At 31.5% G+C, this 72,089-nt stretch overlaps 3 protein-coding genes across 14 annotated transcripts in view; 2 read left to right on the top strand and 1 right to left on the bottom strand.

Moving 5' to 3' along the window:
- Positions 1-1,844, bottom strand: part of LOC127256301 (putative pentatricopeptide repeat-containing protein At1g56570) — a 15,932-nt gene extending 14,088 nt beyond the window's left edge. For 10 of the 12 annotated variants that reach the window (XM_051282252.1, XM_051282239.1, XM_051282241.1 and 7 more), the window contains exons 1-3: positions 1,725-1,844; positions 1,087-1,179; positions 1-929 (exon numbers count right to left, since the gene is read on the bottom strand). The exon at positions 1-929 is cut by the window's left edge. In XM_051282252.1, the coding sequence (XP_051138209.1) occupies positions 1-929; positions 1,087-1,176 (1,019 nt within the window). In that variant the 5' untranslated portion in view covers positions 1,177-1,179; positions 1,725-1,844. The other 2 variants (XM_051282251.1, XM_051282249.1) reach the window with 2 other exon arrangements.
- A 25,685-nt stretch (positions 1,845-27,529) lies between these two features.
- Positions 27,530-34,723, top strand: LOC127256144 (protein trichome birefringence-like 28). Its single transcript, XM_051281991.1, has 5 exons — positions 27,530-28,103; positions 29,169-29,355; positions 30,810-31,015; positions 32,980-33,138; positions 34,052-34,723. Exons 1-5 carry the CDS (start codon positions 27,583-27,585, stop codon positions 34,398-34,400), a joined length of 1,422 nt encoding a protein of 473 aa, XP_051137948.1. The 5' UTR covers positions 27,530-27,582; the 3' UTR covers positions 34,401-34,723.
- An 832-nt stretch (positions 34,724-35,555) lies between these two features.
- LOC127256446 (clathrin heavy chain 2-like) lies at positions 35,556-58,182 on the top strand. Its single transcript, XM_051282462.1, has 30 exons — positions 35,556-35,790; positions 36,081-36,285; positions 38,777-38,865; positions 39,067-39,145; positions 39,247-39,374; positions 47,544-47,642; positions 47,746-47,854; positions 49,174-49,253; positions 49,431-49,658; positions 49,740-49,805; positions 50,161-50,277; positions 50,405-50,602; positions 50,722-50,838; positions 50,989-51,048; positions 51,162-51,248; positions 51,669-51,752; positions 51,858-51,992; positions 52,079-52,141; positions 52,217-52,321; positions 52,491-52,603; positions 52,702-52,954; positions 53,052-53,188; positions 53,267-53,545; positions 53,629-54,631; positions 54,755-55,240; positions 55,335-55,505; positions 55,587-55,772; positions 56,758-56,880; positions 56,972-57,082; positions 57,332-58,182. Exons 1-30 carry the CDS (start codon positions 35,746-35,748, stop codon positions 57,488-57,490), a joined length of 5,115 nt encoding a protein of 1,704 aa, XP_051138419.1. The 5' UTR covers positions 35,556-35,745; the 3' UTR covers positions 57,491-58,182.
- The last annotated feature ends 13,907 nt before the right edge of the window (positions 58,183-72,089 follow it).

The following is a 72,089-nucleotide window of genomic DNA, read 5'->3' as shown; positions in this document are numbered from 1 at the left end:
TCAGCAAAGTTCATGTCAAACACAGACATTGCCTCCTGCAAGTCACCACATTTCGAATACATATCAATTAGAGCAGTTCCAACAAAATAGTCATTCTGCATACCCAATTCAGATACACATTTATGAACTTGCCTTCCCTTGTCAATGTTACCAAGCATCCCAACAGCCTTCAGAACACCAACCAGAGTGTACCGGTTAGGGATAAACCCTTGAGATCTCATCTTCAAAAAATGGTCAAAAGCCTCCATGTGCAGGCCGTTAGCAGTAAGTCCTGATATAATTGCATTCCAAGAGACATCATTATGTTCATCCATATAACTAAACACTATGTAGGCTTCATCAGCCTTACCCAACTTTGCATACATGTTGAGCAGTGCAGTACCAACAACAACATGAGACCCAAAGCCTCTAACAATGATCTGACCATGCAATGCATATCCTATATCCATACAATCCATACCGATACACGATTGCAAGACAGCAGAATACATGAATCCATCAGGCCACATTCCATCATCCATCATCTGACAATAATGATATAACCCATTCTGGAAAAGTGCTTGCTCATTAAATCCTCCAATCATGACACTCCATGAGAACACATTTCTCCTAGGCATATAGTCGAACAGTAACTTTGCAGACTTAAAATCTGAGCTATTCAGATAAGCATACATTACATGATTAAGTAACATCAGCATGTTCTCATCATCAAAATCTGACTTCACAACATAACCATGAATTATCCTTACTTCTGTCTGAAGCCCCTCTGCAGCACACCAATGGAGGTGATTAACCAGCTGACGCACTTTAGACTTCTGCAAGAACTTGGAATCAGAACTCAACTCTAACAATTTGCCTCCGTACTCCTTATTGCTTTTATGGGTGTACTGGGGGATAATCTTTGCCTCTGGTCTTTTGTACTGAAAAAACTTGAGAATATTCATTGATTTGGTTGTTTGTATCAAACATCAAATTTTAAAGATCAACATAATAGGGGAAGTGCATATGCAACAAAAGAATCCTATAAAGTACACTACAGCACTTCACATGAATGAAGAAAATAACAATGATGAAATTTTAGTTAACCTCTCTTCTGCTCAAGAAGTTGCAGTTGAATAGCTCAAAATCATGAGTAGATCCAAATATCGAAAATCTGGCATGAAAACCTATTGCCATTACCTGCACAGCAGAATAAGATACAGCATTATCACACCAAACACCTTATTAAACCATTCCCTAAGCACATTGTACCTCATTTGACAAACTTTAACATTAGATCACACCAGAATTATGGAGCATAGTAAATATTCAAGGCAGTATCCAGAAACTAAGCCCATATGGAGGCATTCCCTGTTAAGAGAGATGATGCCGAAAAAAAAATGTATAGATGATTCCGAGCCTCAGACTTCTCAAATATGTTTGCAAGGATTATGGCACATAGCCTTGTCTGGACAGATATATATGGAATACAAAATTAATCAAATAAATAACATATGCTTGCAATATCTCTTACTTTTCTTGTAGGATTAACCATAAATCAATCAAATAAATAAACTAAAGCTACAAATCCTATGCACCAACTCAGGCCCATAAAAGTAATGCTCATGAATCTTGCCATAAGACTTAAAGCCAGTTTTCTCACATCAAATGAATGATTCAATCGATTGTCTTCCAGTCTTACTCAAATTACAATTGGAACTTTTAGAAATAGTGGGTTTTCTTACTGTATACTGGATTGTTATGGGTTGCCTCGCAGTTTTTTTGCATATGCAGTCAAAGCCTCATGAACGACAGCGCCAGCAGTTACGCATCTCGGTCAGCCGCAACCAAGACGGTCTGTCTATTTTCCCCTTCGTCTTCTGATCTTATCTTAGAAATGGACTTTAGTTCTAGAGTCGGCCAATCGGTTTCGAACCGGTGGTTCCGGTTTCAACCGGTTCAATTTCAGTTCCAGTTTGTTTGGAACATAAATCGTCGGCTCGAACCGGCCTGTTTTCCGTTGAACCGGCGGTGCAAACCGTGGAGCGAAGTAGAAGTAATTTTATGGGATGTTTAGTACAGAGAAATTGGGAAGAAAAATTGAAATATTCTTCGTTTCCCTTATTTTGTTGCGACAAAAAATTTGAAAGTTAAAAAATTAATTATTTTTTATTCTCTAATTTTATTTTCCTCCTGTATGCAGAAAAATTGAGAGAAATAAAATAGGGAGAGTCACAGTTGTTTATTTATCTTATTTTTTTATATTTAACTTTTACAATTTAATTTGTATTTATTTGTTATTTTTTCTTTTTTACTATTATTTATTATTTTATAATTTTTATATTATACAAACTTGATGAAATATCATATTTAAATTATTGTTAAAATAACTTATCAAACAAAAAGATAAATAAAAAATACAATATATGTTTTTTTTATCTAATTTATTAATTAGTGACCGGATTATTTTTTTTTTCAATTAGTAATATAGTATATTATCTCTATGCGTTAGCATTTTTGTATATTTTTCAATCTAAATTTTTTGTTTCACCAAACAAAAAAATCAATTCTAATTCTCTATTCAATTTTTTTTTAATATATTATTTTATTCTCTACTTTTATTTTTCAAACTGAATTCTAAAAAAAAAAAAAATCAATTCTCATTTTCTATTCAATTCTTTTTATCTATTATTTCATTATCTACTATCATTCATTTATAGTGCAAATATGGCTAAGATAGGTGTGATTGATGATATATCTTTATTAGTGTATTATTATAATAGACTTTAATCGATTTTAAATTTTAGTAAATTAAAATAAACATATGATTAAATAAAATAATATAATATAATACACTTTAATGAAAGTAACCGTTATATATAAAGAACTACTTGAACCCTTGTTATTGACAGAACTCCTTTATAGAGCGATAAATAATAGTATTTTTTTATTCATCAAATTAAATTTATGTTATTATTTTTTTATTTATTAAAATTTTTATATAATTTATTTATAATAAATAATTTGAGATTGTTCACTTAGTATTTTTTAATAGTACAACCCCTATTAATATTATTAAAAAATATATTATACACATATTAATACAATACACTACATAATATATATATATATTATTCATTAATAAAAATTAAATAATTCAATACAAAATATTAATTTTTATATTATTAACACAATTATTCATATATAACATAAAAATATATCCATCCAAAAAATACACAATAAATAATATATTTGTCACTAACTTTTCTATTTATTTTATTATTTTTTAGCACTTATTTAATTAATTTTTACTATTTATCATATTATTTTTCTTAATAATTTATTATACATTTTTACTAACTAATAAAATATAATTATTATTTAATCAACTAAAAAAAATAAAGAGATCATTTTCAATATTCAGAGATATACAAATTATATTACAGCAATGGTTAAAGTCAATTTTGATAATAATAATGATTATTATTTAGTGTGGGTACCACATCCAAAATTTATTATTAAGTATGTCATTTCCATTTTATTTGAGGTATAAAATTAGTAATTCAAAACATAATTAATAAATATAAATAATTCGGTGGGTTTTAGTTTTTGAATTTGGATTTTTGAATAGTAAAAAGTTGAATTTGAATAGTTGTTTGATGTGATATAAATAGAGATTGATGTAATATTTTGAATGTAATATATATATATAATATTATATAAGAAAAGAAAATAATTGGTTGATGTGATAGTTTTTTAGAGGAAAAAAAAAACACACACACACAATCTTAGTGTTTTTTTATTTAGCTTCCAAATCACATATTTCTACTATTTGAACTCTGCCTTTTTCGAAAAATTATTTTCTCTCGTAAAATATTTCATCATACATGGGTGTGTTTCTTTGGAGATTCTTTCCAAAATCTACTATTCATAAAAAAAGATATTTTCTTCAAAAAAATCAAATCAAACCTCTATTTTTTTATTTTTTATATTATGCTAAAATTTAATTTTGCATTTAAAACATCAAATCAACATTTATTTATATTATATCATATAACTATTTCAATTCAAAAACTTTATTATTCAAATCTCAACCCAAAATTCAAACTCCCAAACAAACGCTTTTAATACCAAACTCAAATCAATTTTTTCTAAATCCATCAAAAGAAGCAAACCCTATTAACTTTTTAACAAATTCTCCATCCATCCTATGAAATTGGTCTTCTTTCTTTTGCATTCGAAATTTCAAGAATATTATATTAAATGGTTAATTAGTTTGATTAATTTATATAATATTTATAATGCATTATTATTTGAATTATTTTTATCTAGTGATATATTAAAATAAAAATAAAAATAAATTTACTGTTTTTATGTTGAATATTTTATATTTTAAAATTAATTTTTTGTTTTAAACGATGGTATCATCGGTATGTAAAAAACATAAATAATTTTGTTAATTTAAATGTAATTAAACAATCAAATATAATGTGACTATAAAATTTTTAATCTTAATAATAGTTTACATATATAAAATTATTATAAAAGTAATCGAAAAAATAAAAGTTAAAACGGAATTTAGTTACTGGTAGTGATAAATATGATGGATGAGTTATGAAATTGTTTATTCTCACAAAATTTTAATCATAGTTGTTAATAATATTCTCTCTATCTATCAAATTTAATCTCATTTTTTTGTAAATATGCAAACAAAGTTGGTCAAATTTACCGGATGATGTAGTAATATACTTCCTCCGTCCACTTAGAAAGTTGACATTTACTTTTATCGCGGTATTTAAGAAATAATAGTATTTTAATTATAGTGAGTAGTTAAAAGTTGTGTAATGACATTTTTGCCCTTACTTTTTTTTTTTGTAAAAGTAATGATGTGATGTAAAGTAAGGGTATTTGTGGAAAAAAGTAGAGTATTTAATGAAATGTTAACTTTGTAATTGGACGTTCCAAAATAGAAATATGTAAACATTGTAAGTGGACAGAGGGAGTATTATTTTATCTTACAAAATAGTACAATTAAATATTTTAATAATATTTTTAAAATTTTCAATAACAAATAATAATAAAAAAATTCTAAACACAAAAACGCATGCAAACTTTTGTTTTTTTTATTTTTGAAAAAAATACTGTAAAATATAAATTCTAATACAAACTATTATTCAAACACCCTAATAAAAAATATTTGATATATTTTATGATTAATATTATTAAAATATATATATATCCAATATATACACATCAACATAATCTATATATTCTACAAGCTTATCAATATTTAACAATTTAACAAAAACTTATTTTTTACATTGTGAACACACTTCTAATAACTAATATAAAATATATATATATCTCTCAAATTAAAAATACAAATAAATATTTTTTTTGTCCCGCCTTAATGTATCCATCTTTTCATTTTCATCTATCCCGGTTAATGTATACATTTCTTTTTTAATAACTATGAATCTTAAATTTGTTTCAAATACCTATTTACTATCATATCGTTACTTTTACACACAAAAAAACAAAGATAATTATCTTTACACTATTTTTAGCTAGTTACTACAATTAAAATTTATTATTATATTATTTTTAAAATTTCACATCAAAAGTATACACACTATATATATCATATCAATACTTATTTATATTACGTTAAAATATAAAATTTTATTAGTTATATATATATATATATATTTATATTTTGCATAAAGAATAACGTTGCATTATTGAGAATTTTTCTTATAATTTGAGAGATATGTGATCCTTATTGAAGTATACGTATAGTTGCATCCGAATACGATAGAAATTCAAAAATCTCGACTTTAATATCGAAGTAAAAGTTTCTTCTAGTACAACTACAAGTCTAGCGAGGGTCAAGTGCAACATGATTCCTATTTAGATACAACTTGAGTTTGTGTAGGTACAATTATCTTCAAAATTTACTGTTTCTCACAAAAATAGAGTGTGTTTTCACGACCTCGCGAAAACATAGGCTCCGTTTACCCAACATTTTTAGATAAAATGATTTTTGGTATGCGGTATGTGAAATTGTGTCAAAAATATAAAATATATTAGTTTAGGTTGAATATTTGACTTTTTGTAATGATTTTTTTGACTTTTTAAAATGAATATTTGAAGTTCTTTTGACTTTGACTTTTGTATAAAATATTTTGTATTTATTATTATTATTTTTCGGGAATCACAATGAAAAATAATGTTGGAAGAACAGAGCGATAGTATATTTCTGCAAGAATACTCATCTCATGTAAAATATATATATATATATATACCTATTTTCAGTGGAAGTCTAGGATGTTTCTGCGGAAAATAGGTATTTTTAATACATAAGGTAATAATTTTGGATTATACACTTTATTCGTTCTTTTATTGGAATTAAGATGATTTTTTATTGTAAAATTACATTGCTATATTACGATAAAAAAAAATATCAACAATGTATTAGAACATATTAATCTTAAAAATCTTATAAACAATAAATAAAATAATATAAAACTTACCAATAATTTATAATTCCAAGTGTAAAGGATATCCGATTGATGAGGGAAAAAGCCAAACTACGAATTTCTAGCTGAAACTTTATACAAATCGGCGACCAAGCACGTGTGATTATGCTCGATAAGAACGGTGGAACAATTTTTTTTTTCTATATTTGATTAAATTTTGGATTCTAAAAGCATATAAGTCTTTTAACATAATAGGAGTATTTAAATATTTTTAATAATAATATTAAGAGTTGAAAGGAATACATAATTTATGATGAAAATTTAATAGGAAGAAAAATAATAGCTAAGAATTATAAGGAAATTGATTTAGTCAAAATGATTTATATGGAAGTGAAGATATATTTGTTTTTTCAGTAAAAAATCATACAACTTTTAACTTTTTCTCATTTTTTTTTCTATTTTTTACTATAAAAGATAAAAAGTACAAACTAGATTAAAATTAGTATCCAAATCAAATAAACTTATTTTTATACGACGGATGGAGTAATAGTTAACAATAGAGATAATTACTCCCCCTGTCCCACATTATTTGTCTTTATTTTCTATTTTCGTCTATCCCACGTAACTTGTCTTTTCCTTTTTTGAAAATATGATTATCCATTTTAATAAGTTTTAAATTTTATAATTTTTTTTAATCTTAATTAAACTATTTATTTATCTTAATATTAATTTATAATTATTTTTACTAAATAACAATTATTTTTAGTAATACACTTCTTAATTATTTATTAATTATACTTTACCTAATTGGTGAGTTCATTTGAGTGATTTCATTTCACTCTTATTATTCTACAGATAATTAATGGATGTATTAATTTGAGTGATTTGATTTTTTACTTCTATTATTAATGATTATTTTTTAAAAATTATTAAATTAAATATCATTTTTATATTATATTAAAATTAATTTTAAATTTAAAATATTATATTAATTAATATTTATATTATAGTATTAAACAAAATAATTATTAAAATTCAAAGTTTTATAATTCAAATAAAAAACCCCAAACAAACACATCCAATAATTTCATTTGCTATCCTACAAATTATTTTACAACACTTTCAATTTGGTTGTAGATTTGATTATATATTTCCTTGCCTTGAAATAGACGAAATGTATATATATATATATATATATATGTGTGTGTGTAATAATAATAATAATAATAATAATAATAATAATAATAATAATATTGGTAGAGTACCGTACGTACGTACTTACAAAGATACATTGGCAGAGGTTTTTGTTTGCTTTGTCTCTACTTTCCTGAGACGTGAAGGGTGTCTTTGTTTGGGTGACTGGATTAGATATCCACTGTTCATCCTATTTTTTTCTTCCAAAAACATCAAATCAAATATTTATTTTTTATTTTTTATATAATATTAAAAATTAATTTCACATTCAAAACATCACATCAACACCTATTTATATCACATCATACAACTATTCAAATTCAAATTTTTAATATTTAAATCTCACCTCAAAATCCAAACCCCCAAACAAACACACCCCAAGTTAATTATCTAAGGTGTCCCCCCACAATTAATATAATTAATTAATTTCTACTAATGATGGCCAATCTAATTGATATATATATATATATATATTTGTCTTTCATACTATTTTAATTGATATATATATATTTTTATTATTCGGATAGCCGTTGATATTTTTTTATTTTGGATAAGACTTATTAAATCAAAATATACTTTAACAATTATAAATAAACTTAATTAACTACATAATATATAACATCATATATTAAGTAAGATACGCTAAAAAACAACTCATTTGTTTCTATCTTTTTTCTTAAAAATAAATATTTTTATCTATATTTAAAATTTTACCTATTTTATAAAATTATTTTATATTAATTATAAATTAAAAATATATATTTTTTTACTTACTTTTATTATAGAAAATTTAATTTTCTATTCTATAAATTAAATTTTTTATTACAATATCATTTTTAAAATATTTAAATACATATTCTAGTTTTAAAATTTATATACTCCCTCCGTCCCAAAAGAAATGTCTTATTGAGAGTTGGGCACGAGAATTAAGGAATAATAATATTTAATTGAAAGTGGTATAAAGTAGAATTAAATGACTAAAATACCCTTGCTTTTTGAAGGATTTTAAAGAGTATTTTAGAATAATAATTATGGGTAGTATGGAAAAGTATAAATAATTTTGTTATAAAGTGGGGACCACGACTACTAAATAAGGAAACAAGACAATTGTTTTAGGACGGACGAAAATGGAAAAATAAAAAAAATCTTTTGGACGGAGGGAATATATGATTTTATTTAAAAAAAAAAACTAATGTTATTAATCATATAAAAATAATATTACAATTTATTACTCTTTCCGGGATTAGTCCATTTCTTCTGGGTAAAGAGTTTAAGGAGTATTCTATTATATAGTTAATTAGTTTGATTTAATATTTGTAATGCAATTTTATTTTAATTATCTTTTATTAGATAACCAAAACACAAAATTTGAAATAATTTTTATTTAATTATTTTTTATATTAAGTATTTTATATATTAAAATTCATTTTCAAAAAATATTATACCAATTATAAAATAATACAAGCAATTAAAAATAATAAAAATAAATAAATAATTTTTTTATAATTTTTTGAAGGATCTAAAACCTCAATTTTTTTGGGGGGCCAAATACCTCAATCTCCACCGTAGTGGCCAAAGAAGAATGAGAAAAAACCCGAAAAAAGGAAAAAAAATAAAAATCGATAAATGTGCAATATTTTACATAAAATTTTCTAAAAATTTTACTCCAAAAATTATTGATTGAGTTCGGGTGTGTTTGTTTATGGGATTTCCCAAAAATTCACTATTCATCAATATTCTTCTCTTAAAAAAATCAAGTCAAACATTTATTTTGCATTTTTTATATTACTAAAAATTAATTTTACATTCAAAACATCGCATTAACTGTTTAAATTATATCATACAACTATTTCAATTCAAAATTTTTTGTTATTCAAATCTCAACTCAAAATCCAAACCCTCCAAACAAACACACTAAGAAGATGAAAATAAATGTGATTGGTGGGTATGTTTTTTATTTTTATTTTCTGAAAAAAAAAATTCAAATTTAAAATTTGTTTTACACATATAATATAAAATCAAATTTTTATTTTTATTTTTTAGTTTACACTAAAATTGACATTAACATTCAAATATTATGGTAACATATATTTATATTATATCAAAAAAATTTGTAAAATTTTAAAATTTAAAATTCAGATATGTAATTATTATTTTTTTTTAAAAAAAAAATTCAAATTCAAATTTTACTGTTCACTAATTTTTTTTAAAAAAAAATATCAAATTAATTACTTACTATTTATTTATTACATAAAAAATTAATTTAAAAGTTCAATAATTATATTAATATCTATTTATATAATTTCAAATAATTATTTAAATTATAATTTTATTATTTAAAATTCAAATTTAACTATCGAATAAATTTTAAAGGTATGAGTGTTAATAGTTATAAAATATAGTTAAATTTTAAATAAAATTATTAGTGATTAATTATTACTTTAAAAGAAAACGAGATTAATTTGGTGAAAAAAAAAAAAAAACTAATTAAGCGGGACGGAAATGGTATTATTAAATACTTAAATATTATTATTTTAACCAATTAAATGTTACTGTGTTAAGGCCCAAAATGTTAACGGAGGATGAATTAATTGATTACCGGTTATGACCATTTCAGATTGTTCGGGTCAATTTATCATATTTTTTATGGGTGCATTTAGGGTGTGTTTGTTTGGGGGTTCGGATTTTGGATTGGGATTTGAATAGTAAAAATTTTGAATTTGAATAGTTGTATGATGTGATATAAATAGGGTTTGATGTGATGTTTTGAATGTAAAATTGATTTTTAGTATAATATAAAAAATAAAAAATAGGTGTTTGATTTGATGTTTTTGGGAGGAAAAAATTGGATGAATAGTGAAAATCCTTCAAAATCCTTCAAACAAACACACCCTTAGATTGTTTTGGAAATACTCCCGCGAAATTTATCATATTTTTTTTTATTAAATAAAATTTTAATAATTAATTATTACCACCTATTTTTTAATCTTTCCGTCGGATCCAATGAGACTATTTTTACCGAATGAAAAGAGTAATAAATAATTTATTATAATAATATATTTGATATAATATAGTAAATGATAAAATGTAATTTTAGTCTCATATTAGGCCATTTTAAATGGACAATGTCAGAAAATAATTTCGTAAGTCAAATTTTTTCGCTAAAATAATTTTCTGATGTCAGATTCGTCACGTTGGCCCACAATTGCTGATGTGACGCTAATCCGGCTGACATGTCACCCCATGTCACATCTGTGATATGTCAACCGGATCAGCGCCACGTTAGCAACGGTGGTGCAACGTGGCGAGTCCGGCACCGAAGGACACTTTAGTGAAAAAAATTTACTTGCAGGAATACTTTCAGGCATGGTTCATTTAAAGTCGTAAAATGATAAAAAAAAATATTATATACAAAACTAAAAAAATAGTTTACCTTATATTAAATAAAAAAGTTTTAACAGTAAATTTTTTTAAAATATCTTTTTTTTTTAAAAAAAAAGATAAATTATATTTTAATCTCTTATCTAACCCTTTTATTATTTTAGTGTTTTACTTAAACTCTGTTTGAAAATAGTTTCTCAAGTAAATATTTTCGTTAAAATGGTCATTCGATACTGGATTTACCACGTTGGTCCACCATTGTTGATATGATGCTGACACAACTGACACATCATCGTCACGTCAGTGACACATTGAAGAATTATTTTAGCGAAATCTTTTTACTTGCTAAATTATTTTCAAACAGAGTCTATTTGAAACTCTAAAATAATAAAGGGGTCAAATATGAGATTAAAAAAATAATTTACCAATATATTTTGTAAAATAAAATAAATAAAATTTTCTACATGTCGTTGGCGTAACATCTACATGGCGATGGCATATCAGCCGCACCAGTGTCACGTTGGCCACGGCAGACAACATGACAAGTCCGGTACTAGATGACCATTTTAGCGTAAAAATTTAAATTATGAGACTATTTTTAAATGGAGTCCATTAAAATTCTAAAATATGTAAGATACGACACTAAAAAAACAGTTTACTCTTTTTTAAATAATAGGAAAATATATTTAGAAACACAAATAAATAGTGCTTATACTTTATAATTTTTGTTATTCTTATCGTATTCTTTTCAAAGTTTTTTTTCAAAATTTTATTAATTCATCGATTGTTTTCTTCAAAACTATTAAATCAAATATTTATTTTTTTATTTTTATATTATACTAAAAATTAATTTTATATTAAAAAAATCACATCAATATTTATTTATATTGCATTATATAAATATTCTAATTCAAACTTCTATTATTCAAATTCTATACACAAAATCGAAACCCTCTCAAATTTAACTAATTTAAGATTTGTTTATTTGAGCTTTTTTTTTTGCATCTCCAATTTTTTAATATTTAATATTTCAATTTTCAAAAAAAAATATTTATATTATATTCAATATTTAATTTTTATTTAAAATATTACATTTAATTAATTACAGTTTCATTTGATAAAAAATAAGTAAACAAAATTATACAATACCAAAATAAATTGTGAAAATATTCTGAATCAATTGTTTAGTTAGGGGATAGTTGGATGTTATTTAATTTTATTTATTCAATTTGTAGTTCTCTCTTTCAAATTGAGCATGTTACTCCATGTTAAGTGATCAATGATCTACTATAAGTTCATGTAGTTTTTAGTTAGAAGATGGCTTCAATTTTTACATGTTTTTTTTAGTTAGAAAATGGCTTCTAGTTTTTACATGTGTAAATCGAAATTGCTACAATTTATTCACTATAATATGTATAGCATCGGGGGTGGATCCACCTTTAGGTTCGGCCGAGGGTTTACCCAATACGCATTTTCGGATAATCGTTGCAAATTTTCACGCCATAAAATAAATAAATAAATAAATTTATGATTTAATAAATGTGCTACCACTAAAAAATTGTAGTGTCCCCTTAAATTTAAAATGGCATTTATAAAAAAAAAATTAGATAAATTATTTAAAATTTAAAATATCATCAATACCCAAATAATTAAAATTCAATTCAATTAAAATAATTAATTTATATTTTAAAATATAAATATACAAAATAATATTATATTATTATTTTTCTATAATAAACCGAGTCTTATAATTTATTATATTTTTAAATTTATATATTATTGCAACCAGTATAAAATATTTTGGAGCCGCCGCTGTATAACATTGTTGGATTAAAAATCTAATTGTGGGTTAAATGTAACTATTTGGGCTGTCAGATTAAGCCTATATTAAGTGATCTATTAATTTATTGGGTTTAAATGTGTTTAGTAAGTGCGAGCCTCCAATATACAGAAACCCGGTAACTTATTAATTGGATGATGATGCCAATTAATAATAAGGGATATAAATAGGGTTGTGATCCCAGGTCTAAATGCAACATCCATTACTTTCCATATCTAATCGTGGGAATAACGGCAGAAACCCTAGCGGTTTTCTCAGTAGGGGTTGCACCATAGGCTTGAAGAACACAAAACTCTCTATCAATTTGCAGATCTGAATCTGACTATGCTGAGGAATAAGGTTAGATCTAATTAGTTTTATTTTCTGAACTTAAAGTTAAATTCCTGACAAGTTCTAACAATTGATATCAGAGCAGTTACATAGTGAACCATTGGGATATTTGGTTAGATTAATTATATTTAATTCGATTTGCGCACAAAAACATCATAATTTTCTATTTTTTGATCAATTAATGTGACCGAATCGTAGGCACACCAATTTGATCAAATGATCAAAATTAGTTAATTAATATAAATTCAATTATAACGAGTTTAGTGTTATATATTATGGATGACGGCTAGATTAAAATGAGGCATTGAATTATCCAATATGCAGTCACGGAAGTCCATGCGATCGTTTGCGTCTCTTCGTGTGAGGGATTCTTTAGAATATACAAATATATGTATTTGTTGGATTTTTTGTCCTTATGGTCCACCCCAAAAGTAAATACACAAATACACACTCGTCTCGCAGCCCGAGCGCATTCAGGCCTGGCCCATGTCCCGACCTCACTGACCGTCCGGCTGCGTCCCGACTTAGCGACCTGTCCGACTTCACCGACCGCTCGACTACTTCTTGACTCAGAGATCTGTCCTGAGTTGGACCGTCCGTCCTACTTGGACCGTCCGTCCGACCTCGTCCGACTTGGACCATCCGTCCGACTTCGTCCGACTTCGACCATCCGTCCGACTTCGTCCGACCTCGACCGTCCGCCCAACTTAGTCCCGGCTTGGACCGTCCGAATTCATACCCACTGTCCGACCTTATACCTCCCGACCTTGACCCTCGTCCTAATCCGACCCGACTAGGATCCGCGTCTTTTTCTTAGCCACGCCCCTGGCCGTCCGATCTGGGGCTTTGATCCTGTCCGTCCATTCATATATATATATACTGGAATGTGAGAGAGCGCAATTCATTATTCGATACATTTACTCACTCTCTCTCTAAAGCTCACCCTCTCTAGCCTCTCTCTCTCTCGACCTTTCTCTCACTCTCCTGTCCGACGGCGGTTCACGGCGGTTGTTTGTGCAGTGCCTTTCCTCCTGTGTTTGTGGAGTTCCTTTGGCACTAGTTTCCCCCTGTGTGTGTGTTGTTCGTAGCCGAAAGGGGCTCGTTCAACTGTAGGCTTGTGGTTTCTGTTTCCTGTATGCCTGTTACTTTCCTGTGTGGGGGTTTTGTGGTTGTGAGTCGTGGTGTTGTGGCCGGTGTGCTTGTGTTAGTCGCGATTCGAGTGTGTATGTGTATATTTTGTGTTTCGAGTGGTTAGGGGCTGAGCCTAGCCAAAACGAGTTAAAGTTTTTGTTCGATTTTCTTAATAAAGAATTAGATCCTTTTCCGCAATTTTTAATAACAAGTGGTATCAGAGCTTTGTGTGCCTTTTTCGTTCTTTAGAAAATCGTTTGTTCTTCTAGGTTTTAGTTAGTTTTGGTGTAAATAGTGTAGATCTGAAAGGATTTGGTTGAATCGGACTTATTATTCAGTGTTCGGTTCTTTTCCTTTTAGATCTGTTTGAAACCGGCCAAGATAACAGTCGATCTGTGCTCAATTTAGCCTCGGTCGAGTGAGATCTGTGAATAGATAGTCTTAGTCGCTTCAGATCTGTATAGTCAGTGGTAGTTGGGCTAAGTTTCAGTTAGTTTGTTACTAAACCGTTGTATTTTTCAAAAAACGGTTTTGTTTTCAAACTTTCTTTGTTAAACAAAGTATAAGTCAGGATAGTTGCCTCTGTGTGGTTTTAGATCTGTTAAATTCGTTTGGATCTCTTTACTGTGGAGTCTAGCTCAAAAGTTTTTCGAAAATATTAAAAGTTTTTTGAAAAAGATTCTTTAATATTCAAACTTTTCTCGTTTGAAAATTAGTGATAAAATCTGTAAGCTAGTCTGTTTTTTGCATTGTTGTGTCGGATCTGTGGAGAACACTGTTTTTGGCGTTAATTTCGGTGATTCTAACTTTTGGTTAGAATAGAAACAAATTTTTGTAATTTTTTGTTTCTTGGAGATTAACCATTGCTAACCCCTATTCTCCAAAAAGGAGAATAGGCCGTTTTTTTGTTCTCTGTTCCTACTTTTCTTTTTGTAGGAATATTATTTTTTGTTGCTGTGCTTCAAGGGTAATCTCTAAAACTCATCTTTTACAAGTACTGTTTTGTGTATGTTGAAATAGTTAGGTTATATCTTGTGATTAATTCTTTGCCTGCTGTGATTATCTGTTGTGTGTGATAATCTGTATTTTCTTGTTCTACTGTGTGATCTTTTGCCAAATCTTTTTTTTTTTTTTTTGTTTCTGTTTTGTGTGAAAATTAGAAAATAATTTTCTGAAAACTAAGTAATATTTGACTGAAAATCTGTTTTTCAATATAAATAAAATGGTTAGTCATTCTGGTTTTAGTATTCAACCTTTTGATGGAAAAATGGATTTTGCAATTTGGAAACAAAAAATGAGAAGTATTTTAGTAACTCAAAGGTTGATTAAAGCAGTGGAGCCTGATCATTCGATTCAAGTTCCTCTTGAGAGGAGGGTTGAATTGGATGAAATTGCTTCATCTACTATAATCTTACATTTGGCTGATCATGTAATTAGAAAAGTAGGCAAACAAGAATCTGCTTTGGCATTATGGAATAAATTAGATGAACTATACACTCAAACATCATTACCAAGTAGAATGTATTTGTTAGAAAATTTTTTCAGTTTTAAACTTGATTTATCAAAGTCAATTGAAGAAAATCTGGATGTTTTTTCTAAACTAATACAAGATATTAAACTTACTGGTGATAAAAACATTGATGATTATAGTGCTATAGTTTTATTGAATGCCATACCTAACTCATACTCTGATGTAAAATCAGCCATTAAATATGGGCGTGATTTTATTTCATTAGATGTAGTTATTAATGGTTTAAAATCTAAAGAATTAGATTTACAAACTCACAAGTCAAGTAAGGGTGAAGTTATGTATGTTAGGGGTAGGTCACCTTTTAGATCAAATAAGAAAAATAATTTTGGTAGTAACAAAAACCAAAATAATAATAATAAAAATAGATCTAAAAGTAGAAATAAAAACAGATCTAAAACTCCTAATAAAGGGGGTAGAAGATGTTTTAATTGTGGTGACCCAAATCATTTTATACGCGAATGCCCTAAAAGAAATAAAAATTACAGTAATAATAATAACAGTAACAATAGTCAAAAACAGCAAACTTGTGAAGTAGCCAATATGACATTGCTTGATAAAATGTGTGATGATGTTTTTGCTGTTAAGACCGACTATTCAAATGTGAATATTTGTGCAAATGAATGGCTTATAGATTCTGGTTGTACTTATCATATGACTCCTTTAAAATCAATTTTTAGTGAATACAAAACCTTAGAAAACTGTACTGTTTCGATGGCTGACAACAGTGTATCCAATGTTCTTGGAATAGAAAGTGTAAATTTAAAATTTAGCACTGGTTTTGTATTGAAACTAAATAATGTGAGGCATGTTCCTGGTTTATCAAATAACTTGTTATCTTGTGCTGCTTTGTCCGATTTAGAATTAGAGGGTAAATGGGGGAGTAATTGCATGAAAATTACTAAGGGGTCCTTAGTCGTGTTTAAAGCTGAAAAACGTAATAATCTGTATATTACTTGCGCTGAACCAATAAATGTGCCTGTAAATTCTGTAAATTCTGTTTTAGAGAATAGTGATTTGTGGCATAAACGACTAGGACACTTAAGTAATAGAGGTCTAGAAATTTTACATAAAACTGGCTGTTTTGGAAATGTAAAATTTGAACCTGTTGCTTTCTGTGATAACTGTGTTTATGGTAAACACCACAAAGTGCAATTTCCCCAAACCCCTAATAATAACAACAGAATTTTTTCAAAACAAATTCTAGACTATTTACATGCTGATGTGTGGGGCCCAGCTAGTGAGCCCACACAAGGAGGGTCTAGGTATTTTTTGTCCATTATAGACGATTTTTCAAGAAAAGTATGGGTTTTTCTGTTAAAAAACAAATCTGATGTGTTTGAAACTTTCAAAAATTGGAAAGTTAAAATTGAAAATCAAACTGAAAAGAAAATAAAATGTCTTAGGACTGATAATGGCTTAGAATTCTTTAATTCTTGGTTTGATATGTTTTGTCAAGAAAATGGTATTAAAAGGCATAAAACTGTCCCCTACACACCCCAACAAAATGGGGTGGCTGAGAGGATGAACCGGACTCTCTTAGAGAGAGTTCGAAGCCTTTTGGCTTCTTCCGGTTTATCCAAGAAATTTTGGGGTGAAGCTGTTGTTACAGCAGCTTACATAATAAATAGATCACCTTCAATTCCATTAAATGGTTTGTGTCCTGAATTTAAGTGGACTGGTAAAAATATTGATTTTTCAAACCTTAGGGTTTTTGGGTGTTCTGCCTTTATACGTACTAATAATGACAAGTTAGACCCTAGAGCTGAAAAGTGTGTTTTTCTAGGGTACCCGGAGGGAGTTAAGGGGTATAGACTTTGGTTAAGGTCTAGGCCCGGTTTTAAGGCCATTATTAGTAGAGATGTTGTGTTTAATGAAAATGAAATGCCATGCTTAAATGTTGAAAAATCTGTGTGGGATAAATCTGAATCAAATGTTGAAAATGTAGATTCAATTGGTACACCAAATGAGGTGGAGTATAATTCTGAGTATAACTCTGTTGATATTAGAAATGATGGAAATAATGATAGTCTGTCTGATATTCATAATGAAATTACTCCTGAAAATAATTTTGAAATGAATTCCAATGTGCCTGAAATTGATAATTCTGTTGAGAATAATAATAATTCTGATTTTGATAGAAATGATCAAAATGAACTAGAAAATTATCAATTGACTAGAGATAGGGATAGGAGAGTCCCTAGATTACCTAGTAGGTTTGGTGATTTTGATTTAACTTCGTTAGCTTTTAGTGTGTTTGAGAATTTAGATGGTAGTGAACCTAAGACCTTTAGGGAGGCCATAAATTCTGAAAATAAAATAGACTGGTTAAAAGCTATGAAAGAAGAAATGGATTCTTTATATAATAATAAAACTTGGAGTCTAGTCCCTAAACCACCTAATTGTTCTCTTGTTGATTGTAAATGGATTTATAAGATTAAACAAGAAGATAGTGGAATTAGGTTTAAAGCAAGATTAGTAGCCAAAGGTTTTACTCAAAAGGAGGGAATAGATTATAATGAAATTTTTGCCCCTGTTGTCAAATTTACCACTGTTAGAATCATGTTAGCTTTAGTTGCCTTTTATGACTGGGAATTAAAGCAATTAGATGTTAAAACTGCCTTTTTACATGGTGAATTAGATGAGAAGATTTATATGAAACAACCTGAAGGTTTTATTGATAAAAATAAAACTAATCATGTTTGTTTGTTAAACAAGTCTTTGTATGGTTTAAAACAGTCACCTAGACAATGGAATATCAAATTTGATAATTGTATGAAAAATCTTGAGTTTACTAAAAGCAAATTTGATTATTGTTTATACTTTAAAACTGTTAAAGGCCAACCTATTTTTCTTCTCATTTATGTGGATGATATGTTGATTATAAGTCCATGTATAAAGCTGATTGATAATGTGATTAAGTGTTTGTGTGATAATTTTGACATGAAATTGTTGGGGGATGCCAAGGTGATATTAGGCATGACAATTATTAGAGATAGAAAAAATTTCAAACTGTTTTTAAATCAATCCTCCTATATTTCGAAAATTATTAAAAAATTTTCCATGTGTGATGCAAAATCTGTATCTGTTCCAATGGCTTCTAATTTTGTGTTAAGTAGGGACCAATGTCCAAAATCTGAATCTGATTGTGAATATATGAAGCATGTGCCATACTTTAATGCAATAGGTTCCATAATGTACTTAATGGTTAGCACTAGGCCTGACTTAGCCTATGCAATTAGTTGTTTAAGTAGGTATATGTCAAATCCTGGTTTAGAACATTGGCATGCCTTAAAGTGGGTGTTTAGATACTTATCTGGTACAATCAATGTGGGTTTAGTTTTTGGTAAATATACTAAAAATATACAGTTAAAGGGTTTAATTACTGAAATTGGTTATTTGCAACATACTGTCACTGTTTTTTCGGATAGCCAGTCCGGAATTCAATTGTGTAAAAATCCTGTGTTTCATGATAGGACTAAACACATTGATGTACGTTTTCATTTCATTCGGGACATAGTATCTAAAGACATAGTAAAGTTAGAGAAGATCCCGTCTGAATATAACCCAGCTGATATGGGTACTAAGGTTTTGCCTGCAAGTAAATTCGTATCTTGTATGAGATATATACATTGTGATACTTTTGATTAGTCTTATACTACTTAGTGTAGTTGGTAGGCTAATTTAATGTTCTTTCACTAACATTATGTATCTATGTTGCAGGTATAAGGTAATATAAGGTAATATAAAATGAAATAAAATGGGCGATGATGTTCCCCGACCATTCGGACCAAAAGTCAGGTGGAGGATTTGTTGGATTTTTTGTCCTTATGGTCCACCCCAAAAATAAATACACAAATACACACTCGTCTCGCAGCCCGAGCGCATTCAGGCCTGGCCCATGTCCCGACCTCACTGACCGTCCGGTTGCGTCCCGACTTAGCGACCTGTCCGACTTCACCGACCGCTCGACTACTTCCTGACTCAGAGATCTGTCCTGAGTTGGACCGTCCGTCCTACTTGGACCGTCCGTCCGACCTCGTCCGACTTGGACCATCCGTCCGACTTCGTCCGACTTCGACCATCCGTCCGACTTCGTCCGACCTCGACCGTCCGCCCAACTTAGTCCCGGCTTGGACCGTCCGAATTCATACCCACTGTCCGACCTTATACCTACCGACCTTGACCCTCGTCCTAATCCGACCCGACTAGGATCCGCGTCTTTTTCTTAGCCACGCCCCTGGCCGTCCGATCTGGGGCTTTGATCCTGTCCGTCCATTCACACATATATATACTGGAATGTGAGAGAGCGCAATTCATTATTCGATACATTTACTCACTCTCTCTCTAAAGCTCACCCTCTCTAGCCTCTCTCTCTCTCGACCTTTCTCTCACTCTCCTGTCCGACGGCGGTTCACGGCGGTTGTTTGTGCAGTGCCTTTCCTCCTGTGTTTGTGGAGTTCCTTTGGCACTAGTTTCCCCCTGTGTGTGTGTTGTTCGTAGCCGAAAGGGGCTCGTTCAACTGTAGGCTTGTGGTTTCTGTTTCCTGTATGCCTGTTACTTTCCTGTGTGGGGGTTTTGTGGTTGTGAGTCGTGGTGTTGTGGCCGGTGTGCTTGTGTTAGTCGCGATTCGAGTGTGTATGTGTATATTTTGTGTTTCGAGTGGTTAGGGGCTGAGCCTAGCCAAAACGAGTTAAAGTTTTTGTTCGATTTTCTTAATAAAGAATTAGATCCTTTTCCGCAATTTTTAATAACAGTATTGAGTAATCAATGAGCCTTGATTCCCATAACGATTTGGATGAAAAATTTATTTACACTAAGAAACTTGATTGCAATTTTGCACATTAGTCAACACGTGTGTGTATATTTTGATGTGACAATTTGGAATGATCAATATCATATTTATTTATTATGAGTATTATTAATTTATTTAATACTTAATTAATGGAATGAAGTACACATTAATTTTTGTTGATATTTACATCAATGTAGTGTACTTATCTAATGGATTGATTGCTTGTGTTTGTATTTACTTTATAGTTTTATTTATTTATCCACTTAATTTTGGATTTATAAATAATTTTGGAACTAATTATTTAATTAAAATCGGATAATTAATTAGTTCAATTAGTTAACTGCAATTCAATTATAATTTCATTGAATATGTGTATCAAATCATGAGTAATATATGCAATGGGAAGATAATTGCATTTGTGCAACTCTGTTTGTTTATATATATTTATTTATTTGAATCAAAATGCTCTATGGAATGAGATGTGGTCAATCTTAATTGATATTGCATCTTGATGGAGCATTCGGTACTATTAATTGATTATGCATGGAATTAGTACATGTCCATCTGCAAGCACATTCATCGCATGGGCGTTGGTTTATTAATCTATTTATCTATTTTATTAGACTTCTTTTATAGAATCATGTTGGGGTATACTTAAGCAATTGCAACGATATGGATTATTAAATCCGACGCAAACCATATTTATTTATTTATTCATTAGTGCTGATTTTATAAAATCGAATATTCATTATGATTCGTTTGATAGTCCAATTAAATTTGGATTACAACAATATGTATTTTGACAGCACATGTTTATTCAAATTCGACTATAATTATTTGGTGTATTAATTTATAGTCTCTTTGGGTGACATATTTTTGCCTGTGGAATTCCGCTGCATTTGGCACTTTCTTGGACTGCTTGATTATTTTAATGAGTCCAGAAATTAATTGTTGATGTTATAGTTTTAATATGTATTGAGCATACATATTTGATTTATTTAAAGTGAATTTAATTAGGAATAAATAATATAATATATTTTATGAATTGATTGAAACAATTATGTTGCTAAAGCAGCATCTGCTGTGTAAATCAGTTTATTTTGTGTATTTGAAAGTTGTGTTTGTGACTTACGAGGCCCCTGATTGACCTAAAGGCAATTCAGCCATTAAGTAGTTACATGCATATTTAATCACACTTGTAATACCCAAAGACTCCTAATAATTTGATTATTTGTGTATGAATAATAAATCTGTCCAAAGATAGGGTGTTGTTTGACACACTTGTAATACCCCGTAAAAATACTCGTCGGAAGTTCGCCGGAACTTGCCGGACTTTGACGCCGGAGTCGAAAAATATTATTCTAGGCCTAATTTATTTTGAGCTTTTGGTGTAAGAAATTAAGGAATTGGCTGTAAATTAGGAATAAAATTGAGTTTGGGGCAAAATAAATAATAAACTAGATTTAGTTTATCAGTATCTCTTAATTTAGGTATTTTTATCCATAATTTGTTAAGATATATCATATCCAGGTGTAGATTTGATACGATATAGCGTATCTATAATTTGTTAAGATATAACATATCCAGGTGTAGATTTGATAAGATATAGCATATCTATAGTCCAAGTCTTTTATGTTTAATAAAGTATAAAATAAAATAAAATAAAAAGAAAATAACAGAGGCAGCACAACAGCCAGACAGACGCCGCCAGTCCCCTCCCCTCTTCTTCCTTGGAGTTCTTCTTCTCCAAAACTCTTTCTTTTGGTCTTTTCTCTTAAGGTAAGCGGGATTAATCTTAGATAGATTGATATGTTCTAATCAGACCATTCTATTGATATCATTTTCAATATTATTGTCAAATGGGTTTGCTCTAAAAGTGTTAGGTTTTGCCAATTTCTTCTAGAAAGTTGATTATAATGCTTATGTGAAGATTATTATTTGATTTTAAATTGAAAATCGTAGAATTTATGGGATGTGTTTGAAACTCTAGTTTTGCCATAACCTAGTTATGGTTTTAGAAAAAGATTTACGATTATATTTAAATATTATGATTTTGGAGTTAGACCATGCCTATTGTGATTGACATATTTTTCGAATGTGTATTTGGCGAAATAAAGTGAAATTATAACGAACTTGTTGGGTCTAATATCCTACTTTTGCATGGTTAAATGTTGACAATTGAAATATTTCGAGTTTAAAACACTCTTTTGAAATTTGCCTAAGAACATGTTGAGTATTTGGTCAAATTGGTAATTGAAACTACCCGTCAAGTCCGATCAACTCGTCGATTGTTTGGATGATAAGGCATAGCCTTCCACCTCTGTGCCTTGCAAACACGTGAGGGTATACCGGTATTTTAGGATAACTAGCTAAACTTGAACTAGATCCCGAATGGGCTAGATCGAGGGATCGAGATGGCGGGTTCCCTTTTTGGGTGATTCCGAGGTGCTCGTCATTCACGATGAAAAAGGTCTTTAGACCATTATCCGTGATGGAGGGGTAGATTGCGTACAATCCCCTCTTGGTATGTTATATTGGAGACTAGAGGGTTGTGAGTCGTTTGGCGCTCCTCGCAAACTAATAAATAAATTAACTTACATGTACTTTGGGTTTCGAACTCTTATGTACATATTGTGGAGTTTCCTTTGAGGGTTGTGACCCTATGTTTGTTATGTGAAACTATGTGATGTGTCATACGAAGTAATAAGGTTGGAAAACCGGGTCGAGCCGACCCTGATTAAGGATTAGTGGAGTTTTCTTCGTAATGTGCTCATAACTATTATTTGAGAATGAAAAGGAGGTATAAAGGAGACACTAAAAGACTCGTGTGTGTGAGTTATCCTTATGTGATATGTGTCGTCTTATTCAAATTATCTTCTTCAAATGATTTTGTGGCATTATATCGTATTAATTTATCTTCGATTAATTGCGTTTACTCAACCATTGTGTTAACCCTCTTCTTACAACCTTTTTGTAGGTGATCATGTTTCTATTATACCTAAATGATGCATCCACGTCATATGATCCATCGGGGGAACTATAACTACTTTATCTTCTAAAATATTTTTGAAATCCATTATTAATGTTTAATAACTAATGCCTTTTGAATTATTTCCAACTTATGTTTTTGACTCGAACATTATTTATTTAAATGATAAACCGGTGCGCTTTAATTCTAAATATCTAAATAGTTATTTTGTAATGGTTATTTTAGCCTTAACGCCGCAACGTAGGGCTAGTTGGTTGATGAACGAGCCTTACGGTGTGGCGTGGCGGTGACGCTCCGGTTTGAGCCGACCGGAGTGTTACACACTACTGTATTGTCAACATTCGATTGTCAAAACAAGTTTATCATTAGTGAGTCAGTAATTTGTCTAACGACATTTGCTGATGTTGCTCGATAACTTGTGATAAGATTGCTAATTTCTTTCATAAATTCACATACGAAACATTCAGTAACTTATAGACATGTGCATTTAGTTGTTAATAAGCATTCTTTATTTTCTATGGAATCAGACCCATATATATTGAACATGATTCTGATTATAATTTAGTTTAAGAAAATTATAAATTCATTAATAATGCATGCTGTGTTTTGATGGTGAAGATCAAGTATTTGACGTTGTCAAAGTAATATCTCATATAAGATTTTTTCTTGATAACGTAAGTGTTTATGTATATTTTAATTCATGTGATTATTTTTGGCCCAAAGGCAGTTGATAATTGACAGAATGAAATATACATCTGCGATAATATGTATGAGATGATTATATGGATTTAACTTATGTGAATAGTAAATAAGTCCAAAGATTGGTTGCTGTTTGACATTACCTTATTATCCGTATATGATTATTGCAACAAGATGACTGCTAGCAATAAATGTTATTGATCCAAAGATTGATCATTGATGTTGCACTTAGTGTCTTGGGATGAGAATGCATTATTATTGAGCTTCATTATGCTTCATGAATATTTATGTTAAAAGACTTTTCTGTCATTGTGAGTGTATTAGTGTAAAAAGTAGTGGCAATTGTGTAATAATAATGAAAAAATAAGGGTAATTTTATAGTGATATGATTATTTATAGAACCGAGACTATTGTTTTGGGACGGTAAGAAATGGTAAACAAGACTATTGTATTGGGACGGAGGGAGTAATTAACTTTACAAAAGTAAAAATTATTTTAGGGTATGGATCAACTGCTGATTCGGTCAAGATATGCTGATTTGACCGAATCATCATATACTATACAAGTAATTCACATATATTTATATATATATATATATCTCATCATATTTATAATACAATATATGTTATATTATAATTCAACATATGTTGCGTGATGTGTAAATATATATTAATTATGTGTATAATATGTGCTGATCCGGTCCACAACTATTATTTTAATTATAAATCCAATAAACGATCATATGCATAAAGCGGCGTGAAGGAGAGGATTGGGAAGATGCGTGGCGCGTATAGGTTAGGAAGAAGAGATACGGTAAGAGAAAAGTACCTAGTAATGGCTTAAACTTTTAAGTTTAGAAATAAAATAAAATAATCATGGAGAAGAAAACTTAATAGAGTAAAATTTAAAATGTAAGTTAAACATTACATATATATTTAATGATAATTATAGACTAAATTTTTTTTAGGGGGGTTTGGGGAAATTTGGATTTGAATTTGGTTTTTATTTGAATTTTGAGGTAATTTTGAATTTATATATTTCTTTTGTATTTAGGTTTGGGTTGAGTTTGAAAAGTTTTGATTTGATGGTAATGAATATAATAATATAAATGTGCATTAAATTGTATAATTTAATTATAAATTTATATTATATCGACATATATACTTATAAATTTTTATTATTTGTATTATAAAAAATTTTATTACAGTGACATATATATTTATATATTTGATTAAATTATACTCCCTCCGTCATCCTCTAAGGTCATATTTACCTTTTGCGTCATTGTACTTAACATTAAAAATATCTTTATATTTGTATAAATTTTTGTACAAATGTTCTTCTATTAGTAATATAAGACACTAATGCAAATATGTTTTTAATTTTTTCATAATTTGTACAACGTTTTGATATAATAATTAATATTCAAAGATCAACACGCAAAAAATAAATATAATCCTAGAGCCGGTCGAAAATAGTACATATTATACCAATTTTAATTTGTATTTATAATTTAAATTATATATATATATATATAAAAGAAAACAAACAAACAAATCATATGTCAGCGCTGCCCCAAACTGGACAGCACTGCTTGCACAGTAAACCAAACCAGCCCAAACTAGTTACAAATTTATATTTTACAAATTTATATTTTCTACTAAGATCTCTTTCTTTTATGTCTTGTGCTTTGATAAAAATTTATGTAGTTTCCTTGGTGAACAAGTATATACGATGGAGGTAAATATGAACCAACAATGTACATTGCTATGGGGAGGTACTTGAATTACTTTATATACATATATCTATATATATATATATATATATAAATTTAGTTAGAAAAGTATCCAAAAGAAAAAGTCAAGCAAAAGTCCAAAATAATACTTCCGCCGTCCACCGCCAATCTATTCATTTTGTCATTTTAGTTTGTCCATCGCAAATGTATCCATTTTATTTTTTAATAAATGTACCTTCCACTAAAATATAAAATTACCCCACCCTTTATATAATATTACCCAAATGTTATCAAATAAAACCACTTAATATCATAAATATTAAGGGGTATAATAGTCTTCATGTATATCAATATAATACTAATATACTAAAATCTACTTACAAAAAGTAAACGGATAGATAGAGAGTGAAAGGAGAAAGTAATAATTAATAATAATAATAATAATAATGAAAAACAAAAAATAAAAAGTGGGCATTTATGTACTAGGTATGAGGTGGCATGCATCTGAACCGTAGACAGATGTTGAGGTTAAGGGATCTGCTTACCCCAAAAAAGCCCTAAAAACCAGAAAGCCATCCACCCTAAAATGTTAAGGCAAGCAGTATCAATTAACTACCCACAGAAAGGCCACAGGAAAATGAAATCTGGACCAGACGAATTGAGCTCAACAAATCTTAGAACTAACTCAATTTCCCCATTTAATGTTTGTTACTGCCCTTACCCCATTCTCAAAACTTACTACTTTAAGGATCTCTAGTGGTTAGAATTGCATTGAATTATACGGGAACAGTTAGGGTGCTGAATTAAAAAAATCAACACCCGTAATATATATAAATATTACACTGTCTTATTATACACGGCATATGTTGTGTATAATAATGACAAGTGATGTTACTTCATAATTGCAGCATACTGTATAAGACTATAGCATGTGTTGTTAGTTCATGTGTTGTATTTGTGTTGTTGGTTCATAATTATAAGCTAACTGCGTTGTATAATAATATATGGTGTGCTGAAATTAAGTATTGATTGTGATGTATAAGACTATAGCATGTGCTGTATTTGTATAATATGAATATAAACGTTGTGCTGCGGAAAATTCAGCACTGTAGACGCCGCCGAATTATATATATTGTTGGTGCTTACTTGCTTGTATGATCGTCCAACTCCCAGCCCACCTACCATTAACTACATTTCTTTCATCTGTTTCTTTCAGGAAAACCACACCATCGATCCCACCTAATCTGAGAATTAACTAATCACCCAACAAAATGAATACATACTTGTTGATCATGAGTCATGACATTCTTTAATTTGTTTGAGTTGAGTGATTACTCTTGGACCTGCGGTCCCGGGAGCTCCGGAGGAGCGGGCATGGCTTCTCTCTGGCTAGCAGTGCCCATATATATAGATATAGTCTTCCATTCTGATATATCACCACATCTTTTAATTAATTTGTTGTATTCATTCTCTCTCCCCCTTAAAAACGTCGTCGTTTTGAGATGAAGCCCGCCAGCTGGTCCTCGCGGAAGGCCGGGAGCCAGCCAATAGTGGCGGTGGTCATAATGGCGTTCGTGTTTGGGTGCTTCGTGTATTACAGTGAGGACGTCAAATCCATGGCGTTCTCCAGAAACCCTAATTTAGGAGGAGGCGATGAAGAAGAAGAAGTCGTGGTGGGGAATTCAAGAACCGTAGTGGAGACAGAAGTCGAACCTGCTGTAAAATTAGAAAATGTCGCCGGAATTGTACCGGAGAAGGTCGCCGGAATGATACCGGAGAAGGAGGAGGAAATAGATACAGATATAGATACAGATATAAATAATAATAAAAATAATATAATTCCTCCTCCTGAAGAGTGCGACCTGTTTAGCGGGAGATGGGTATTCGATAACGTCAGCCGGCCGTTATACAAGGAGGAAGACTGTCCCTTCCTCACTGCTCAGGTCACGTGCATCACCAACGGCAGGAAAGATTCCTCGTACCAGAATTGGCGCTGGCAGCCCACCAACTGTTCTTTGCCCAAGTAATCAATCAATTAATTAATTCATTAATTAATTAATATATATATATATATATATATACTAGGTGTGTTTGTTTCAAGGATTTGTATGGATTTTTATTATTTACACAAATTTTTTCTCTTAAAACATCAAATCAAACATTTATTTTTTATTTTTTATATTATACTAAAAATCAATTTTATATTTAAAATATCACATCAATACATATTTATATCACATCATACAACTATTCAAATTCAATTTTTTTACTATTCAAATCTCAATCTAAACTCCAAATCCTCAAACAAACACACCCATATTGTATTTAGGCGACGGCTACAGCGCTGAATTTTAAAATTTAGCGCTGTGCTAATAAAACACCATAGCACACGATGTTACTATGGTCTCCATTCATATAATACAAATACAATGCATGAACTAACAATACATATTATAGTCTTAGGCCATTTCCAACCCATCAACTCTATTTATCCAGTTTTAACTCATGCAGTTGCTACAGTAATTTTACTCGAACCATAACTCTATTTTTCACTATTATTCTTCAAATATTCAATTTTTTTTCTATTATTTTTAAAAACTTTTTATTTTTATAATTTAAAATAATTTTTTTTTTTAAATTTAGAAAAATAAAAAATAAATTTAAAAGTTAAAATTAAAAATTCAAATTTTTTTTAAAAAAAAATATAAAGCAACGTCATTTTTTGGAGTTGCTACAACCGACGCAAATAAACCAATGACGCTAGATTAGAGATGCTCTTGTACAACACAATCTTGATTTCAGCATAGCACACCACATACTGTTATACAACGCACTTGTAATAATGAACTAAGAACACAAATATAACTTATGAACGAACAATATATGCTATCGTCTTATACAATACAAATACTTATTGATTTCAGCACACCACATACTGTTATACAGCACGCTATAATTATAAAGTAACATCACTTGTCATTATTATACACCACAGTACGGTGCTAATTTTTTCAATTCCGTACCCTAATAGTTTCCTTGTATTTATTAATTAATTAATTAATTAATTAATTAATTAATTGAGTTGCAGGTTTAAAGCGAAATTGTTGTTGGAGAAGCTGAGGAACAAGAGGCTGATGTTTGTGGGAGATTCCCTGAATCGGAACCAGTGGGAATCCATGATTTGTTTGCTTCATTCAGCAGTGCCTAATAATTATAGTAATCCGGCGGCCAAAACCCTCACCAAGAATGGCTCCTTGTCTGTTTTCAGAATTCAGGTTAATTATCTTTCATGTCTATTCGTTATTATGACATACTTTAATTAGCTTGTCCAATTCAATTCTTTCTAATTGTTTTTGGGATCATTACAACCTTATGCTTTTCGGGTGCCTTCTTCCGCTATATATATTTATAAAGGGATTTCGCCCTTAAAATTTACCTAATTAACGTAATTTCATCCCTAATTTCGTCTATAGTGTCGTTACTAACGAAAAAAAGTAGATTTAGGTACGAAAAAACCTCATTATAAAAATAATATTTTCTTGCGGTGGACATTCTTTCTGGGATGCCAACACCGGGATCAATCCACACCGTTCATTCTTTTAACCCTTTAGATGAATGGTGTGGATTTGTCTGGAGTTGCTGCTTCATTATACAGATATTTATATAATTATCTCTCCGATGACACGTTAGGCCATTTTTAATTCATCAACTCAATTTCTCTAGTTTTAACTCTAAATATACAGCTGTTACATTAGTTTTATTTCAATCATAATTCTATTTTTTATTATTGTTCTTAAAAAATTCAAATTTTCTATTATTTTAAATAATTTTTTATTTTTATAATTTAAAATAATTTTTTTAAAATTTAGAGAAATAAAAAATAAATTAAAAAAAAATAGAAAACAACGCTATTTTTTAATGCACGATGGAACCGACGCCAAATCCACCTTGGAGATGCCTTTAATGTATACATATTTTCATTTTAGTGCATTAATGTGTATATATATATATATATATATAGTAATTATGGACCTCACATTTTTTCTTAAAATACTTCTATTTTACTATATTTGTATATTAAAAGTAAAGGCAAAATAATTTATTTGCTATTTTGATTTTGAAATATTACCAAAATTGCCAATTTCTGCTGGCTACTGATATAATAATAATAAAAGTAATACTTCCTCCGTTATGCAAATGTGTGCTCATTTGATCGGACATAAGTTTTAATAAAAATGAGTAATAATTGTTAATTTTTTCTTTTATAGTAAAAAAAGTACAAAAATAGAATGGTTTTTTACTTAAAAAAAAAATAAAATATTTTTCGATGACAATTCAAAAAAGAAAGTGAGCATAAATTTGAAATGGCGAGGTAGTAATAATAATAACATGCAATATTTATAATATTGATGATGAGACACACGCTTACACAAGTTGGAGTTCACCACAAGTTTACTCCACGTTAGTTAGGTAAAGTGCACAAAATAAGAATAAAAAACCCACCCGCCCAGTCAAGTCTTCAGGTTGGTTTGATTTCACTGTGCCTTATTTTTCACGTATCCAAATTAAACCGAAAAATAAAAAAATAAAAAAATTATAAACGTCCGAAAACGATATATGATGAATTTTTATTTTTTATTTTTTTTTAAATATATATTTATTTTTATTTATATTTTTAAATAATATAAATAAAATAAATAAATAAATAAAAATGAATATAATGGTGCAGGATTATAACGCGACAGTGGAGTTCTACTGGGCGCCGTTCCTGGTGGAGTCGAACTCGGACGACCCGGACTTGCACAGCATTCAGAATCGCATAATTATGGCGGAATCCATCGACGGCCACGCCGACGCCGCCAATTGGAAAAACGCCGACTATCTGGTCTTCAACACCTACATCTGGTGGATGAACACCGCCGCCATCAAACTTCTGTAAGAATATTAATTAATTAATTAATTAATTGATCCATTATTTATTTCTAATTACTCCCTCCTTCTCATATAATATGCTTTGTGTTACTGTATATACAAAAATTTAGGTAAAGTGTAATTAGTAAGTAATTAAGAAGCTAAATAATTATCGTAGTAGAAATAATTATAAATTAAGTTTAAAATAATTAAATAGATTAATTAAAATTAAAGAAATTATAAAATTTAAAATTTAAAAATGAGGTTAAAGTGTATAATTATATTTTCGAAAACGAAAATGACAAATTATGTGGGATGGACGAAAATAAAAAATAAAAACAAATTATATGGGATAAAGGGAGTACATTTTAATCCTCAAATTTATTCATTAATTATATATCTCTACTTTGCATGCATGCCATAGATATATAGTTGCATGCACGCTTAAATAGCATTTACTCAGTTATGTAAAATATAAGCATGGATTTTAAAAAAGTGGGTAAGAATATACTCCATTAGTTCCACATGATTTGTCTCTATTTTTTATTTTCGTCCGTCTCACGTATCTTTTTTGGAAATATAATTATACACTTCAATCACACTTTAAATTTTATAATTTTTTTAATCTTAATTAAACTATTTAATTATCTTATTCTTAATCTATAATTATTTTTAATATACAATAATTATACTAATATACTTTTTAATTACTTACTAATTATACTTTATCTAAATTCTCCTGTCTACTAAAAATAAAAAATGTGAATAAGTTTTGATGATAATAAAAAAAAATAAAATTGGATAATAGACGGATTACTTAAAAGATAATATATATCGTTTCAGTTTGAGTGCTAATTGAGTCAAATAAAAACACACAAACACATACTTTATATGATATGATATAATTTTATAAAACACATTTTCTGACAGGACATAATATATAGTACAATATATTGATTTTTTAGTATAATAAATATATTCATAACCCATAACACAAATATAAAAATTCACGGTACATGCTTCTATTACATTATGTTGTGATAATTGAGTCAAATTTTGATGCTAATTTGACCAGCGCCGAAACCGTTGTCATATCTTAAATATTACATATATGATTATCATTTAAAGTTGATGAAAGGAGGGAGAGTAAAATATAATACTCCTCTTTAGGTAAAATTATGTCGATAACACTACATAGAATTTTTTGTATTTTAATGTAAAATAAAAAAATTATATAAGGTATTTTGAAAAATGAACTAAAGATTTTGTTCAATTAATAGTGTACACTTGATTAAATGACAATGATGATTGTTAGTATATGTCAAAATATGAGTAATACTGAAATATATAAACAAAAGTTTTTGTTATATATTTATGGTATACAGGTAAATTCAGTTGCATAGTTATATGAAAAATAACTATAAATATTTTGGAGGGAGAAAGTAAATAGTTGAGCGACAACTTAAAATTATACTTCCTCTGTCCACCGTAATTATGTGAGACGGATTATGGTAGACGGAGGGAGTATGATAAAAATAATATAGAGTTGACTATAGATATAAGAGAAAAATTGTAGTTTTCGAAGCTTTAATTATATTAGTATTCCATTACTTCTCTTATACTCCCCCCTTTTCGTATATTTTGGGCACATTACCGTAGATACGAGAATTTAGGTAAAGTATAATTAGTAAGTACTTGAGAAATGTATTAGTAAAAATAATTATTGTTTGATAAAAATAATTATAAATTAACATTAAGATAACATTAAAAAAAATTATAAATTATGATATTTAAAATATGATTAAAGTATATAACCATTTTTCCAAAAAAAGAAAAAAATAAATTATGTGAGACGGATAAAAATAGAAAATATGGACAAATTACGTGGGACCGATGGAGTACTACTGATATATTATTGCTAGAATGAAGATAACTTTTCAAGAATTCTATAAACCTTAATTCGACTTAATTTTTTGTGCATGGAATAGGAAAGGATCATTTAAGGAAGGCTCGACCGAATACGATGAAATAGAGAGACCCGTCGCTTATAAGAGAGTATTGACAACTTGGGCCAAATGGATCGACGAAAATGTGGATCCAAATCGCACCACCATTTTCTTCATGAGCATGTCACCTCTTCACATCAAGTAATAATTTTCATCACATAAGAAATAAATAAATATATATAATTTTTCTTGCTATATATATAGGTCATATTTAGCTTTATGAAATATTTTTTAATCAATTTACTATAAAATCTATGCCTACAGGTATCCTTAGAATCATCCTCCTCAAGAGTAAGGTCATAGACTACTACGCATTTATTATTTATTTTTCGAAGAATTTTGATCAAACTTAGCTTAAGAATTTTGATCAAACATAGCTTAAGTTTCAAATAACGTTGATTTCTTATACAATTACCAAATTTTGAAATAAATAAATACATACTTTCAATCATATTTGAAAACTATCGTAATAATATGCAATATGCCAAATTTCTGTAATTACATTTTTTATGAAATCCAAACTAAATTTCAAATTCTAGAACAAAATGATCATCGACAAAATTAATGTAGAAAATTTATATATATATTTTGGTAAGCTAATCCTTTTTGTGATAGTACATACAACACACTTTATATATGATTTCATCACAAACTAATATGTCAATTTCGACGGTATGACGATAGTTTAAAGTAGGATTTAAGCAATACATAAGACATATTGACTCTGTTTACTTATGAGATTTTACTCATAATTTTACTATTTCGATTTTTTTTTTCCTAAAAAAATATAAAATCAAACACCAAATTTTTCTTTAGCTTTTTTACATTAAAATCTAATTTTACATTCGAAACATCACATCAATACATATTTATATCACATCAAATAATTATTTCAATTCAAAATTTTACTATTCAAAATTAAAACCCAAAATCAAAACCTCACAAGTAACCAACACAAAGTTATAATCTACACAACACATGTTATTTTTATTATAGTCATATTTGCGTATAATATTATTGTGTGCTGATTAGGGTTTATCACGAAACTCAATAGGAGCTCAGACTGGGGCAACCCCGACGGGATCAAGTGTGCCAAAGAAACAATGCCGGTACTGAACTCATCAGCGCCGCTAAACGTCGGCACAGACCGGCGGCTCTTTGCCGTGGCGGCCAACATCACTAAGTCAATGAAGGTTCCGGTCCATTTTCTCGATATAACGGCGCTGTCTGAGTACCGGAAGGATGCGCACACTTCGGTCCACACCATCCGGCAGGGAAAGCTGTTGACGCCGGAGCAGAAATCCGACCCGGCCAAGTTTGCCGACTGCATTCATTGGTGCCTCCCCGGCTTGCCCGACACGTGGAACGAGTTCCTCTACGCCCGAATAATGTCGCGCCTCTGACAAGAAATTATTCTGTTGGGGACTTCCGTTTGCGGATATATAAGTTGATAGTTGTGTTTCCCTGACAGTTCGAATTTTTAGGTGAGACGGTCATTCTGCATCCGATATATTCCATGGCCTGTAAAGATAGATTATTTTTCATGCATGGCTCAAATTGTTGCCTGGAAATTTTGTGTCGATCGTTTTTAATATGTTTCTAGAGAGTGAAAGTGTGTGGTATTTAAAGGTTATACGTTGGCTGATTATAAGAGGATCAAACGTTGTGAAGACATGAATTGATTTAAATTGTATGCAAGTTATCGAAGTGTACATATAAGATAAGTTGTGACTATCTTTTTATGAAAATTGATAACCTACTTTTTTATTGATAAATATTGAATGAATGAATTTTTTTTTGTTTCGGGAAACTCTAAGATTATTTAAAATAGTTTTAAATTTTCGAAACTATATTAAATATATATTTTATTATATTGATTAGTTTTGGAATTTGAACCAAAACTGTAAATATGAATCTAACAATGCAAATTTTATACAAATAAAAAGATAAAATATCTTAAATATACTTTTTAATAAAATAATTAAATAAGTAAATAATTGATTAATCTTCTATTTTATAATTTTTTGAGACAACTTGGTATATGAATTTTAGAAAAATTAAAAAAAATAAATAATTGATCGATTATTTATTTATTTAGTGTGGAGTTTTGCCAAAAATCAACTATTCATTCAAAATTTTTTCCCAACAAATATAAAAGAAAATACCTATTTTTCATTTCTATCTTATACTAAAAAAAAAAATTAATTTTACCCTTATTTTTTAAACTAAATTATTTAATATATTTTAAATCTATTATTTATTTGTATAAAATTTGTCTTTATCTAGGGCCGAACATAACTTTTGACTCCCTTGTATACAAAACTTTAAATTAATACTATAAAAGGATTTTATACAATAAGCGAAATACAATAATTTTGTGCATTTTTACTAAAATATAATATAAGAGACTTTTATATAATATACCCTAAATCATACTTTTACATGAATATGGACAAAATTTAAAAAATAAAATAAAAATATAAATGTAATATTTATATGCTGCAGTATTTTTCTTTAGTTCTATTTTTGTTTTTTTCAAAAGAAAGTTTACAGTTAAGTGAGGCTTGTTTGGACGTTCTTTCTGGAGGAAACCCCTCTGTCTAAAGATCTTTCTCATTCGGTGCAAGGGAAAAATTCGAGGTTCTCTGCAGATCTTGGGGGGCGTTTGATCGTTTTTGGCGGTTGATTCAGCCGTTCATTATTTCCAGATCCGGAGTTTCCATCTCCTGGCTTTGATCTTCGCCAGTTATGGCGGCCACCAGCGCTCCGATCACAATGAAGGAAGCCCTCACGGTATGGTTTGATATGAGTTAGCTGAATTTATGACATTCGTTTTATTTCCAATTGCGACGATAGGTAATGTAAGCGATTCGCGTTGGCACTTTTTTTGTGCATGTTTGGATGTGAGGGTGGTATTGGTTAATATGATTTTGTGTAACTGATGTTTCTTGTTGGTATTGTCTGTTTGGTTGTGGATGTTGGGTGTGACATTGTTTTATTTTGTATTTGTTTCTTTTTGTTACATGAGTTTGTATAAATGGAAGTGATTTGTTGCTTGTGTGTGTAATATGTGGCGATTGCAGCTGACAAGCATAGGGATCAATCAGCAGTTTATTACTTTCACAAATGTGACTATGGAATCTGAAAATTATATATGCGTTCGGGAGACTGCACCTCAGAACAGTGTGGTAATTATAGATATGAACATGCCAACGCAGCCACTGAGGCGGCCAATTACTGCTGACTCTGCATTGATGAATCCGAATTCCAGAATTTTAGCCCTAAAAGGTGAGTGACCTTTCTTCTAATCTGTTTCTGTTTTGTGAAATAATTTTCCTGTTTGCCTATGGCTTTTGCATTTTATGGAATTTCCAATTAGGCATTTGAACATTTATTACTGAAAGTCAACATAAGTGCATTTCAACAATGAGCTTTTGTTGCCTTAGACTTTGGGGGTATTTAATGGTTGTCTGCGGTTGCACGTTTATATAAATCTTGGTTAGTATATGTTAGGTCTTCTTGTATATGTTTATTCAAGTAGTAAAACGTTCTTCAACATTTTGTACTCCTCCAAAATACCTCCGCACCATGCATATTACCCTTCAGTAATTTATTCAAACTAATTATTGTATGTACAGGTCATGCCGCATATACATTAAAAGTGCGTACACCTAGAACATAGTCATAGTTTTTGCATCCTATTATATTATCAAATGACTGTGGACCATCATACATACATACACATGTATATATATGGTTTAAAAACAAACATAAAAAATATATTAATATTTCAATGTTTATCAGATGCATGAATTTTATTCTGGAATAATGTTTAGATTCTTCCGATGTATACCTCTCTTTACGTATTTGGGAGTCACATATTAGCTTTGATTTTGAAAAGATGATTACACTGATTTAAATAACTGCTTTAAATATTCTAAGGATGGAATGTATATATGGATTGTTAAAGGCTTGTGCATAACTAGAAGGCAAATGCATATAAGCAGCAGTTTGAGTCCACATCCCACATTGGAGAACGTGATTTGGGTTGTCTCAAGTAGTGTATTTTCAGTGATATGCCAATACAAAATTACATAAATGAAGATAAAGAAAGAAGAAACTTCAACATTTTCATCAGTCCAATACCTGATTCAAAATGAAAGAAAGAAAAAAAAATATTTTAGATTGCCCATTACCAAGTAGAAGAAATAAAAGAAGACTGACATGGGATTGGGGAAAAAGGAAGCCAGGTAAGCTAATATGATTTTGGAAGATGAGAAAAAAAGACAAATTATCGTGCATTGTCTTATCTTTATTCTAGGGATTTGATCTCATCTTTCATCCTAAGTAATTGATAATGATATCTCATCTTTCAGCAACACACACCAGGAATAGCAGGATAGACACCTCCTGACTCTAGGCAGACAGACTCTTATTGTGTGAGTGTGCGTTGCATGAACCCATTTACATTCCTATTTATAGGCAGACTATTACTCTTGTTGCCTTGCACCATGGAACCTTTTTTTTTTTTTTTTTTTTTTTTTTTTTTTTTTTTATGAAAATGGAAGATTAGCAGAAAAAGGTTCCTATCCTGGTGTTTAAGATTCCGCCACTCACCATACAGAAATTACTTCATGCAAGTGATTTGATATCTGTCCGATAAAGTGTATGTAAGAATTGTACAAAAATGTCTGTTGAGGTTGAGGTACTGATATTGAAGTGAGCCATGGGCCTCATCCACTATATAGAGGATAAGAATGTGTATTGGGAAGATCTCGGATTGGAATCGTAGGATGTTGGCACTTTCCTACTTTGATATTATACAACAATGGCTAACCTTGCTGCATTAGTATACTAAAAATATTCTTCTCTCAGTATCTATTACGATGAAATTGCCAAGACGCTTTTAAGGATAAAGATTGTTTGCTATTCGAAAGAGTAGGAGAAATTCTTAAATCAGGGGTATGGAGATGATTAGGATGTTAGTTGGAATCAAATCCGAGTTGGAATTTTGAATTAATTTTTTCTTTTTTCATAATTTTGGATAGGAGTATTCCAATCAAATTTGATTCTAATTTCTTTGCTACCGATTGAGTTTCGATTCTCATTAAATTTAGAATTTGGGAAAATCTCCAGCTCAGAAGGAACAGATTTTGTCATTCTTCAACCAAAGTTGAATCTCAAGCTTAATTTTCATTTTAATCATTTGATCAGTTTTTACTTCTAAGTTTTGGCTTTGATTTTATAATTCCAAAAGGCCCTTCAATATCTTTTAATTGAATTTATATTAATATTTCTATGCATATACTATATTATTTATGAATGAATACTTTTAAATTCAAATTTGAACTTCCAATTTCAATTCAAAACTTATTTGGGCTAAATTTATATAAATTCAAAACAGAAAGTTTAGAAATTCTAAAAATCTTTCAAATTTCTAAATCAGTTGGTAAATAGGAAAATATAATTGAATTGGTACACACCTAAAGATGATGATGATTTCTTTTCTAATTGTGGCTTCCATGCAATATTATTTTGAGGAAACTCTTTTGTTGAAAATGGAAATTTTTTTCTTTATGTTTAATTTTCCAATATATTGGAGTGATTTAGTTTACACTCTTGGCTGTTACTAAAACTATGGGTATGTTTCAGAATATGCACAAAATGCATAGACATTTGTGTATAATTTTGATCAGTATGTAAAATTATATCAAATTATAATGAAAGGTGTTGTTTCCATGGGGTGAATATTTAAATGTATAATTTTCTTTTAATGAAGCTCACCTTCCTGGGACTACACAAGATCACTTGCAAATATTTAACATTGAGGCAAAAGCAAAACTGAAGTCTCATCAGATGCCTGAGCAGGCAAGATCTCCTGCTTGTATAATTTGATGCTCTATTCACTAGTGTGCAAAATCTCTCTCCCACCCAGCTCCTCTCCCTCCCTTTCTCTCTCTCTCTCTCTCTCTCTCTCTCTCTCTCTTTTATTATTTATTATTTTTTTGGGTGGGGTGAGGGGTGTGTTGAGCTGGATTATTGTCTTTGAATAATATGCCCTTTTGACAGGTTGTATTTTGGAAGTGGATCACTCCTAAGATGATGGGTTTAGTTACACAATCCTCAGTATATCATTGGTCGATAGAAGGTAAGATTATGCTTCCTGCCTTATCATTTTACAATCTTTTTTTTGGTTTTGGTTTTTCTCCAGACTGCTGTGATCTTGTTACATGTGGTATTCTTATGTAGGTGATTCTGAACCTGTTAAGATGTTTAATAGAACTGCCAATCTCGCCAACAACCAAATAATCAATTATAAATGTGATCCTTCAGAAAAGTGGTTGGTTTTGATTGGGATTGCTCCTGGTTCCCCTGAGGTGTGTGATTGTCATTTTCTTTTGTTGTAATTATATATGCGAGTTTGTCATGCATATTGACTGATACGTAGTAAAATATGAATCTTTATTGAGCAAAACAATGGAATATAATTGATACGTAGGAAGATATGAATCTTTATTGAATAAAAAAAATAGCAAAAAAACGGAATATCTTCCATTCCAACCAAAAGCTTGATTCTCAAAACCCTAGATGATCCCTAAGATCCGTGACTCCGATGTATTTAAAGACTTCTTATTGGGCCATAATGGCCCAATAATCTTATTATTAGACCTAATAAAATAATTAAATATAAATTATAAAATAGTAAATTAAATAAGGTGCTAACAAATAATTAAAAGTGCTACTATAAACCTAAAGTGTGTTGCTTCCCTTTGGACCGACCGCGAGTAAACTACTAGCAGTCGATCCTCCCGACATTGTCGGGATTCGTCGGTATCAATTGCCTCTCCCGTGAAAGACGCTTTGTTCCCAAGGCGGAAAGTTAAAAATTGTTGTTGGAGCTCCTCCTAAGTGAATCATGTTGTGCCTTGTTCTTCCAAACCAGGCCGCCGAACAAGAACTCCTGGCTCCCCATTAAACCCAGCCGCTCCGCTAAAATCTCATTTGGTGAACAGCCTGGAGGGAGCCCTATATCGACGTATAAACCTTTTATAATATTCTATCAAACATAGGAGACCATGAATTCCCCAAGCCGAAGTTAGAATAGGCCATGTCTGAATTGCATACACCTTTCCTGGATCCATAACAACCTGCAGATACAGTCGGAATAGATCATTCATTGCAAAATGGAATGTCTCTTGTGTATTAGTGACCCTGAAAGGCATTACTAGAAACATATATTGTCCATTGTGCGTGCAAAATGCCGTCTTGGCACATCTTCCTCTTGAACTCGAATTTGGTGGTACCTAGAATGTAGGTGAAAATCAATACGAAATCTCCTCCCATCTTTCTTCTTTACCTATAGTACTGGACTCGAGAATTGGTTTGAACTTGGGTGAATGATCCCTATTGTCAACATCTCTTTCACCATGCGTCCGATCTTATCTTTTTGCAAGTGACCATAACGATAAGGCCATACGGACATCGGATCAGAACCTGATTGGAGTTTTCTACGATGATCATTATCGCATCTTGGTGGTGATCTTGCTGACTCCTCAAACCCGTCTAGATACTATTCATGTACTTTTTCGCGATCCACCTGGCCTGCACTGTTGGCTAAAATTGTTGATATGGCTCCTCTGGTCTCTACGCAACTCGCCGGTTCCCCCACTAAAGCCCAAAAGTCTGCATTTGCTGTTTTCAACGAGGTTTGGCGTGCCACCTGTGAGCGCGATAGGGTCAGCTCTCCTTGAAGAATCATAAGCTCCTTTCCTTGGTTATATGTCACTGTCATAGTTTCCCAATTGACTCATACGTCACCCAAAGTTTGCAGCCACACAACTCCTAATATGACATCCACACTACCAAGCAAAAATATATAACGATCGGTCACAATACTTGCCTTGCCAACCCCCAACTATACGGCCCTACAGACTTCTATAGACCACAATTTTCTCCCGTTCCCGAGCATCATTGTAAACAAACCAACATGTTGTATTGGCAATGATAATCTCCCCACCAATTCTTGCGACACAAAATTATGACTCGCACAACCATCTAAAAGCATCGCCACTTGTATTCTATTGAGCATTTCATAAACCCTAATAGTTTGTGTATCCGTGTAGGGCGCTAGTGAATACAAGGATAGGGACATATCCACTGTGTTCCTCTTCTGTCCCCCTTGTCCCGCTATCTCTATTCCTGACAACTTACTATCTCCATCATCCACTTGTTCTACCCCGGGTCCCATGACTTTCCTCTGTCCATGATTAGCGTATGTATCTGTTTCAATGGGCACACATAAGTCGGGCTGTAGGGATGTTTGCATCGATCACACCATGATAAATCCTCGTGCATGGTTCGAAAGTTGCATAACCAATTCAACGTCCTTCATTCCATAGCAACCCTTACTAATAGTACTTGACGATTCCCTATGACATCCTGATGCTCTACCTTTCCGATCTAACCGATTGTATTAGTACCATTAAATATCGGTTTCGTTATATTTGAAATTGCTATCGGGTTTGTGATGGCTAGCGGTTGGCCTTTTGTCGGTGGCGCATTATGTTTGTGCCTATTAATCATAACCGAGGATCCTGTGGGGTCATTACCCATAATCGTAGGACCGCTAGTGCTACCCTACAAGGCTGCCATCAACTCATGAAATTGTTCAATCATGTGGTTCTGTATATCCCCTATCTGATTTTGCATCTGATTCTGCATCGTCTTAACCATATCCACTTGTTGTTGCGTCTCTGCATGTGCTGCAGCCAAGACAGTTAGGCTATTTTCTAGCGCGTTGAGACGGCTGTCCACATCTCCAGAGCATGTGTTCATCCTCCCTTTTGAGATCCGGAAGGTCGGACCAATTGATACGTAGTAAAATATGAATCTTTATTGAATAGAGAAAATAGCAAAACAACGGAATATCTTCCGCCCCAAGCAAAAGGTTGATTCTCAAAACCCTAGATGATCCCTAAGATTTGTGACTCTTATCATATTTAAAACTTCTAATTGGGCTCTAATGGCCCAATAATCTTATTATTAGATCTAATAACATAATTAAATATCAATTATAAATACTCAACTAAATAAAGTGCTACCAAATAATTCAAAGTACTACTATCAACTTAAAGTGGGTTGCTTTCCTTTGGACCCACCGCGAGTAAACTACTAGTAGTCGATCCTCCCGACATTGCCGGGATTCGTCGGTATCACAGACGTACGAAAAACTATAGTGTCACTTTATTGGATTTGTTTGGTTGTGGTTTGAAATTGATTTGAAATGGAGTGTCGATTTGAATTTTGTTTAAATAGTATTTTGATGCTGTTTTGTGAGGAAAATAATATATTTTTATTAAAAATGGTGCGGGTGTTGATTTCAATTTGAAATCACAAAAGAATAGACCCTTACTATATAGTACATTTAAGAATATTTCAGTTCATAGTTGTCAATACTGCACCATGCCTCAAATGGCGCATGCCGTGGCCCTAGGGAGTTTATGCCCACGGTGCACCATTTGGTGTTGACAACTATGAGTCATTTAGGCACAACAAATAGCATATTTAATTATTTACTATACTATTTGTTACATTTTGGGAGAATTTCCAAGTTTTTAATTACCAATAAAAATAGTGTCTATTTATAAACCTTATACAAAATGGATAAATTCAAATAGTAAATTAATTTAGTAACAATCATATTAACTACAATTCCTATCGAATATATTAAATATATCTTAACACTCCCCAAACTCAAGTTGGTGTCATAGAAATCAACTCGAGCTTGGCAAAAGAGACCAAAAGTGGAGTTTAACTATGGACGGACTTCATAACAATATATCAATCTTTGGAGCATTCAAAACGATTCTCTGTCGTGGTGGCGAGACTAAACCTTAAAAAATTATGATTTTGGCCAAAATAAGGTTTCTAAAGGCGGCAATCCTCTGTCGTGGAAATGCACCGACAATCTTCTGTTGCAACGGTGGTGCTAAATTCCAATAAATTAAAGTTTTAGCCAAATTAGGATTTTTAATGGCTACACTCCTCTGTCGTGGCGGAGGTGGCCTCTGTAATTGCAGCGTCATCATATTAGGGTTTCTAGTGGCAGCGATCTTGTCAAAACCGTGATTGTATTTGTGTATTTTAGGAAATTTTATATTTGCTATGCTGTATTTCTATAACAGTTGTACGTTAATATTATTTAGGTTTATGTATTTAGGATCTATCCCATAATCGGAGATTTATTTTCCTTAGAATTAGCTAGGCTGCAGACTCATATATATATATATATATATATAGAGGTCTAGTAACCTCGTAATGAAAATAAAAAAGAATATTATCTCTAGTTCCCTTGCACCCAACAACCACTCTACCCACTATCAATTTTTTTATCTTTTGAAAAATTCTCACCTATCCATAAAGCCTTTTTCACAAACCTTAACTCCACACACAAATTCCCCTGTAATCTGAAGCATTGTTTGACAAGAAACCCGTAGGATGCAAATGGATATATGCAGTAAAGTACATGGCTGATGGAACCATTGAACGTTACAAGGCAAGGTTAGTGGCCAAAGGCTTCACTCAAACCTATGGAGTTGATTTCTTGGAGACATTTGCCCTGGTTGCTAAGATGAACACTGTCAGAGTAATATTTTCATTAATAACAAATCATGATTGGGACCTGCAATAGTTCGATGTGAATAATGCATTTTTACATGGAAACCTAGAAGAAGAAATATACATGGAGTTGCCCTTGGTTACAATGGACAGGTTGCTGCTGGAATTGTTTGCAAGTTAAGAAAGGCTCTATATAAGCTAAAACAATCCCCAAGAGCATGGTTTCGAAGATTCACCAAAGTTATTACAGGTTTGGGTTATAGATAGAGCCAAAGGGATCACACATTATTTATCAAACATTCAATTTCAGGGGAGTAACAATTTTATTATTGTATGTAGATGATATTATAGTAAGTGGGGATGACAAAAAGGAGCAACAAGTGTTAAGTGAATGCCTTGCAACAAAATTCAAGATCAAGACACTAGGGAGACTTAAATATTTTTTGGGAATTGAAGTGGCTCATTCCAAGAAAGAAATCTTCATATCTCAACAAAAGTATATTACTGACTTGCTTAAAGGAATAGGTAAAACAGCATGCAGACCAACAAGTACTCCAGTTGACCCAAATATAAAGTTGGGAAGTGCGGAGGAGAATATTTCCGTGGACAAGGAAATGGAAAGACTTGTGGGCAGGCTTATTGTGACACCCCGGCCCGCAAGCCACACGAAGCCGAGCATGTCAGGATCGTAGGCTGGCCCCACAGGTCAACACGAGTCCTTCCAACGCGCTTCTGTCCTCATTCTAAAGTAATTTGAGGATGGGTGACCCCCTAGTTTTCGTATATCAACTCATCACCATTTCTTGGATTCAAACAAAATCACAAATCAAATAGATTCATAGGTTTGATACCTTATCGATAACTCATATTTAATAGAAATATTCTGCGTAGTAATCCCGAGACTACTAATTTGAGATTAATATTGACATTTATTATCGTATTGGCAGTAGCTGCCACGGTGGTAGACATAACAAACTTCAACCAAGAAACTAAAATTGAGAATTCCCAAGTAGATAAGGATAAAACACCCTAGGAGTAAAACCAGAGGTAGAAAATGAGATGACTCACCAAATTCCAATGAGATTGGTGGTTGGTGCTTCCCACGTGTATCTCACGCATTGTGCATGAGATTAATTCGGTGACACTGCTTACATCAGTCTAGTTTCCGGTGTACCTCGAGTTAGAGATGGTGGGAAGGATTAATTAAAGCCAGATTTAGCAACATGGTTCAGGCAAAAAAAGAATGTTACTTGAGGCAAAACAAGAACGTTGATATTTTGCTATGATATCATGTTGAGATTGAAAACATTGGAAGAGAAATACGATTGTCTATTGAGATGAATTTCGTTAATAAAGATTAAGGTACATACAGGTCAATTGAAAATTCCATGAACATTGAGTTAAGGCAAAACAACGATGCTGATAATTTGTTGGCGATTATCCCTCTTGTAGGGATATGCATCATTAATTATTTTTCTAAAATACGAGAATTCCCAACACGCCCTCTCAGGTGTAAGAAGACAACCTAAAAGCTTAAGCTATTAGGGATACATATCATTTACTTATTATATCTACAAACGTGAGTCAACGAAACTTGCACGTGGACGACAACAAACGGGGGATGCTGGGACTCGAACTCGAGACCTAAGACTCTGATACCATGTAAATGACCGTCTTACCTAAAAGCTTAAGTTATTAGGAATACACATTATTTATTTATTATATCTACAAACATGAGTCAACCAACATTTCCTCTTACGTGAAAGGGGGATAAACGCCACCAAAAGAAACTTTCATGGACGATGAAAAATGGGATACGGTGGGACTCGAATCGAGTCCTAAGACTCTGATATCATGTTTATGCGAGACTTGCACATGGATATATGCTGGATGAGGACGGTGAAACTCGAACTTGAGACCTAGGGCTCTGGTACTATGTTAGATGATGTAAATGACCGTTACACCTAAAAGCTTAAACTATTAGGCATGCACATCATTTATTTATTTATTTATCTACAAACAGAAGTCCACCAACACGCCCCTTACATGTAAGAGGGGATAAACGTTACCAAACGAAACTTGCACGGTGACGACAACAAATGGAGGATGGTGAGACTCAAACTCGAGACCTAAAGTTCAGATACCATGTTAAATAATGTGAATGATTGTCACACCTAAGTTTAAGCTATTAGGGATATACATTATTTATTTATGTATCTACAAACGAGAGTCCAACAACAAGATAAGCGCAAAACACCAATTAATGTAAATACACTAATCCAAGAACTAATCTAGCACATTAATTTAGTATTATTCTAGGCATTAATCTTGCTAATTACTAATATTTTCTAACAATAGCATTGAACGATTAGTGTTTCCTTTTTTCTACGTCATCAATTGTTTGCAAGGTCAGGATGAGTATGTGAACAATTGGTGGTTATGCTTGTGGATCTAATAAATTAGGGCATATATACTCTTTGACATATTTGAAGTTACTGGTTTACTAGAGTTCATACCGGTTATGAAGTGTCTGTATTAAATTTGTGCTCAGATATCTGTAGATGGCATATGTTTGCTGAGGATGAATAACATTAGATTTGCTGAATCAGGTTTTTTGTTTAACATGCCGTGGTTCGTGTTTTGCATGTGAAATAGTGTATAGTTTTATTACTTGTTTATTGTACGTATGATTCCTTCTATATGATCAACTTAGAAGTTTATATCTACTATGAATTTTCAGCGCTTCTCTGTGCCTAGCAGCTAAATATGTACTATTTTGGGTGTGTTTTTAGTTGTGATTTTTTAAATTTCTATTTTTTTTGAATCTTTTGCTTACAAAATGTGCTGGATGTGATATGCTTTTACAGGAGATCTTAAGGATTGATAGTAAAGAAATTGAAAAAAAAAATACAAGTAAACAAAACCTTTATCACTTATTCAATAACTTCATTTGAAAGCATAAGCCTATAGGTAGATACATCACATATTATATAATAATATTTCCTATGTGCCCCCTCACGAGCCATAAAGAAATACTACAAGATTCCCCGATCTGATATCATCTTAAATAACCACCTCACATCCTTACCTAAAGTATCATATTATCATTTTATATATATTAATATTTCCAACAATCACTAATATAACCTGCTAAATAACCACCTCACCTAAAATTTAAATTGATAAAGTGACGCATCAGGTTTGTTATTCGTGTTTTGGATTTGAATTTTTTTTAATAAAAAATAGGTTTCCGAAATTGATGTTTCTTAACATGATGTTTTAAATGAAAAGAGTTGGTGTAATGTTTTTTAAAAAAAGCTTTATTTATTGTAGAATGGTAATGGTTGTGAAAGTACAAACACATCATTTATTATTGTTATTGTTTTGTTTTTGTTTTTGTTGTGGGCACTGTTTGTGTTTTCTATCTAGTGGTGAATAATATATTTATTATTATATTTGTTGAATATTGTTATTCCACATTGGAAAATTGTAGGAACTCCCTCTTTAATATAAGGGTGAAGGACTACTCCATTTAATTCCAATTTGTTTTAAGATGAAGACCCCGGATATCTTTCTTAACATGGTCTTAGAGCCATGATGCCCATATTGTATATTGATCCTATTTAGGATTTCGAGATGATATCATCTGAAGGAGGGAGTGTTGAATATTGTTATCTCACGTTGGAAAATTATGGAACTCCCTCTTAAATATAAGAGTGACGGATTACTCCACTTAATACGAATTGGAGAGGATGGAGGCCCTGGATCCCCTTCTTAACATCATTATTATTATTATTATTATAGATCAGTTACTCTTTTTTGCACGTTATGGAGTTTCCACTCCATGTTGAAAAGTCTTTCAAATAGCATGAGCGTTAGATTATTGGCTATCTTTGACAAGAAGTTACTGAAATGATTTTCTTTCTCAGCGTCCACAACTGGTCAAAGGAAATATGCAGTTGTTCTCGGTTGACCAACAGCGTAGTCAAGCTCTTGAAGCACATGCTGCATCATTTGCCACTTTAAGAGTAGGTGTTGTTTTCTAAAAATATATTTCTGTTTTTTTGGCTTCTTCCCTGCAAATTCATCTTATGTTTTTTATTTTTTCTGTTTGTTCATGTATCTGAGCAGGTACCAGGGAATGATAAGGATTCCATTCTTATTTCCTTTGCTTCAAAAACCTGTAATGCCGGTCAGATTACATCCAAATTGCATGTCATTGAGCTTGGTGCTCAGCCAGGTCGATAATCTTCCATTTGTTTTGATATCCTGGTTTATTCATGACATTATTGATAGTATTCATGTTAAATGTTTTTCATATTATGACTATAAGTTGGCTTAATGTTGGATCATAAAGGCTAGAATACAATAATGACTAACAATGCATTGTGATAGCCTAAAACTTGAACTACATTGTCACAAGTTTATTTTCTCTTGATTTTGAATTAAAACAATCACTATAAATTAAATGTGTAAAAGAAATTACTCAAATTTGTTTTCTCTTGTTTTGGCTGTCACATTTCAAAAATAACTCCCCATCACAGTTACTGTGTTTCTAGGTAGCTCTTTTGAGGGGTTGAAAATCCCCTCTAATTTAAATTCATTGGGATCTATATACTCTAAAATCTCTTCTTGGTATATAAAAAGATTTAAAAATCATTTGAGCAATTGGCGCTATGTTTTTCCAACACTATTTCTTAATTACGATTCCTTAAAAATAATAATAAACAATACAAAATATTTTTTAAAAAAGTCAAAAAGTCAAAAAAACTTTCAAATAGTCAAATACTCATTACAAAAAATCAAATATTCAACTTAAAATAATATATTTTATACTTTTAACTCAATTTTTCATACTACATATAAAAAAATCAATCAATTTAAAAGCGCTGAGTTTCGGTTCAATACAATATGCTATATAATTTTATTGTATGATATAGTAGATAACAGTAATAGACTATAACGACCACAAATATATGCACTTTCATTTTTCCACACCGTGTCCAATATTACATAACCACTTCTTTCACACATCCGTGAAATTATCCAAATATGTTGGCTGTTTTACAGTCGAAAACATACAAATAAGACCATTGCAATCCAGTGGTTGGCTAATCTGTGATGAACACTATCACATGTAATAACCATCTTGAGACCATGTTAATTTGCAAGAATTATGTACACATAATAAGCCCTACTATGACAAACATACCGTAATTTTAAACAGGGACAAATATCCTTTGTTAAAATACTTAATTATATGGTTTTGAGAGACAAAAACATATGATCTGCCGTATGAACATGGTTTGAATAGTAAATTTTCAATAGAGAAATAAAGATAATATATAATTGGATCATTTGGAGTAATGAATGCCAAAAGGGCTAATTGATGTTTAATTCTCTCTCAATCTTAGAAAACAGAATCCACTTGGTTATAAATGAACTACAATGTGAAGACAAGTATATAACTCTAATTATATTCTCGGTCTTAGTAAACGACTGAATTTAATACGTAATAGTACTGTCTATACTCAAATTTGAGTATGTCAAACTTCTCAGGGAAACCATCTTTTACGAAAAAGCAAGCAGATCTGTTCTTCCCACCTGATTTTGCTGATGACTTTCCTGTGGCCATGCAGGTATTTCTTCTTAGAATATACATATATTATGTTTATATATTTGAATTTATGCTATTTGTTATTCTTTATTGAAATTAGATTCTTTTCATCATTGTAGTATCCCATGCATATAAACTTCCATATGTGATGGTGAATGTATCCAACATTCTTGTTTGATGTGTTCGTTTTATGTTGCAGATATCACATAAATATGGTCTTATATATGTGATAACAAAGCTTGGCCTCCTGTTTGTATATGATTTAGAGACGGCCACAGCTGTATATAGAAATAGAATTAGTTCAGATCCGATATTTCTGACATCAGAAGCTTCATCTGTTGGAGGTTTCTATGCAATCAATCGAAAAGGCCAGGTGTTACTTGCTACAGTGAATGAAGCAACTATTATCCCTTTTGTCAGTGGCCAAGTATGTTTTCAGTTTATTTTGTAGGAGAATGTTGTATTCAAACTATCCATTCATTTCTAGTGACTTGAAGTTTCTATATAGTTAAATAATCTTGAACTTGCTGTCAATCTTGCCAAAAGAGGGAATCTACCTGGTGCAGAGAACTTGGTAAGTTAATGTCATATTTTTTTGCTGTCATTTTTTCTAGATAGGGTTTTAGAAGTTGTCATTGTATATCATATGTTGTGTCGTAAAAGGTTTTCTTTTCATTCTTTTTTTGTTTTTGTTTTTGTTTTTGGATCCTAAATGTTTTCAGGGTGAGTAAGGCTTCCTTTATTTATTGAGTGCTAGCTTTGATTTATGACCTTTGAGGTTTCATATATCTTCCTTTTGTGGGTGATTAATTATGTATGTTAAACGCATGTGTCCCAATACAATTTTGGTGTCACTTCAGGAAGTTTAAAATAGTTCCTGATTCCCTTAGTTTCTACTATTTGATAGACTTGTGGTTAAAATTTATCAGGTTGTTCAGCGTTTCCAAGAACTGTTTGCTCAGACAAAGTATAAAGAGGCTGCTGAGCTTGCTGCAGAGTCTCCGCAAGGCATCCTTCGGACACCTGAAACTGTTGCCAAATTTCAGGTACCATGTCAAGTATCCAGCAATTGAGATACATAGCTTTTCCATTCGATAAGTTGCTGCTGGAATGTGATGGCAACTATTTTCTTAGGTTACTTTAAGGTTTGTTTGACATTAATTGAGCTTTCAGAGTGTTCCTGTACAAGCTGGGCAAACTCCACCATTACTGCAATATTTTGGAACTTTATTAACCAAAGGAAAGCTCAATGCATTCGAGTCTTTGGAGTTATCTCGTCTGGTTGTTAACCAGAACAAGAAGAATCTATTGGAGAATTGGTTGGCTGAGGATAAACTCGAATGCAGTGAGGATCTTGGAGACCTTGTTAAGGTTATATAAACTTACATATATGTTTGAATGGATGATCCTTCCCAGATATTTTGTTTTTTGCCTTGTTAAAATTTCAACTTTGATTGCATTTTATAAACTTTATCATATCTATTCTGTAGACTGTTGACAATGATCTTGCACTGAAAATATATATCAAAGCCAGAGCTACACCAAAAGTTGTGGCAGCTTTTGCGGAGCGCCGGGAGTTTGACAAAATTTTGATATACTCAAAGCAGGTTCTAAAGCAGTTAAACTTTTCGCTTTCTTCCTCTTTGTGTTCACGATATTGGCAGGGCTGGAAAAACTGCTTTTTATTGGATCATTATACACATCCCTCCTTCATTGTGTAATGGCTACCAATAAAAATAAAAACTATCTTGAAACAGGTTGGCTACACACCAGACTATTTGTTCCTTCTGCAAACCATATTGCGTACTGATTCTCAGGTACACTCAAGTTAATGAGGCAAAACTCTGTATCTAAACCTGGAAAATAAAGGTGACGGTTAATATTCCTTTATTATGTCAGAGGTAACTTATGACTGTACTTGATTCTGTAGGGAGCTGTTAATTTTGCTTTGATGATGTCTCAAATGGAGGGTGGCTGTCCAGTTGATTACAATACTATCACTGATCTCTTTCTACAGGTCTGTGTTCTTTAGCTTGCTTATGAATTTAAACCATCTAATTTGCCATGCTAAGTATTTTTGTTGGTTTATTTTAGGAATTAGAAGGAGAAATAATTGAGAAACTGAAACTTGATCTTATTGTTTATTCGCTTGAGGAGAGGCTATATAAATAGCAATAAAAACTGAATCACCAACTACTTCCTAAAAGCTAGGAACAACCCTAACTAAGTTATTTGAAATAGTCCACAAATTTAAAAAAACTGAAACATAAATAAAATAAAGAAAATAAAGTTGACGCAGCAGACTAAAGCACGATTTCAACAATTTTACTGATTCTGTGTTTGTTATTTTATTTTTATGAAAGCATGTTTATGGATGCCTAAATTTTTGTTCTATTAGTTTAGATGATATTTTTCTCCAATCACTTTTTCCCACCAGCGGAACATGATTCGTGAAGCAACAGCATTTCTGCTGGATGTTCTGAAGCCAAATTTGCCAGAGCATTCATATCTTCAGACTAAGGTCAATTTTTGATTTTTGAGTTCTTTTTTCTTTAACTATTTTTGTAGGGAAGCAACTTGAGGTGCATTTGTCTGATTAATATCACCATTTCCTTCTTTTATCCAGGTCCTCGAGATAAATCTTGTCACATTTCCAAATGTTGCTGATGCGATTTTGGCCAATGGAATGTTTACTCACTATGACAGGCCTGTTATAGGACAGCTTTGTGAGAAAGCTGGTCTATACATCAGGGCACTTCAGGTATCAATGTTGGCTTAGTATGTGATCAGCTGAGTCTGTTGGATGTGCGTGCATGTCTATCTTAATCAACTTCTTCATGCTTGCAGCATTACTCAGAATTGCCTGACATCAAACGTGTCATTGTGAATACTCATGCAATTGAGCCACAGGTTACCAAAATCTAGTTGTTTCTCTCTGGTTCCTTTAAGCCATTGCATTAATTCTTGGTTATTGATTCATTTCAGAATCTTGTGGAGTTCTTTGGGACACTTTCCAAGGAATGGGCACTGGAGTGTATGAAGGATCTTTTATTGGTCAACTTAAGAGGAAATCTTCAGATAATTGTTCAGGTAAGAAAGCTAAACGCCAATAAAAATGCAAAATCATGTCTTTTGGCCATTCAAGACAATTGATATGATTTTTTCATTCTAGACTCATCAAGCGATAGGTATGGCATTCAGTTGTGTGATGAAATGTAATATTTTTATGCTGTCCTATTGGCTACTGTTACTTATGTAGGTTGCCAAAGAATACTGTGAACAATTGGGAGTTGAAGAATGCATTAAGCTCTTTGAGAAGTTTAAATCATACGAAGGGTTGTACTTCTTCTTGGGTTCATATCTTAGCTCCAGGTGATCTTTCTAGAGTGGACTAGGTTTGCAATAGTCAATGGATGGCATGTTTATTCATAATTGAATTACTTGACACACTAATTATTAATGCATGGCAGTGAGGATCCTGAGATCCACTTCAAGTACATTGAAGCAGCTGCCAAGACTGGGCAAATTAAAGAGGTGGAGCGTGTAACAAGAGAATCCGATTTCTATGATCCTGAAAAGACTAAGAATTTTCTGATGGAAGCAAAGCTTCCTGATGCACGGCCATTGATTAATGTTTGTGACCGCTTTGGTTTTGTGCCTGACCTCACACATTATCTGTACTCAAACAACATGCTTCGCTATATTGAGGGTTACGTGCAGAAGGTGTCCGTTTCTATTGAAATTTTATTTAGATAAAAAAAAATGGTTTGTCATAAGTGGTAATCCTTTTATTTGTTTATTTATTTTTTATATAATATAGGTCAATCCAGGGAATGCTCCGTTAGTTGTTGGGCAGCTCTTAGATGATGAGTGCCCTGAAGATTTTATTAAAGGTCTTATACTTTCTGTCCGTTCTCTGCTTCCAGTTGAACCTCTGGTGGAGCAATGTGAGAAAAGGTACCATATTTGTTCTCACAATTTTGTTTTGAGGGACCTTTAGCCTTGGTTCACTTACGCATAAGACTCGATATGCAGGAATCGTCTTCGTCTGCTTACTCAGTTCTTGGAGCATCTTGTCAGTGAAGGAAGCCAAGATGTGCATGTCCACAATGCTTTGGGTAAAATCATAATCGACAGCAACAATAATCCAGAACACTTCCTCACCACGAACCCATACTATGATTCACGTGTTGTTGGTAAATATTGTGAGAAGCGTGATCCTACCCTCGCTGTCGTTGCATACCAAAGAGGTCAATGTGATGATGAACTTGTTAATGTGACAAATAAGAACTCTTTGTTCAAGCTTCAAGCTAGGTTTGTGATTGTGTTGTATTAGCAGTGGTGCATTAGTTTCATTTTTTCTTCTAGAGATTGATGAACCGTCATTCCTTTCTCAGGTATGTAGTTGAAAGAATGGATGCTGATCTCTGGGCAAAAGTTCTTGATCCTGAAAATGAGTTTAGAAGGTTGCTCATTGATCAGGTTGTATCTACTGCTTTACCTGAAAGCCAAAGCCCAGAGCAAGTTTCCGCGACTGTTAAAGCTTTTATGACTGCTGATCTTCCCCATGAACTAATTGAATTACTTGAAAAGATCGTGCTTCAAAATTCTGCATTCAGCGGAAACTTCAACCTGCAGAATTTACTTATCTTGACCGCAATCAAGGCTGATCCATCCAGGGTTATGGACTATATTAATAGACTTGATAACTTTGATGGCCCAGCTGTTGGTGAAGTGGCTGTGGAAGCTCAATTGTATGAAGAAGCATTTGCTATATTCAAGAAGTTCAATTTGAATGTCCGGGCTGTTAATGTGTTATTGGATAACATTCGTGATATCAACCGAGCTGTAGAATTTGCTTATCGTGTTGAAGAGGATGCTGTTTGGAGTGAAGTTGCTAAAGCGCAACTTCGGGAAGGAATGGTGAGTGATGCAATTGAGTCATTTATTCGTGCTGATGATGCCACTCAATTCCTGGAAGTAATTCGAGCTGCAGAAGAAGCGAATGTGTACCATGACTTGGTGAAATATCTTATCATGGTTAGGGAAAAGGCGAGGGAACCTAAAGTGGACAGTGAGCTCATTTATGCATATGCTAGGATAGATGGGCTCGGAGAAATTGAAGAATTTATTCTTATGCCAAATGTTGCCAACCTACCTAATGTTGGTGATCGCTTGTATGATGAAGCTCTATATGAGGCTGCGAAGATTATATTCGCTTTTATATCTAACTGGGGCAAGTTGGCAATTACACTAGTGAAGTTAAATCAATTCCAAGGTGCTGTGGATGCAGCACGGAAGGCAAATAGTGCAAAGACATGGAAGGAAGTCTGTTTTGCTTGTGTGGATGCTGAGGAGTTCCGCTTGGCCCAGATTTGTGGCCTCAATATCATTATACAGGTTCTTAACTGAATACCAAATTAATCCCAGTGTTGGATTCTTTATAAAATTGATTCGTTCTTTCAACTTTTGCAATGAGGGATGTGTAATTATATCATTTGATGCTTTTGTCTACTCATACAGGTGGATGACCTTGAGGAGGTTAGTGAATACTATCAAAACAGAGGATGCTTTAACGAGCTTATATCTCTTATGGAGAGTGGTCTAGGTTTAGAACGTGCTCACATGGGTATCTTCACAGAGCTGGGTGTCCTGTATGCCAGATACCGCCATGACAAGCTCATGGAGCACATCAAACTGTTCTCTACTCGTCTCAATATTCCCAAGCTGATCCGAGCATGTGATGAACAACAACACTGGAAAGAACTTACCTACTTATACATTCAATATGATGAATTTGATAATGCCGCAACAACTGTCATGAATCATTCTCCAGAAGCCTGGGAACACATGCAATTCAAAGATATCATTGTCAAAGTTGCCAATGTGGAGCTGTATTATAAGGCTGTGCACTTCTATTTGCAAGAGCACCCTGATCTTATAAATGATGTTCTGAATGTTCTTGCTCTTCGTCTGGATCACACTCGTGTTGTGGACATTATGAGAAAGGTTTATACTTCTACTTCTTGTATATTAACCCTACTTCACACGCATATATGTTTAATAGCATCAGCTTCTGAAACATATTATTTACTCCAATTAGGCGGGTCACTTGCGCCTTATTAAACCATATATGGTAGCAGTTCAGAGCAATAATGTGTCGGCTGTGAATGAAGCTCTAAATGAAACTTATGTCGAGGAGGAAGATTATGACAGACTACGGGAATCAATTGATTTACATGATAACTTTGATCAGATTGGCCTTGCTCAAAAGGTGGGTTGACTTGTGATTTTGTTAAATACTTTTTTTATGCTGTCTTCAAGATAGTGCTTAATACCCCATTTTGCCTAACAGATTGAAAAGCACGAACTGCTTGAGATGAGGCGTGTTGCAGCGTACATATACAAGAAGGCTGGCAAATGGAAGCAGTCTATTGCCTTGTCGAAAAAAGATAGCCTTTATAAAGATGCAATAGAAACAGCTTCGCAATCTGGTGATCGTGAACTAGCTGAGGAGTTGCTTGTTTACTTAATTGAACAGGTACATTGGATAATGGTGTTTACACCTTTGCATTCTGTGATCTGCATGTCAAACTCCTAATAGCACTATGCATGCGACGTAGACAGGGTAGCCATAGGATGTAATGATTTTGGTATTGAAAATTGGTAATTGGTAATTGGAATGAGAATGGGACAAGAATTTTAAATTTCAGGACATAACGGGGGCAAGAGATCATGGTCAGGTTATCTGACTCCTGCCCCAATTTCATTCACGAAAAGTATTTGTTACAATTATATTAAATAAATCGGATAAATACTTAGGGTGTGTTTGTTTTGTGTATTGGTTTGAAAGAATTTTTTTTTATGTGAGGTATAGAGAATTGTATAGGTAATATAGAAATAATGAGTGTGTGATATAGTAATTGTTTTGGTAAAATGTGTGAGAATTTTCTCAAAAGAAACAAACCCTTAAGCTTATTTGTTTATTTATTTATTTCAGATATTTAACAATGTCACTTGTTAAGCATATTAAAACCATTTTTTTTTAAGATCCTTTTCTTCCTGTTGAACTATGCATCATGTAATCTGTAATTTATATTTATTTTGAGATATTGCAGCATTTATAATTTGTTTTCCTGTTTTGGTACAATTACCCAGACAAAATATGTGAATTTTCTGAAAGAAGCCTGGTGGGGACTGGACACGTTAAACCCATCTAGTCCAGCACCACCCCCCTTTAGTGAAAAGTTCTTCTTTCATTTATTCTAATATAGATTTATATTGGGTCCCTCAATCTCTGATGTACATTGTTAACCAAAACTAATTACTTGTTTAATATCTTGCTCGAAGAGTTGACCTTTTAATATTCTGTTGCAATTGTTCAAGAGATACTGTATTATTGTTCTTTGTGCAGCTAGTTCTAAGTTTGTAATATTTAGCTGACATGGTTATTGGTTCCTTCATATTACCAAGGAATATATGGATGGTCGGATTCTGGTATCTGAATTGTTGCTATGTGCTTGTAGGGAAAGAAGGAGTGCTTTGCCTCATGCCTCTTTGTTTGTTACGATTTGATCCGTCCGGATTGTGCACTCGAACTTGCCTGGATAAATAACATGATAGACTTTACTTTTCCATATTTGTTACAGGTGATTCTGCATCCATTCTTTTCTGTTTCATTTCCGTTTATATTTTTGTAACTTCTGTATAGCACTGGCATAATATTTCATTGCTTCGCAGTTTATCCGAGAATATAGTGGCAAAGTTGATGAACTAATCAAGGATAAGATAGAGAATGCAAGTAAAGAAAAAGCTAAAGACGAGGAGGAGAAGGATGTTGTGAAGCAACAAGTATGTACTCTCAACTCTCTTATTTTCATTCATTACATGCAAAGCGTCAACCACTCTCGTCCGGAAAGAATCATGCATTGCTCTTTTTTTTTTTTTTTTTTATCTTTATTTATCTATTCTTTCAAGCTAACTGTGAAGGATACAGACCGGTATTCTGTTTTAAGCCAATTTGTGCCATCTTTAATAACATGATGAAGTACTAGTTACTAACAGAGATGTTTGACTTGTTTGATTGATTCTTTGGTGCAGAATATGTACGCCCAGTTGCTGCCCCTTGCTTTACCCGCTCCAACTATGCCGGGTATGGGCGGGGGTTTCAATTCAGGGCCACCCCCACCACTGCCCATGGGCATCCCAGGCATGCCTCCAATGTCCCAGTTTGGAATGCCACCAATGGGGTCTTACTAACTGCTCATTTGGCGGGGAATTTCTCTAAACACCGTGTGAATGCCTTGCGAGACAACAATTTGGTATTTTTCTGGTTCCTTCACATTTGTCTGTCACACAGCCTTTTGGTTTCTTTTGTTTTGTTTTCTTGGTACAAATTAGAGAATAATAATAATAATAATAATAATAATAATGTGGAGTCCCATAGGATAGGAAAGGGTTGGGGATAGAGGGATATATTGGTTGTGGCATTCTTTGGTGGTGAATAGTGAATAATATGTTTTGCAGAGCGTTAGGCAACATTAGCATTAGCATTAGCACTAGCACTAGCACTAGCACTAGCACTAGCATTGCAAGCTGACGTTATATTTGAAAGCAAAGAATAGAAGCATGAGATTATAATTAGACAACTACTTCTGGTTTTGGTGGCCATTTCTTGTTTGTTTGATATCTTTCTATGTAATATAGTCCAATTTTGTTTTCATATGGAAATCCATTATGCTGTTATGCATGCTTTCGGTATCAATATTGTGTTTAATTCATCTTTTTTGCTCAAAACAGATATATATAGATAAATGCATTCAGAAATAAATTTGTATTTGTTATGTGTAATTATGCCCACAATCACATTAAGGATCAAGTGTATTGTTATTACTATTTGGGTCTTGATTGGATTTTCAAGGTTATTTTTTATTTAAATAAATATTAAATATGATATATTGAGGAAAAGATATACTATATGTTTGTTCTTGAGAATATGTGTAATTCATCAGATCCTAAAAAAAAAGAAACAAATCCCAAATCATTGATTTTGTAAAATTATAAAATAAAGGTGATAACCGAATATGTATTTATTTATACTAATAAAAATTGCAATTTATCCTTTTATCTTGAAGCATCTTAATTGGTAAGTTGAACTCACTCTACAGTCAAGTGAGAAGAATGAATGTGGGGAATGTTATGTTATACTCCCTCATTCCCAAACATCCTACAATAGTTCTTTTTTTTTTTTTTTTGTTACAAATAAAAAAATAAATAATCATTTCTCTCTTCAATCACATCACTTAATATTCAAATTATCTCAAATTATTATACTTAATACTCCTCACCTAAATTCTCTTGCCAAACACAAATGTTTCACTGACTATTTTTTCCTCAAATTTTTTTTTGTTATTTTAAGTTCAAATATTTTAGAATTTTTGTAACTTCTTCTTTATTTATGCATTTCCTTTTTCTTTTACTATTGTAAATATGATTTTATAATATGGATAAAATGATAAAGTTATAACCATCAAAATTATATGGAGTGTATTTTTTTTGTGGATTTGAGATATAGGTATTGGATCAGATTAGTAATCCTACACTTTAATCCACACAACCATCTCTCCCAACTAAAGAAGATAATACTTACATTTCACATAACATAATGTTCCTATAAAGTAAAGAAGTCTTTCTCTATTATATTAGAATTCTATTCTTTCTCTATTATATTAGAATTCTATTCTATAAAGTGATAGAGAGATACACAAATTAGGATTTATTTTATTATTATTTTTTTATTGAAACGAAAGGATCGAACACATTAACAACCGAACTAAAAATAATAATAAAAACTTTTTAATATTTGAATTTTTATTTGAAAGATTTTTTTTTTTTTTTTTTTGTGCGGATGGACTGACTTGGTCAGTACTCTGCCGAACCTTTTTTATTCTATCAAATGATATGTATGAAATCTAATTTGACAATGAAGTTATTTTTATATTTATTTTTATTTTATTATTACTATTACATTCAATTGAATATTTTATACTCAAGCAACAAGAAAAAGAAGAAAAACTTTTCTTTCTTTTATTTTATTTTCCAAACTTAAAAAAAAAAAGAAAAAAGCTATGGATTGAATTAAAATAGTTTTTGGAAATTTATAAATTTTAAAAAGTTTTTTTAGTAATATAAAAAATATGTGTTTATTAATAATTTCAAGAGGAAAAATATTTATAAATGATAAAAAATTATAAAAATAAATTACAAACAAATACAACTTCACTCTTTTCAATATATTCTTCATTATTTCTAATTTGGTACGTTTTAAGATGTTTGCAACTTTTTTTCCATTTATATACAATTCCTCAGTCATACCTTGCTATTATAATTGATCAACATTCACCTCACAAAATGATCTAGGGTCATAGTAAGATAAAATGACAGAATAATAATGATAATCAAAATGGGAAGTTTACTTACACCGGTGGAGCGACTGCAGTAAGAGAGAGGCGTAGAAGGAGGCGGCGGCTCAGGAGACGCAAACGGATCAACTCCATAAGATGGTGATAAGACATATTTATGAATGAACTATGACGAAGAGGAAGAAAGAGTGTTTGGAAGAGATAAGAGAGACAAGAAAAAAAAATAATGGAGAAGATAGGGAATCTGTGTGCTAAACTTGGATAAGATAGAGAAAAAGGCGTGGTCCCAAAATATGACACAATAGGAAATACGCAACCGATTAGAAATAGGATCCCAACATCTATAGCCCTTGTGTTTGAATTCATAACCCATAAACGGGCCCAATGTTGGAGTTTTGTTTGCTTATGAGGAGGGAGGAGGACAAAGCACACATAACTAAAGGAATTGACTAAACTATAATCAACGGGCTGACCAAATAAACGCTTGAAAGCACTAACATCATGGAGGACACACAAGGGTAACTGATTAATAATGTAAACAACAATCAAGACAGCTTCCCCCAAACAACGATCAGGACACTTAGTAGAAAAAAGAAGAGCACGAACAATATCGAGAATATGACTGTTTGTGTTCTCCCCACCCATTTTGTTGAGTCGTATAAGGACAAGAACGTTGTACTATGGTACCTTGATTGGATAGAAATTACAAAAGCGATGAATCGTTGTACTCACAAGCATTATCAGTACGGCGGACTTTAATAGGACATGAGAATTGAATTTGAATAATCTGGGCAAACTGAACATATATAATCGGCAGTTCAAAAAGATTTTCAAAAAAGAAATCCAAGTAAACTGTGAAAAATCGTCAATAAAGAGAACATAATACTAAAAACCACTTATAGACGAAACAAAAGAGGGAACCCAAATATTAGAGTGCACTAAAAGAAAGGTTCGGTAGCATTAGATGAACTTTCTGAAAAACTAAGAACATGTTGTTTACCAAATTTGCAATCGACACAATTAAAAGACTTAAAACAATATGGACCTAAAAGACCTTTAGTATGGAGTGACTACAAGTTACTGGAAGATGCATGACCTAGAAGAAAATACGAATGAAGATTGGAGGGATCAGAGGTGAGAGCTGCTGAGCAGGGATACGTGCAGGAGGTAAGAAGAGACTCAAGCTCAAATAATCGGCCCATCTTGCGGCCCGTCCCTAGGAGCTGACTTGTATAAGAATCCTAAACCTGCATACCATAAGAAGATAATATAACGGTAAAACCTTGTTCAACTAATTGACCAACAAGGATAAGATTTAAGGTTAAGAAAAAAATGCAATATGTATCAGAAAAATATAGGGAATGAGAGACATAAGACCTTTGTGGATAATATGCATGGAAGTACCATTCACAACATGTATAGGGAGTGAATGAGAGACAAGAGACACAAAGGACAAGTTATGAGGCTTTAAGGTCATGTGGTAACAACAATGAGAATCAAAATACCAAGTAGATGTACCTAGAGTGGAAGCAGAGCAGAATTGGATTGAATAACCTATTTGTGAAGGACTTCCATGTTGTGAAGAGTATAAGACGAATGTTGAGATTCATTAGTAGCAGCAACTCTAACTGAAAAAGAAGCAGTCGAAGAAGATCCACTAGGTTCCCGATGTTTGAAAGCTGAACCAACTGAATATGTGAGAGCAGAACTACCGGAATGTCAGAGAGCATAACTACCTTAACGCTGAGATTTGGTAGGATAAGCCGGAGCAATATGGCCACGTAAATAACATATATGACACTCAGTCTTCGGACATGTAGCAAAAGTGTAATAAGAAGTCTTGTAAACTCAACATCCAATATTGGGAGATCAAGACTGTCGAGACACAGCTACAACAGAATTAAAACTCTGGGTCATAGCCAATTCGAGTCGCGTCTCCTCAAATATAATATCTTGAATAGCAACATCAAGAGTAGACAATGGATGTTGATGTAGGAGTGATGCACGAACAGTTTCATATTAAAGGCGAAGGGCCATCAAGATCTAAATAAGGTCAATATGGTCCTAACTAATTTGTGCTTTCCGAAAATGATAGCAAATAGGTTGAACCTGCAAAAAACTCGTTAACAGATTGCCTAGGTTGTTGTAGGATGGAGCTCAGCGTAGTCCAAACCTGATAATAATGAGCAAAAGTTGTAGTCTGAAAATGAGTCAATTATACCTGACTCACAGATACAGAGGTATTGCGCAACCAAGTAAGGATCTTATGATTCTTACTATCCCAATATTCAAATTTGGCAACATAATCTTCATTCTCCCAAGAGGTATAAGATCAACACTTACAAGAGGAGATGTAGAAATAGTTAGCTGGATACCGCCAATGACAATACACCATAACTTCCTATCAATCAGGAAACTTTTTATAGATTGCATCTGAATATCATGATTATTTCTTGACAAGATAATAGTAATAAGAAAGTGAACATCCATATGCTCCATAGCAAAAGTTATGCAAATTACGAAATCAAGATCCAAATCAAGAAATCAGATCAAATAATCCAACTCGGTAACAATAGCAAAATAAAATTAACTTCCATGAAAAAACCAATCATACGATAACGTAGGAAATCAAAGCAGGAGGCGACGGCTGAACGTGACCTCACGCGTGGCCGGAAGACGACGGCATAAATTCCTTTTCCACCGTGATTTGCGTCGGTAGCATGAGCGGCGGACACCCGGCGGTTGGTGGTGAAATTTGGGTGGTCGGCCGGAGACGACGGCGTAAATTCCTTTTCTGCCATGATTTGCGTCGGCAGCATGAGCGGCGGATACCCGGCGGTTGGTGGTGAAATTTGGGTGGTCGGACGGAGATGACAGTGTCGACCGAATCACGGCGGTTGACGGCAAACAGTGCCAGCGGCGGCTAGGATTTTGAACTTAAAAAATCGAGCTCTGATATTATATTAGAATTTGAGAAAAAATTTTGAAAATTCTATTATTACAAAAATAAAAGTATACAAAAATATATATATTAGTAAACTCGTACCTAAACTAAGATAAATAATACAAAAAATATCTATAGTGTTATAACAGAATTAGCACCTAAACCGCTGCTTATTTTATTAGTCCTTTTGAATGGTTCCTTTTTTATTGTTTCCAATCAATTCTAATTTTCATCGTTTCAATTGTTCTAAAATTAACATGCAGAAGCTTGTTCAAGAAATGTTTTTGAATTAGCCTTTGAACACTACTAATTATCATCAGTTATCACTTCAACCGGCTGCCCCGACATTTTCGATGAGAACGAAAAATAAACAAATAAAGCGGTTAGAATGGGATGGGAGAAATATGATCACATAGTAATTACTAGATAGTTTAACAATTATACCCTAGGTTTGTTACTAAGATGAGATATTATTGATGTTTCTTTTTGTGCATAAAGATTATTTTCTAGATAAAATTGTTCGTAACTCCTCTGTGGTTTTGAAATTCAGCGTAAAATCTCCTTATACTTTGAAAATTGCGTGACACCAAACCCCAACAACATGAAACTTTCCTTGTGTGATGAGAAGATGATTTCCTATCTATATGTTTTGCATGACAGAAGGGTTTCATGTGATATTTTTGAAAGTATAAGGTAACGTTATTCAATTTTTTAAAGTAAAGTGAGGATTTACGCTGAGTTTTGAAACCAAAGAGGAGTTTCATGTAATATTCTTTAAAGTATAAAAGAGTGTCATACAATTTTTAAAGTAAATGGAGGAATTTACAATGAGTTTCGAAATCACAATGGAATTATTGACAATTTTGTCTATTTTCTATTTAGAAATATTTATTATATATAATAAGAATGTATTTAATAAAAGTGAAATAATACAGAGATGTTGGTCAGTAGATTGGACAATTTCACATCATGTCTCGTATTGGAAACTTTGTCATAGAAAAATAAAGTTTAAAAGAAAGTTTTATTATTATTATTATTATTTACTTCAATTTATAAAAAAAAATGTAATTTTAAAACTTATCTTTAAACCGATTTAAAAATAAAAAATAATGTGGCAAAGGTGAGTCTGACAGTTCAAAGAAATTAAACTCCACATATTAATAATAAGACATTGTACAGTGATGCCCATACTGTCAATTATGTCGCCTCTATTAAACACATACACGATCTCGTATTGCTATAATATTTTAAATACGAAATACTACAATGGGTGTCTTTGATATGTAGACACGAGAATTTAGGATAAATATAATTAGTAGATAATTAAGAATATATTAGTGAAAATAATTAAACTATAATATAAATTATTATAGATTAAAATTAAGATAACTAATTAGTTTAATTAAAAAAAATTAAATTAGAAAATTTAAAAGAATATTAAAATGGGTAATTATTTTTCAAAAAAAAAAAGTGACACGAGATGTAGAACGGACAAAAACAGCAATATAAACATAGTAATTGGGACGGAAAGAGTAACTTTTTGTAGTATAAAGTTTATTTAATTAAGAAGAAAAAAAATAAGAATATTAAAAAAGTTGATTCAATAGTAACTCTATGTAACTTCAAAATCTTCATTAATTTTTCACCTTTTAGCCATGATAGTAATTATGTTTTCAAACATCATAGGGTTTGTTTGTATATGATTTCAAATACAAATTTATATTATTCAAATAACACAATTTTCAATAAAAATATATATTATTTTATTTCGTAAAATATCGTATAAAAATATTATTTTAAAAAATAAATAAATAAACACCTATTTTAAATCAATTTTAAACCACAACTTATTTTATTGATTCTAAAAAAATTACATATCATTAGAAAATTTTCTTCCAGTATGACTCGTACATAACAATTAGAGTTGCAACTAGTTAGACAAGTATTATACTCCCTCCGTCCCATTAAATTGGTCTAATTTTTTTTTGGACACGGAGTTTAAAAAAATTGCTATTAGATAATTAATTGGTTTGATTAATTTATATAATATTTATTATATATTGGGGGATGGTTAGGGTGATGGTGAATTTTTAATTCAGAACACGTTATATGTACAAACAATACACAATATTATTATATACAACATATGATGTATATAATAAAAGTATGTGTTGTTTTTTTATAATAACACTTGTGCTGTATAAGAGTATATCAAGTGTTGTTGCGTGTGATTTATGATACTATAACATATGTTGTTAGTTCATATATTATATTTGTATTATATTAACATATACAATGTGTTGTCTGTAATAATATTGTGTGTTGTGACGGCACATGATGTGCTGTTGAGACTATAATATGTATTTTTTGTTCATGTAATGTATTTATATTATAGTAACATATACAATGTTTTGTATGTACTAATATCATGTGTTGTCAAACAGCACACTATGTGTTGTTCAGCACGGTGCTGAATTTAAAATTAAGCGGGATAGCCGCAACCTATATATTGTTATTTTAATTATTATTATTAGTGAAATATTATCATAAAAATAAAAATAATTTATTTTTTAATTTTTTATGATGAATATTTTATATTTTGAAATTAATTTTGGAAAAAAATTATTGTATCAATTGTAGAACAATAATTGTATGTAACTAAAAATATTAAACTAATTTTAATAATCTAAACATAATTAAACAATAGAAACATGATATGACTATAAAACTTTTAATTTCAATAATATTTACATAAAAAAATTCTGCCAAAAGTAAATACAAAAACTAATAAAAACATAAATTGAATTTAGTTATTGATAGTTGTTGGATGTTGAAATATTTTAAATATTTGGTTTTAGATTAAGTAGTTTTATATTTAAATTTAATCTTATTCATATATTAGATTACTTAGAGTCTATCGAGTCCATTTTGTATTGCCTATATATATGATTTTTTATTTTGATGATTAAAAACACAATTTTATTATTTTCCCCCAAAAATTCTAACATGGTATCAGAGCCTATTTTTCTTATGCCGTAGATATAGCCTACTAACCCGCGTTTCTCTAGGTATATTCAACCTGGATTGTACCCAGAGGTATTGTGATTTTGATGCCTTTGCAAATTTGTCTCTGAAATTTGTCTGAGATCTGTCCGTTAGTCCGATTTTCCAAAATTGAAACCCTAGCCGCCGCCACCACTGTTTGCCGCCACCCACTACTCGTCAGTCGACATTGCCCCGCCATTGGAAGCGCCTCGTCGGCGCCGGCCAGCCACCAAAAAGTCTCCGCCAAGCGCCGCGCATGGAGCTGCGACGCGCCGCCGACGCAAATCGTAGCGGAAGAGCATTTTTGCCGTCGCTCTTCCGGCCGCGCGTGCGGGCGAATAGGGTTACCTCCGGCCACCATTTTCCAGCTGCCGCCTCCTGATTTAATTCCCTACGCTGTGGTATGGTTGGTTTTGTGATCGGAGTTGATTTTGTTTTTACAGTTGTTACCGGTTGGGTTATTCGATATGTTCTACGATCTATTCTATGATATGTCTGATGTCTGTGATCTGTCCGATATTTTCAATCGGTTATGCAATATGTCTGGTGTCTGCGATCTATTTGCTGTTTGTGATTTGCCCGATGTTTGTGATCTGTTTTGTGTGCAATATGTCTGTGTTTAACTCTGATTCCATTCAGAGTCCTATCTGCGTTCAACTCCCGGCTTCTCCCGGCTCAGAGCCTACTTTTCTCACACCGATCTGAAATCTATCTGTTATCTGTCATATGTCCGCTGTCTGTCTGTTTCCTACATGCGATCTGAAATTTATCTGCTATCTGTCATCTGTTGGTTGCTTGTATGTTGCTTGAAATCTTTATGTGATCTGCCATCTGTCCGTTGCTTGTCTGTTGGCTGCGTGCGATCCGTTTGGTGTTTGTGATCTATCTGTTTTCGGCTTCAGTGGAGAGTCATGTCGTTTTCGGCTCAAGTGGAGAGTCATGTCCTTTTCGGCTCCGATAGAGAGTCATGTTGTTTTCGACTCTAGTGGAGAGTCATGTCCTTTTTGGCTCCGATAGAGAGTCATGTCGTTTTCGGCTCCAGTGGAGAGTCAACTGTTATTTTTATTTGGATTTTTTGCGTTTATATTCAACTTTCTTATTAAACTCAAGTTGGTTTCTGTTATACCCTTGAGTTTGAGGGGATATCGAATGTTGATATATTTTAGATATTCAGTTTTAGATTTAGTAGATTTATATTTAGATTTGGTCTGTATAAATTAGATTATTTAAATTTGAGTATATGAAGTTCGTTTTGTATTGTTTATATATACACTCCTTTATTTTGGTTCCTTTATTTTGGTGATCAAAAATATAATTTTACTATTTCTCCCCACAATTCTAACAATAGTGATAGTAATTTTTTTTAAAAAATTGACTTAAATAATTTAAATGCAATATTAATACAATAAAAATTGTAATTATAATAAATCTAAAATAAACAATATATCAAATTTGTCGAACTTGGTTGTTGATAGAAATTGTTTGTTATGATATACTAGATTTTATATTGTATATTGTATACCATATAAAAAAATTTTGATTTAATATTTTACAATCCCGATATCATATCAATAATTTAGTATATCGAATTTATGAATAAAAAAATTCAAAACCAAATTTCACTATTAACTAATTTTCAGTTATATAATATCAAATCAACCATTAAAATTTTTATATTACATTAAAAAATTGTCTATTTATATTATATTTAATATTTATTTTAATTTTTATTATTTAAAATTATAATTCAACTTTCAAATTTACAATCAAACGTACAATAAAATTAGAAATATTAATAATTTGATTAAATGTAATTAAAATTTTAATTTTAATTATTATTATAATAGAGAAGTGGACTAATTATATAAGATGACAAAAAAGAAAAAATAGATTAATGTGGTGAAAATGAGTAAGTAATTTATTTGGTAAAAATAATTAGATTAATTAATGGTTTAATTTTACTTTTATGTTATTAATTATTGCTAAATAAAGAAATTGGACTACTGTAGTGGGACAACTAAAAATAGAATAATGTACCAATTTAGTCGGATGAAAGAAGTATTATGCAATAAAATTGTGGCTCTTGCTCAAAGCACACCCAATCAAAACAAATAACATCCTATGACACCTTCCATTATAAAACCTAAAGTGCCAATAAACAAGTCTTTAGGCTCAAAATGCAAGATTAGGCCAAATCTTTTTAGCAATACACCACTATTAAAAAAAGTGTTCTCCATTAATTTTTTTTTTTTTTCTACATAATACATATTTCTGTTTCAATCTCTCAAAAGCCCTACAGGAAATGAAATAATAATAATAATAATAATAATAATAATAATAAATGGATGTACCAAAAAACAACATTGCAGTAGACCTATTCTTAACTTTTTTAAAATCATAAGGATATTAGGTTCGGCCCAGTGCGCACTTTCGGGTAGCGGCTGCGAGTTTCCACGTCATAAAAAAAAAAAAAAATCATATTTCAACAGGTCAGTATCATCATCAGCTAAAGAGTGGTGTGCAAGGTCTTTGTGGACATCATCTATAATAGAATTAAGACAAAAAGAAAAAATCATTTACTGATTTAGAAACTGCGAACTACACCAGTTTTTTTAAGTGTGAAAAAAATTATTGAATGTAACAATAGAAAAGAATTTTATTTACCTGTACCAATTTTCTCAATTGATTATGTAGATGTTATTATGTGGTAAATTATTGGCGTAAGCCCACTAACATTTTGTGTACCGATCAATTCATGGTTAGGAGTTGGTGTTGGGAACACACAAGGGAAGATAGAGAAAAATAAATACCAAGATATGAGAATTTAACGTGGTTTTGTTTCACAATAGACCTACATCTATGATCCCAAAATGAATTAATCTACTAAAATATTTATTACAATTTTTGCACGGATAAAATTGTAAAACTCTCCTCACAACAACTCATCAAATCTCAATTTCTCTCTCTAGTTACTAAGGAGAACAAATGCTTATTGTCATGTATAAAACAAGACTCAAATGGGTCAATTTATAGGAGTCAATGCCCTACTCTTTTTTTTTTTTTTTATCTATTTTCCTATGTAGGACATTGGGAAGTTACACAAGAAATCCTCTATCTTCTCATAGTCTCACATATTTCGACCATGCCAGAAAAACGTACTTTCTTCTCGATTTTCTGATTTTTCGTATTATTGTTGCTCTCAACATTTGCTCGCAAAACACATCAATCAAGATAATAGATGTTGTTTTGTTTCTTCATCCCTTGCATAATCAAGTTGTCACCATTGTACACTTTGCATAGATTTTTAGTGCCAACATATCTATGACCATATGAAGCCAACTCGTCTAATGAAATAACATTATCTCCGACAGTAAGCACATACCTCAAATGAAAAATTGTTTTGACATTACCATTGTGGAGCTTCAAACGAACTCTTCCAATGTTTTAATTCGTTGCTTCATTTTATTCCCCACATTGATGTAATCAAAATCTCCCTTTGTATGCAAAATATCAAATAAAGCTTGATCTTTACATATATGGACATCGGCAGCCGAATCCATCACCCAATTAGAATTCTCAACATGATTTGTAGTTAAAAGAAGTAAATCACCTTTATAACTGACCACGTTCACGGAGTTCTCAACTTTCAATTTACCCTTCAAATTTCGCAGACTTCTCAAGTCCTCTTTAAAAAGTCGACAGTGATTTTGAATGTGACCAAGCTCTCCACAACAATGACACTTAATAGAGTTGTAATCTCTCGGCCGAGATTTTGATCTTCCACCACGGTCACTCTTCATTTTCCTCTTTTTTTCAGAACTCTCCACAGGTAGTATTTGACTCTCCTTTGAAGCGTTTTAATTTCTCATTATGTTATCATTCTTCTTCAAAAGTCTCATACAATTTCAATGTAATTTTATCAACTAATATTGACTTCACCAACGGCTTGTAGAATTTGAGCAATGAAGCTAACAAGAGCAACACTTGCTTTTCCTTTTTAATTTCCTAATCTGCATTCAACAATTGGCATAAGAGCAACACTTGCTTTTCCTTTTTAATTTCCTAATCTGCATTCAACAATTGGCATACTAGCTCATTAAACTTAATAGTATGGTCAATTAAATTACCTCATTCCTCCATCTTCAAAGAGTATAGATCTATCTTCATAATCAGATAGTTAGTCAACGTTTTTGTGGAAAATTTACCCTCTAAAGTATTCCATAACTTATTCGGTAATGTTTCTGTCAACACGGTAACCTTTATTTGTTGGGTGAGTGCTAATCGAATTGTGCTAACAGCCTTTTTTCGGATAAACTCCAATCACCATCTTTCATACCTTCTGGCTTTACATCTTCCAAGGAAACATCAAGACTTTGTTGCACTAAATAGTCTTGAATTGTGCTTTGCCACATAGTCAAATCACCATTTCCATCAAAGAGCGGAACCTCATATTTCAAAGTAGTGGACATAGTGCGTAATAACTCTCCAATAAACAAGCACTTTAAACAACCAAATACACAGAGGCTCAAAAATAAAACCAGGAACTCAAAATCAAGCAGAACCGACATTTTTGGCAGAAATATGGTGTGTTTCCGAAACCCGCTGTGGAATTGCAACTTGGACTACTGACACGGTGTCAACTTCTCTCGAAATATCTCTTGCTTATTTTCTCCCCCGTTCACCAAAACCTCGCTCTGATACCACTTGTTAGGAACACACAAGGAAGAGAGAGAAAAACAAATAGAAAGACACGAGAATTTAACGTGGTTTGGTCTCACAACAGACCTACATCTATAATCCCAAAACAGGATAATCCACTAAAATATTCATTACAATTTTTGCACGAACAAAATTGTAAAACCCTCCTCACAACAACTCTCGGTGAGGTAGAAGATTGATCATCTATAATAGTTTTGAAGAAGTTGATTAGTTATTTAGAAGCTATTAATATAGACTATAGGAAGAAATAAGTCACATCTTCTACAACATTGATAGTATGACTATCACTATTAAACCTTGTTTAATATGTAATTTTATTCTTAATAGTGAATAAGAACTCCTTATCAGCAACAACAATGTTCGAACTTGACAGAAGACAATGATTTCTTGTAGTAGGGAATTTCAAAAAGATAATAATAGCTTTTTATATTAGGAAATGAATTAGAACGATTAATATTGGTTGAGTAGAAGAAGTTGTCGTGTGCATGTCTACATTGAGCCATTTATGACTAATTCCTTGCTGCAATTTAACATTGAAATGAATGATAATTCATGTTCAGTCAGATGAAAGGGAAGCCTTTGTGTTTGTTTGGGGGATTGAATTTTAAATTCACTGTTCATCTCATTTTTTTTCTGAAAAAAATCAAATTAAATACCTATTTTTTATTTTTTATATTATACTAAAAATTAATTTTACATTCAAAACATCATACAACTATTCAAATTCAAAATTTTTACTATTTAAATCCCAACTCAAAATCCAAACCCCTAAAGAAACACACATCATGTAACTATAAGGGTGTGTTTGGTACATGGAATTGACCGCATATAAATGAAAATGTTTCTATTTGTCTTGTTTGTTTCAGTCAACTTCATTTCTCTTCAATATCCAGATAAATGAATGTTGCAATATTATTTTTGTTTCATATTTTTATCTTTTTTGTACTATTTATTTTTTATATTTTTTAAAATTATATTATTTCGATTTTACAAAAATCACATTAAATTTATTATTCAAGTATTTAATTTTTACAATTTTTTTAAAAGTTGTATTAAATATAATCTTACAAAACATTGTATATAATTTATAATTTTTTTGAAAAAGTCGAGAAAAATATTTTTTTCATGAATTTTGACTCGTTAAAACTCTCTTTTGTCCAATTAATCATTTATTCTTATTCGATCCATTCAGATAACTGTATTTTTTTTTTTACATTTCTTAACTAAATTATCTATTTTACCAAAAAGAGAATTAATTCTCATTCTGTATGCAATCCATTTTCTCTATGTAATTTCATACTCTACTCACTCAATTCATTTCTCTCTACAATTTTATTCTCTACTCATTTAATTCATTTTCTCCGCAATTTCATTTTCTTCTCTCATTTCTTTCTTTGCAATTTCACTCTCTACCAAACGCCCCCTAATTTTAATTGAGGAAACAAATATATATTACCTCTATCCCAACTCAAAGTAGTTATTTATTTATTTTTATAATATATTAAGAAATAATAGTGTTTTATTAGTAAATGAACGTGTATAAAATTATCTTCGTAGTTTTGCCCATGCAAGTACAAAGAAAATGAATAATTTTGTAAAATTTAGAGATATTTTGATATTTATATATAAATTTTTTTTATTATAATAAAAGAAAAAATACTTTTTAATTGGACAAATAAGAATAGTAAAAATGGTATATTGAATTGTGACATTATGAGTAAATGATTTT

The sequence above is a fragment of the Andrographis paniculata genome, unplaced genomic scaffold (assembly GCF_009805555.1).
Source record: "Andrographis paniculata isolate CXL003 unplaced genomic scaffold, ASM980555v1 Contig55END, whole genome shotgun sequence".
Taxonomy (NCBI): domain Eukaryota; kingdom Viridiplantae; phylum Streptophyta; class Magnoliopsida; order Lamiales; family Acanthaceae; genus Andrographis; species Andrographis paniculata.
This window is presented reverse-complemented; position numbering and strand designations above follow the sequence as displayed.

Excerpts from the sequence above, each read along its gene's own strand:
- LOC127256144 (XM_051281991.1), top strand. The coding sequence starts at position 27,583 with ATGAAGCCCGCCAGCTGGTCCTCGCGGAAGGCCGGGAGCCAGCCAATA. Across the intron at positions 28,104-29,168 it reads ACCAACTGTTCTTTGCCCAA|GTTTAAAGCGAAATTGTTGT; the intron begins GTAATCAATCAA and ends ATTGAGTTGCAG. Across the intron at positions 33,139-34,051 it reads ATGTCACCTCTTCACATCAA|GAGCTCAGACTGGGGCAACC; the intron begins GTAATAATTTTC and ends GAAACTCAATAG.
- LOC127256446 (XM_051282462.1), top strand. The coding sequence starts at position 35,746 with ATGGCGGCCACCAGCGCTCCGATCACAATGAAGGAAGCCCTCACG. Across the intron at positions 38,866-39,066 it reads CTCATCAGATGCCTGAGCAG|GTTGTATTTTGGAAGTGGAT; the intron begins GCAAGATCTCCT and ends CCCTTTTGACAG. Across the intron at positions 54,632-54,754 it reads GCCTCAATATCATTATACAG|GTGGATGACCTTGAGGAGGT; the intron begins GTTCTTAACTGA and ends CTACTCATACAG.